This window comes from Trachurus trachurus (genome assembly GCF_905171665.1).
Source record: "Trachurus trachurus genome assembly, chromosome: 13".
Classification (NCBI taxonomy): Eukaryota; Metazoa; Chordata; class Actinopteri; order Carangiformes; family Carangidae; genus Trachurus; species Trachurus trachurus.
Genome location: NC_139892.1, coordinates 287,165 through 359,253, shown reverse-complemented (window position 1 = coordinate 359,253; position 72,089 = coordinate 287,165). Strand labels below are relative to the sequence as shown.

General features: G+C 43.4%; 1 protein-coding gene across 1 annotated transcript; it reads left to right on the top strand.

Moving 5' to 3' along the window:
- Positions 1 to 33,833: 33,833 nt before the first annotated feature.
- LOC310995281 (LIM/homeobox protein Lhx1) lies at positions 33,834 to 42,133 on the top strand (the record flags this gene model as incomplete). The annotated part of the gene is made up of 5 exons (XM_083984293.1): positions 33,834 to 34,003; positions 36,260 to 36,483; positions 37,505 to 37,788; positions 39,932 to 40,097; positions 41,748 to 42,133. 5 exons carry the CDS (start codon positions 33,834 to 33,836, stop codon positions 42,131 to 42,133), a joined length of 1,230 nt encoding a protein of 409 aa, XP_083840419.1.
- Between the last annotated feature and the right edge of the window lie 29,956 nt (positions 42,134 to 72,089).

The window sequence follows — 72,089 nt, the reverse complement described above, 5'->3', positions numbered from 1 at the left end:
AACGAATGCAGACCTGCTGTGTGGAGTCTGGTCCACACCACAGACACACACACACTGCTGCTGCTGCTGCTGCTCACTAGTGAACAAGCAACAAACACAACATCCACCGTCTTCATCTTCCTTTTATTTCCTCATCAAGGAAATCTCTGATGGTCCAGACCTTCAGTCTTCACAGAGCGGACGAACATCCTGCAGCTTCTCTGGTTTAAAGAGTTCCGGTGAGGTGATGATGGTGAGTTCAGGGAGCAGGTGAGCGACGAAACACACACACACACACACACACACACACACACACTGTTCACACACTGTTTGCTCCTTTCTCTTTGCTCTTGTCACTCGACGGCGTTTCTGTAAAAGAGTGAAACTCACAGAGAAATGCAAAGCAGCAGCGTCGTCTCTGTTCTGCTCCTACAGAGACCTGAAGCTCTGGCTGGAGACAACACACAGCCTTTCATTTCACCTGGGTATTAGAACTTCTCTCCCCCACCCCCACCCCTACCCCCCCCTTTTGAAAAACCGCCAGACTTCAATTATCCATCTGACACTGGTGAGGTATCAATGCAGAAACCCCGGCGGTGACATCCGTAACTTTTCCACGCTGCTCTTCTTTAACGATGAATAGATGCAGATTATATTTCTTTTTGTGTCGTCTCTTCTCCTCCGCCATCACCCTCACCTAAACCCCCGCCGCCGCCCCCCATGGAGGTAAAAGAAGGTGTGTTGTTGAAATCCCCAACCCCCCCCCCCCCAGCTCAGAGCGCTGTCTAATCTTGAGTTAGTGGTTGTGTGGATGCAGCATTGACAGGTCTGACTCTCCTATTAGTCTGCAGGTTTAGCGGCAGGAAGCGGCGAGATGCTTCCGCGTACTTACCACTATAACAATCAGGGATGGAGGCAGCGGGGGGGGGGGGGGGGGGGGGGGCAGCTTGAAAAATACAGCATCCGCCTCCTTTGTTGGGCGATAAGGGAAAGGTGGAGGGTGGTGGTGGTGGAGGGATACATGCACACAAGGAGCGATCTTGGGGAGCTGAACAAATCTGAGAGCGGCATTATGGGTTGGTAAACATGAATGCCATAAGAGGCTGCAGGATTTACCGTTTTCCTATTTTCTTTTTCCTTTTTTTCTTTTTTTTTTCTTTGGAGGGCTGGAGCGCCAGGCACAATGATGAGATGGAGGTGGAGAGAGTGGAGAGATGGAATGAGACAGACAGAATGAAAGAAAGGCAGGGAGAGAGAGAGAAAGGAAGAGAGGGGATAAGGCAGAGGAGGAGGAGGAGGTGAGGGTGGAAGGTGGAGGAGGAGGAGGTGAGGGTAAGTTGAATGTGAGGCATTTCACCTCCACCTGCACTGAGCTCAGATCAGCTCCACATGGATCCACCGTCACTCTGAGGCTCAGACCGAGGCCGAGCCGACACCGGGTCAAACTGGTGAGTTCAGGAACAACAACAGTGGACGACATTAGTAGCGTTTCCATCCACCTATTCTTATTCGCATTTTCAAAAAAAAAACTTGGATGGAAACGCCAGAAATTCCGAAAAAGGCAGAAAAATCACAAAAAAAGTTTTTACACTTGGAGGGGGTGGATGAGTCAGCGTATCCATGAAAGGAAAATGCGTATTTTTGCTATGGAAACAGGTTTTGCAAATAAACAATGACTGTCGCCGTTCACACTGAAGTATCCACAAGTTTCCGAACGTCATCTATCGGTTTGGTGGAATTGTACGTTTAGGTTTCCATGGTTTTCAGTCGTTGTCATAGTTGCAGTAAAAGCATGGATCTATTAACGCTGGCTTTTAACACGGATGTCAATTTGTGTGATATCAATTGTTAAAAGCTGGTGTGATGATCCATGCGTTTTACAGATTTTCATTTAAAAAAAAAAAGAAATCCATGCATTTACCACGACTACCGAAACCATGGAAACGTAAACATAAAATTCCACCGGAAGAGAAAAACCGGCAAAATAGGCTTACATTTTTGACGTTCGGAAAAAGGTGGATACATTAGCTCTACAAGTTTCCCAGAATGCAGCAGTAGCTGTAAAATAGGCAAAAAGCTGTTTTATTTCCCGCTGTAGCGCTGTTGTTATTACATCACTTAATTCATATTTTTTTATGTGAGAAAGTAACTGTTTGGATCCCAAATATACGGTCAGTTTATCCAAATGACGGCTGTTTAGAAGTTTGCTACAGTGTTTTTGTGAGAAGTGAAGCTCCACCAGCGACTGGTCATCAGAGGTAGCAGCCGGTCTGCTGAGCTGCTCGGCTGGTCAACCTGCGTCGTCATCCTGGGGGAGAAAACGATCGCTAATGAACTTACCCGCAGGTCTTCTCCCAGTAATCGCAAATCAATAACGAATGGAAACGGGCATCAATTCGCATTTTCTTTTTGCGCATTTTCGCAAAATTCGCTCAAAATTTTTTATACATCTGGATGGAAATATGACGACTGTCTGTCTGTACACGATGTCTGTGGATATGAAATCTACCCCAACTCCTTCAATTAACCTCTTCATTGATATTCTCTGTTCAATCATCGATGGTTCTTCTGGTTCTCATGTATGTTTATGCTTCTTTTATTTCTCTGAGGCTCAAACTGGACTCAACTACAAATGGAGGTCACAGTGTTTCAGTTGTCGTCGGTCATGATGAAACCTGGGACCTCTGACAGAGCCGGTTCTTGGTTCTGGCCCAGTAAAGAACCGGTCTTCCTCTGACGGAGCCGATTCTTGGTTCTGGTCTTCCTGGGTGAGAACTAGTCCTCTGGTTTGTGAAGATCAGAATCCAGTCCCTCCAGGAATTCACGATGTCGCGATCGCAACAATTAACGCAAATCCAACCAACCCCTGTGAGTGTTTCTGCGATCTTGCAATTTTGTCCAATCACCGCAACTTTTCCGCAAATTGGACCAATCATTGGTGCTTTCCGCGAGTTCCACCGCCCTGGACTTCTCCCTTTTTTGTTACAAAAGACTGGACTGTTTTGTTTTAAAACAGTTGTTTTACCACCATTTTTAAAGAGACATTTGAATTCTAAATAAAACATCCTTCAACTCGCTGTAATTCTCCTGTGCCTTTCTTAACAAGTGGGAAATTGCTGGAATAACAGGACCAAACAGGGAGGGAGGGTGTGTGTAAATTGGCGATTAGCTTTTAGCATTTATTAGCTTTCCAGTGCGACTTGCCTTGTCTGTGTGTGTGTGTCAGTCAGCCCCTCCTGGCGCTCACACAGACATGAGTGACGGTTAAAAGCTTCTTTTTTTTCTGTGAGACTACGACCAAAGACGGTTATGATGCTCCAAAACGAAGCTGGTAGACTAGTTAGCTGCTAAATAGCATCAATCAATCGATGCACGTCCTCTGGTGAGGACTTTTTTTTTTTTTTTAACGGTCGCCATTGACGTGTTGCTATGACAATGGAGCTGTCAATCATAGCGTTATCTGCCACGCCCACACTGTCCTGACCAGTGGCCTCAATTGATAGCTTTCATGTGACGTCACGGCCCGTATGGAACGCCCCCCTGGCGGTCAAAACAATCCACTTCCCCGCTGTCCGCGGCTTAGGACAAGGCAGAAAAACACACACTGCTCCCTGCTGCTTCAAAAATACCGGTGTTATGGCCCAGCTGGTGTCTGATTTAACTGGTTACCGTACCGAACAACAGCTGTGCTGCACTTCCGTCCACAGATTTGTCACAAATTCACAAATCAAGCCGCAGTTCACATGTTACTGCAGCCAATATGCTTCTGTGAGTGAACCTGTTCCTCCAATCTACAGTCAGTCAGCGCCACACGACACTCTACACAACACTGCACACTATGACAAAGCCTGTCATGTTAAAGTTACGAACTAATGGAAAAAACTCTGAAAATACGCTAAACAATACCGGTCATCGTCCTCGCCGCGCCGCGGTCGGTCCCGACTCCCGTTACCGTGTCGCTGCCGCCGCGGGCGGGTGTCCGGTGGCGGGCGGTCCCGCCGGGTTACCATCGCCGCCGCCGGTCCTGCTGCTATCGGACCGCCGTCATCGTTGCCGTCGGTAGCGGTGCGTAGCAAAGCTCCGGGGGGAGGGGGGGCAGCTGGTCACCGTGCAGCCCAGCTAAGGGCTCTGGTTTGTGGGTGAGAGGAGCAGGGAGCCTGGGCTCAGTGGGCTGGAGCTCAGACTGTGGAGCTCAGCGGAGCTGCGGTACCAGGACGGTGTTCCCACACAGGGAAGTTACAGGTACATTTCTACCACTTCAATGAGTTCAGAAACATTATTTTAAGATAAAAAAAAAACTACAAAATGGGGCTTTTAATCAGAAACCAGTTGAGCCATAACACCGGAAATATTGGTAGCAAGCGGTGGAGGATGATGGATTCTCCACCAGGTAAATGTAAACATCGCCCAACTGGAGCTTCGGCAGGGAACTGGTCATTTTAAACAGCTCGTATACAGCAGCTGGTGTTGAATATGGGTCACAAGTGCCCAAAACTTCAAAGTTGTTTTTATATCTTTATTTCTCGGCCGCTGGCAGATGATTTAAGTCATTACTCGGTTGTTTGTCCATAGAAAGTCCGTTGCGCTGCCATTTTGGAATGTTGCTTTTGACCGCCAGGTCCCTGGGAAGTGACGTCACTGAAAGCTATCAATAGTGCCTCAATAGCAAAATGAGCTGTTTTTAAACAAGGTTTTCTAATAGTTATGAATAGTTATTGTCACTCAGACTTTTGTGGATGAGGCACTTGACTTTGATATAATATAAACATTTTTACTATATATAGTCAGGTTTCCAAAGGCTTTAAAACATCGCAACATGCACCGCAATTTTTTTTTAAAATGTGGCCATGAAATCGGCATTTTAGGCCGACAGGCAAAGTCCTGTAGGGACTGAGACTCAGCTCTGAGCCGAGGCGCCGACAGGACTTGTGACGACCATACTTGGTGTGTACGGTGTGTTCCTGAACGCAGCACGCTCAGCGACGGATGTGGACAGATGTGGACCTGGTGCTGTGAGTCCGGCTCAGACCTCCTCCTCCTCCCCTCAGATGTCTGTTCTTCTCTTCTTTTACTCCTCGTCGTCTCTTTTCAGATGGTTTTATTTCCTCGTGTTGTTTTCATCATCACAGACGCGTCGCTGCTTTAATCTGCTCCGGTCTGTTGTGATCTCGATTGGTTCTGGTCTCTGTCTCGACGTGGATCTGCTTTGAAGCCGCCGGTCTTAAAATGGACTTGATGTTCTTCTCTCCACATCAACAACATGAACAACAACGACTCAGTGAGTTTGAAGCGTGTTCTGTGGACAACGCCGGGGGGAGAAAGGAGTAGATCCCTGCCAGCGCTCAGTGTTTGGGCTTGAGGGAGAGGAGAACTCTCGCCCCGCCGTCGGCTGCTCGCTGCAGATAAAAGATTCAGAGTTTCTTCTTCTTTCTTCTTCTCCTTCTCCTCCTCCACCTGCGTCTGTCTCTGCCGCTCTGTATCTGGTGAGTTACACGGGGGAGTCGGTCGATAACGCCACTACAATCAGGCTCGCCACAGTGAGGAGCGTGTTCTCCTTTCAGGCCTGTCACACAGGAAAGACAATGCAGCACACCTGTAGGCTCCGCCGAGGGCTTCCTCTGCTTCATTGTCAGCTCCACGCCGCGGGACCAGCCGCTCGCGCTCTCTGCACAGACACACACACACACACACACACACCAGGAACGATGCTGCTGTGCTGGAGGTTTGTGTCTCAGTACAAATCTTCTATGCAGCATGTAAACAAGTTCTTCTGGAGCCTCCAACTCATCTGGTTCTGCTTTTATTCTTCTTCCATATTGTGTTTTTGCTCCTGTCACTGTTTAGATTAGAAAGAGAGACGACCGAGAGCAGACAGGAAACATCTTATTGTGAAAAGCCTGCAGGAAGTGAGGCGTTTAGAGTCCGTCGTTTTTTTATAAAACTATAAGCGAATTGCATTCACTTGAGTAATTTACTTTTTGGTTTGTTTTTCGGGGTAATTATTTTGTTTTTCTGACTAATTTTTTCGGGGTAATTTTTTCTGATTTAACAAGATTTCAAAATCCCGTGAGTAGCTCCCACCTGCAAGTAGGCTAACGTTTAACTGCTGCGGTCGAGCCTCCACTTCATCACGGATCTATTACATCTTAGATCCATGAGATTTTTCTTGAAATTGTGTCACTTTTCTTTTTTGTTTGTATTTTTTAGAATTTTTGAACTTTTTTTTTAATGAGAATTTTTTTTTTTTTTTTTTAGAAATTTTACCACTTTCTTCTAGAAAAAAATGTAACAGTTTTTTTTGTCTTATTTTAAATTTTACCACTTTTTTAAAGAATTCTTGAACTTTAAAAAAAAAATTGAGAATTTTTTTTTATTTTACCACTTTTTTCTAGAAAATTGGTACAGGTTCCACCATTGCTTTATTTTCCAGACTGCATAAACAAACCTTTCCCGGGGCAAGCTACACACATCATATCAGGGAGCATATAACAAACATCCTTCAAGGACTTCCGGTTGAGCCTCGGAGAGATGTAGACGCGCGTCTCTGAGCTCCCCCATATTAACCTTTATTTATGTCAAGGAGCCTAACCCACACATATGTATGACAGTTTGAGTGTCGTATAAGCAGAGTGTAGGTCGAAAGACGGTGAAAACGTGAGTTTTTATTCAATTTTGTTACGACTTTTCGACGAAACAAGATGCCGGACCTGAGGAGCGGTGCTAAGGCCCCAGAGCATGGAGAGGGCACGGAGCCGGGTCAATCAGCTATACTCGACGCTATTACGTCTTTGAAGGCCGAACTGCTTGCAAAAATAGACGAAAAAGCGGAGACCCAGAACGCCGAGATATGCAAGCAGATAAGCATCGTTAAAGACGAAATGAAAACGGCCATTGAGCGTGCTAACGCTAGGGCTAACGCTCTGGAGCAACGCACCGCTAGCTTGGAAGCTGCGGCCAACAGTCACTCTGACACCATTACTGAACTGGAGCAACACGTGTCCCAGCTGAGGAAAGAAGTGGTGAGCCTCACGGCAAAAACCGAGGACTTGGAGGCAAGATCACGGAGATGCAATTTACGCATTTTCGGCATCAAAGAAAGACGTGAAGAGGGCACCCGCCCAACTACGTTTGTCGCTGGAATACTACAGAAAGCACTGAAGCTGGATAAACCGCCCGTCCTAGACAGAGCACACCGCACCCTACAACAAGCTCCGGATGAAGGGCAGCAACCAAGAGCCTTCGTTATCAAGTGCCACTATTACCAGGAGAAAGAAGCGATCCTGCGTAAAGCACTTGCGGCACAAAACCTCATCTCCGAACACGGCGACAGGATTCGGATTTTTCCTGATTACACACAGTCAGTGGCACGGCAGCGGGCTGCATTCAAGCAGGTGAGACAACTTCTGCAACGTTGTGAGGGCGTAAAATACGGGATGTGGTACCCAGCCAAACTGAGGATTACAACGCGGGATGGGATGCAGAGAAGCTTCACGGATCCAGACAAAGCTGAAGAGTTTGTAAAAGAACTCTCATAAATCAGACACTTCCGTCACTCTATGCTGAGATTGCCATGGCGATCTGAGGTAAAAACGCAGGTATGGCTGACAGGAAAGACATTGAAAGTATTTAGGAAACATTGTTGTAGTTTTCGATTCCTCTTCTGCCATCAAACTATTTAACAAGATGATTTCCTTTACAGTTTTGTTCTAACTGGACAGTAAGTGAAGGTCTGGTTGTTAAGTAATGCCTACCTAATTTGTGAAGTTGTGGATGGTAATGCACAAACAGTGACATGTTTTATTTCTTCACATATAAGCCCCTGATGCTAATAGTAGAGACATTTAACTTTTTCAGTAAACAGGGTCGCTGTTTTTTTTTTTTTTTTGTTTGTTTGTTTAAATTCCACTTAATTGACACCATCTGGTATATTGTCATACAGCAAAGTTAGCTTTACCCCTTGTGAATGCCAAGGCTGATAACAGCGACACTGAATTGGTTCATAAATACTGTTGCTGATATTGTTTTCTTGATTAATGATTGTTTGGGATCACCAGGGATGGATAATATTCTTTACAATATTGTTTTACGGAGTAATATGACATGGGGTCAACCTGCTAATAAGTGGCTAGTTTGTGAGCTTTGATACTGTAATATCTATGCACATTTTTATTTTATCTCAGTTGCACAGACTCAAGCACATTCATACATCATCGACTTCACTGACATATGGGCACGCACATACACACACACATATTCGTTGATACGAAGACAGACACTAATGCGCACACACACTAATGCGCACACACTGAACAGGTCTCCTTGACTTGAAATGTTACAGCTGTTAAGCTAAATTGTTGGTACATAAGGTTCTTATGGGGCCTCAGCCCCGATAGGTAAGATGTTGAACAGGTTTCTTCATAATGGCTTAGGAGGGAGGGAGGGTGCAGCCTCTCAGTTGGGGAGAGGCCAGCATTTGGGGTTACATGTTACATTAGGGGTTCTTTATGTGTTTTGTGTTATTTTTTTTTTTTTTTTTTTTTTTTTCTTTTTTTCTCTCGCTGTGCTCTTTGTCTTTCTCTCTTTCTCCCACCCCCCCTTCTCCCCAGGGTTAGAGATGTGGATCTATTGTCGGGTGAATCTTTCCGGACATCAGTCAGTCCCCTTTTCCCATGGCCTCCCTAGATGGGTTGAGTAGAACATCAACAAAATTTGTAAGCTGGAATGTGAGGGGACTCAATCACCCCGTAAAGCGAAGCAAAGTATTTTCCCACCTGATGAAACTTAAGGCAGAGGTAATATTCCTACAGGAAACACATCTACGTACGTCAGATATTCCCAGATTACAAAGAGGTTGTATATCACAAGTCTTTCATTCCAAATTTAACTCCAAGTCTCGAGGAACAGCTATCTTGATAGGGAAAAATGTGCAGTTTGTATCTTCAAAAGTAGTGGCTGATATAAATGGGCGCTTTGTTATTGTTCAGGGCAGGTTGTATAATTTTCCAGTGGTTTTAGTCAATATCTATGCCCCTAATTGGGACAGCCCTGATTTCTATAAGCAACTGTTTAGCTGCATCCCAGAGTCAGGCACACACCACTTGATATTAGGAGGAGATTTCAATACTGTCCTGCAACCGTCTCTTGACCGCTCTAAAATCCCAGCAGGCCCTCTCTCCAAATCTGCTCATATTATTAAGACGTTTTGCCAATCCAGTGGTGTGGTAGATCTTTGGAGATTTAAAAATCCAACACTGAAGGAGTTTTCCTTTTTTTCTACTCCACATCAGACGTATTCAAGGATTGATTTTTTCCTTATAGACAAAAAAATGCTTCCACTTGTTAAGTTGTGTAGATATGATAGTATAGTCATCTCTGACCACTCACCAGTCATCATGGAGCTTTGGCTCCAGAACAATGTAGCCACAAGGCGCAACTGGCGTCTCAATCCTACACTTTTAGCAGAAAAGGACTTTGTGGACTTCATTTCGGCTCAGATTGACTTTTTCCTTGAAACTAACCGGCTGCCAGATACCAATATATTTACCTTATGGGAAACACTAAAAGTATACTTGAGGGGTCACATAATAGAATACACATCTCGACTGAACAAAAGCAGGTCGAAACGCTTCACAGAATTAACCACGCTTATTCATGACGTTGATCAGCAACTCTCTGACTCTCCATCGACAGACCTCCGCAAGAAAAGGATTGCACTGCAGACAGAGTTCGATCTTCTTGCCTCTAAACAGGCTGAAGAGAAATTTTTAAAATCAAGACAGAGCCACTACGAACATGGAGAACGTGCAAGTAGACTGCTTTCTCATCAGTTACGCCAATTCTCGGCTGTCAATTATATCACAGAAATACAAGCCACTGATGGCACCATCAAATCAGACCCGAAAGATATTAATGATCAGTTTAAAATTTTTTACTCTTCCCTATATAAGTCGGATAGTTGTCATGCAAACAATTTTGTAGAAAATCTGAACTTGCCCACCCTAAGTGACGAAGATAAGTCCAGCCTAGAAGAGCCAATATCTGATGTTGAAATTGGCCAAGCAATTAAATTAATGAAAAATAGAAAAGCACCAGGCCCAGATGGTTACCCCATTGAATTTTATAAGACTTTTGCCAGTAAATTGACACCACTCCTACGCTCTGTTTACACAGAATCGCTTAAACAAAAAAAGCTCCCTACATCTATGACCAAGGCTTCAATTTCTGTTCTCCCAAAAAAAGATAAAGACCCAACCAAGTGCGAATCATACCGACCAATCAGCCTACTTACATGTGATTACAAAATACTTACAAAAATCCTTGCCCTACGATTAGAATCCGTTTTACCAACTATTGTGCACCCTGACCAAACGGGTTTCATAAAGGGCAGGCAGTTATATCATAACCTGCGCCGCCTCTTTAATATATTATACTCTGAACATTCGACCCAACTTCCAGAGATAGTAATTTCATTGGACGCGCACAAAGCTTTTGATCGAATCGAATATGGACACCTTTTTAAATCATTAAACAAATTTGGATTTGGCCCGACTTTTACTTCTTGGATTCAAACACTGTACTCTATGCCACAGGCATCAGTTAGGACCAATAATATTGATTCTGAGTATTTCATCCTCCATAGGGGAACGAGGCAAGGCTGTCCGCTGTCCCCTCTTCTTTTTAATCTTGCCATTGAGCCATTGGCTATAGCTTTGCGACAAAACAATGAAATATTGGGAATTAACAGGGGGGGGCAAGTCCATAAAGTCTCGTTGTATGCGGACGACCTTTTGCTATTTATATCAGACCCTGAAAATTCTATTCCAAAGTGCCTGGACACAATCTCACAATTTAGTTTGGCCTCAGGTTACAAAATCAATTTAACAAAGAGTGTATTATTCCCCATTAATAGTAAAGCATTGACGATGTCCTTTGATTCATGCGACTTTAGAGTCACAACTGGCCCCCTAACATATTTAGGAGTCAAGGTAACACGCCATTATAAAGACCTTCTTAAACTTAACTTTAGACCACTTATAGATCAAGCTAGGAAGGATACCAACCGCTGGTCAACGCTTCCATTATCTCTGGCTGGTCGCATTAACTCAGTTAAGATGGTTATTCTACCAAAATTTCTATACTTATTCCAGACAGTCCCCATTTTCTTGCCGAAATCATATTTTAAAGAATTAGATAAATATATTAGCACATTCATTTGGAATAAGACTATACCACGTGTACGCAAATCTGTACTGGAGAAACGCAAAACAAATGGTGGTCTAGCGCTGCCAAACTTTTTATATTATTATTGGGCAGCCAATATTCATAAAGTGACTGTCTGGTACAATACTTTTGTGAAAGGGGAAGGTCCAAACTGGTCTCTCATGGAACAACAAGCATGTTTACCAGTCTCCTTAGCATCTATGTTGTGTGGCCCATTACCATTAGCAGTGGGGGCTCATACAAACAACCCAATTGTGAGAGGCACTCTACGTATATGGACCCAATTTCGTAAACACTTTGGCCTTACGCAAGCTTTGGTGTCAATGCCTTTTCTCGCCAATCCCCTTTTTAGACCCTCTTTGTTAGATGCAGCTTTTCAGACATGGTTTGGGAAGGGACTTCATTGTGTAGGAGACCTATTCATTAACGGACTGTTTGGCTCTTTTGACCAGTTTGTTAAAGAGTACAACCTACCTAAGTCCCATTTCTTCAGGTACCTTCAAATACGCAATTTCACTCGTACATATTTTTCATCATTCCCGCACAAACCTCCAGCCTGCCCACTTGATGAATGTCTGAAGCTTAAGCCCCACATACCAGGCTGTATATCTCAGTTGTACAGTATTTTACAAGACATGGAAGGTAACTCTCTTCACCATTTGAAAGAGCGGTGGGGTGAAGACTTGAGCATGGAGATTTCTGAGGAAACCTGGCAAAGAGCTATCAAAAGAGTACATACATCCTCGATTTGTGTTAGGCACGGATTGGTTCAATTTAAGATACTCAACCGCCTACACCTCTGTAGAGTCAGACTGGCCCAGATATACCCCGGCTCAGATCCAAACTGCATTAGATGCCATCAGGCCCCTGCCACTCTGGGACACATGTTTTGGACATGCTCAAAACTACACACATTCTGGTCAGAGATTTTCAATACATTCTCTTATATTTGTAAAAAAAGAATTGAGCCAGATCCAGTTATCTCAGTATTCGGGGTTACCCCTAGCAACAGCGGGCTATCAAAACATCATTCAGACTTGATAGCATTCTCAACATTACTAGCCCGCCGACTTATCCTTTTTGGTTGGAAATCAACCACACCTCCATCCCATTCACGTTGGGTCCGTGAGGTGATGGCGTTTCTTAAGCTAGAAAAAATCAGATGCACAATTCAGGGCTCTGTAAAAAGGTTCAAAAAAACTTGGTGCGATTTTTTAGAATACTTTACAAGTGAATTTGATGCAACCACCTTAGATCAGTAGCTCTCTACCCCCCCCCCCCCCCCCCCCCACTTTTTCTCTTCTCTTCCTGTCTTTTCTCTTGTTGATTTTCTTTTTTCTTTTTTTGGCATGTATCTGTACATGGGTGGACTATTGAAAATGTAACAAACTGAAGCGAAAGAAAAACTGTTTATGTAGTATGTATGTATATTATAAACGATGCACACTAGAGATGGGGTCCATGTATGGTATTCATGCAATTATGTCTAATAGCTCTCTGTCAGTTTAAACTGTTTTGTTTTGTTTTGTTTGTTCTCACACTTTTGAAAACTCAATAAAAAACAATTTGAAATAAACAAACATCCTTCAAAATAAAAGTACTACTCATAACACAATGAGTAAACGCACTTTCCTTTACATTGCTTAAAGCAGAAGTAAGCGATTCTGACGTTTTGGCTGGCTTCTTGTCGGCCGATGGAGTTAGCAGCTCCCGTCCTCCTCATGGATCTATTGGTCCTCGTCCCTACGTCACCACATTCAGGCGCATCCCTTGGCTGCACACACAGCCCTTCATGCCGTTCTCTCTCCTCATTGGATAAAGGTTGTAAGATGCAAGGAAGTATACAAGAAGTTTTCTCCTGGGCTTACAGCAGAGCAGAGTGACTGACAGACCCGTGTTTCAGACCAAACACTCTATGTAAGTGATTGTTGTCGGAAGATATAACTATTTAAGACTTATATTAAAGCAGAAGTGAGTGATCCGGTCGTTTCGGCTAATGCTGCGTTCCAGGCAGGCTTTTGAAACCGTAAATTACAGCTTCAAGTCACAACTTACGACTTTGTAGCGTTCCAGGCAACCCACTCGTGTTTTTCCGACCTGTTTTATCGGTGAAAGTCACTATAACGGCCACTCGTAACTTCCGACCGGTGAACTCGTACCAGATCGAACTGGTATGACTTCACAGGTCGGAAAAACACGAGTTACGAGTTTCCTTGAACGCACCATAACAGTCCTCGTCCCTACGTCACCACATTCACGGCGTCCCTTGGCTGCACACACAGCCCTGCATGCCGTTCTCTCTCCTCATTGGATAAAAACTGTAGGATACGATAAATGTTTTCTCCTCGACTCAGAGCAGAGCAGAGTGACTGAGAGACCCGTGTTTCAGTCCAAACACTCTATGTAAGTGATTGCTGTCGGAAGATATAACTATTTAAGACTTATATTAACACAAATATATCACTTACTTCTGCTTTAACACAAATATTCCGCTTATTTCTGCTTTAACATACATCCATGCTCCACAAAAAATACAGTCTTATTTTCACTGTGCTCCAAGTAAATTAAGATTTATATTGAAAGGAAACTACTTGTTATTACAGAACACCAGAAAATATCAGAGCAGTTTGATGTGGCACCTTTATTTTGAAATCAGTCCTTACGTTACTTGCAGGTGGGAGCTTCTCACGGGAAATTTGAAATGTCAAAGCTAAGTCAGAATTTTTTTTCCCGAAAAGCAGAAAAAAATTAGTCGGGAAAACTGTATTTTTAAAATTATTATTCAGGTGAATGCACTAGGCTTCCTTATAAACCAACATTATAGCAGCAGCAGCAGAAAGAGATGAACAGAGTGACGATCTGTGTCATCTGACTGACAAGATCACTGTTGACAATCTGATCAATGTGATCAATAATCCATTGTTATGCGCAGCAGAGCGTCGTCGTCACACAGTGGGAATCTGATCCTGGCTGAAACCAAACCAAACCAAACCAGACTAAACCAGAACAGACCACAGAGAGCCATGGAGCCAGTCCGGGCCACACAGATTAATAATCCAGCATCTGGATTTTATTATTTTATTCTCATTAGCGACACAATTTAAAAAGTTTGTGATTGTGAGGCGTTCGAGTGCTGCTTGGAAATCTGAGAGGTGAGAATGAGAATAAGGAGAGAGGATGTGGATTTGTTGTTGTTGTTTTGAATCCTGTGTGAGGAAGGACAAAGGGAAAGATGGGAGGAAAGAAGGAAGGGGAAAAAGGAAGGAAAGATAGAAGGAGGGAGGAAACAGATTTGTTCAAGAAAGGGAGGAAGAAGTAAGGATGAAGAGAAGGAAGGAAGGAAGGAAGGAAGGAAGGAAGGAAGGAAGGGAAAAGGATTGTGGAAAGAAGGAAGGGAAAAAGGAAGGAAAGAAAGATGGAGGAAGGGAATAGATTTGTTCAAGGAAGGAAGATGCGAAAGAAGGAAGGGAAAGGAAAGGAAAGGAAAGGAAAGAAAGATGGAGGGATAGGGAACAGATCAGGTCAATTGGATCAAAAGAGGAAGGAAGAAGAGGTAAGGACGAAGGGAAGGAAGGAAGGAAGGAAGGAAGGAAGGAAGGAAGGACTCACAAGAACTCACAGAACACAACACAACACTTGTGTATCCATGGATACAACGGACCAGGACCAGAGGTGAAGAGAGTTGGCATCACACCTGCTGCACCCGGACCCGGTCCTCTGCTCTCCTACAGTCAGTGAAGTGCACACGGCTGCTGCTGCTCCTGGTTGTGCGTTCATCACCCTGGAGTGGAGGTTGTCGTCGCTCTGAGGGGATTAATAAAGTCGTGTTGTGCGTCTTTGTTTCATCTGAATGAAAGATGCAGCTTCCTCCTCCTCATAACTCTTCCTCCCTGAGTCTCTGCTTCTCCCCAAAGAGCCTAAAACAAACTTTATTATCCTCGGCAGACCAACACACACACACAGACACTGGGTCAGCGTGCAGCATGGGTTTTATTGACGCTACATCATTAACCATTAAAACACACACTTGTTTCCCGATGCAACTTCACTGAGTGTTGCGCTCGCTGGCTAGAACAATGAAAAAATCATTTCTCATTCCTCTGAACCGGCGCTGATTACCAGCCAACGCTAAAAAATAAAAAATAGAAACTTAAATGAGTTCAGGCTCGATTCCTGTTTTTGTTTTTCCTCCTGCTCTCGTCTTCTTATTCCACTTCTACTGGGTTTCGGCGCTATAATCAACAGATTGGGTCCATTGGGTCAAAAAGGAAGGAAGAAGTAAGGACGAAGAGGTAAGGACAAAGAGAACGAAGGAAGGAAAGAAGGAAGGGAAAAAGGATTGTGGAAAGAAGGAAGGGAGAAAGGTAGGAAAGAAAGAAGGATGGAGGAAGGGAATAGATTGGGTCATAAAGGAAGGAAGAAGTAAGGATGAAGGGAAGGAAAGAAGGAAGGGAGGGAAAAAAGGATTGTGGAAAGAAGGAAGGGGAAAAGGAAGGAAAGAAAGATGGAGGGAGGGAACAGATTTGTTCAAGGAAGGAAGAAAAAGGGAAAAGGGAAGGAAGAAGAGGTAAGGACGAAGGGAAGGAAGGAAGGAAGGAAGGAAGGAAGGAAGGAAGGAAGGAAGGAAAAAGGATTGTGAAAAAAAAATCATTTCTCATTCCTCTGAACCTCTGATTACCAGCCAACGGTAAAAAAAAAAATAATAATAATTAAAAAAAAAATAGAAAGTTAAACGAGTTCAGGCTCCTTCTTCTCTGCAGATTCCTGTTTCTGTTTTTGTTTTTCCTCCTGCTCTCGTCTTCTTATTCCACTTCTCCTGGGTTTCATCTTCTCTTAGCGGCGCTATAATCAGCCAGGAAAAAAAAACTTGTGAACTTGAACACACACAGACACACACACCTCGTCTCAGACAACACACACACACAGACAGACACACACAGAGTGGCAGGGATCTCATGCATTCACGGGCTGATGATTCCGATAATCCGAGTTCAAATACAATTCCTGGATCACAGGATTTAAATGACATTATATAGAAATTAGATTTCACATCTGGAGCCGATCCCATCTCTTTCTAATTATGCTACTTTTCCTCTGAATCTGCACCACACTCTTTCTTTCTTTCTTTCTTTCTTCAGCTTCCCTCCTCCTCCTCTTCCTCCTCTTCTCCTTCTTTTTGTTCATTCTGCCTGAATGCAGCTGGGATATTCTCCAGCAGCACAATGCATCTATTACAATAGAAAGTAACCCAGGAGCTGCTATATATTCCCAGCGATGGCTCCCCGGTGAATTGGCAGCGTGTTTGATTCACGGCGGGCTGCGGCGGCGTTACAGAGAGCAGCGGGGAGGAGGAGGAGGAGGAGGAGGAGGAGGACGAAGGGTGTGTGTGTAAGTGTGTGTGTGTGTTCACATCCATGTTTAAACTGATCTGACAAAGGTGAGGGAGGCCTAGGGGTCACTGGAGGTCGGTGTCGGAGGCCTCGACAGCATCGCCACCACACTTCACTCACCGTACCATACCACTGATATTATTAATATTATATTATTGATATTGTTGTGATCAGTCTGACATTTCCTGTGTCGCACATATTGTGATTCATCATCTTTTTGTCACAGTTGTTTCATCTATTTCACTAAAAACCACTTCAATATCCTAGGGACGAAACCATTTGTATTTACAGTTTACATCATAAAAGATCAATACTTGATACTGACCTTGATATGATATTAATATATGTTGTATACTACCTACTGTTGTAACATGTTATGTCATATTGTCATAAGAAAAAGAAAATGTTATGTCAAAATGTAAAAAGAAAAAGAAAAGATTATGATGATACTTTTTATTTTGGTGTTTATTTTTTGTGTTTTATTTTTGGTTGGTTTGGTTAAAGGGATAGTTCAACATTTTGGCAAATTGTCCCATTGCCATAATCCCTATAGTCATAGCAGTAGGTTTGTTACCTTTAATTGTCGGTGCAAGCTATTTTTAGAACGGCAGAGCAGAGCCGTGAGCTGCTCAGAGCTACGCTACGGAGGCTCATGGGATTTCTTGGTTTCCCTCATCAAACTCATTCACTACGCTATGAGATAATAACGGAACGTTACGAAACGGAGCCGTTCCCGAGGTAAATACAGGGTAAATACAGAGACTGCTTGCTGAAAAACTGTCCCTGAAGGCATCGTGCATCAGCGGTTTTGCATGAATTTCCCTCTAAAACAACTCTGTGGTAACGTTGTGTTATTATCTCACAGCGTGGTGAATGTGCAGGTCACAACTTGTCCACCAGAGCGTTGTGGAGTTGTTGGATTGTGTATTTGATGAGTGTGATGAGGGAAACCAAGAAAATCCCATTAGCCTCCGTAGCGTAGCTCTGAGCAGCTCACGGCTCTGCTCCGCCGTTCTAAAAATAGCTTGCACCGACAATTAAAGGTAACAAACCTACTGCTATGACTATAGGGATTATGGCAATGGGCCAATTTGACTAAATGTTGAACTATCCCTTTAACTTCCACTCACGCAGGAAGTGACGTCAGGCACCATGGGTCACGGGGGGTTATTTGATTGGGGTGAGCAAGCCACAGGTGTGGCTGATGAAGCACACGTTTCCTTTACCGTGACGTGCAGTGCTGGAGTTTACGTTATTTTTTGGTAAGAACAAATAAATCCATTTTGAGTAACATTGAAACTTTCGTTTGGACTGGTTCAATTGCACCCATGCACGCGTCAATATCGTGTATCAGCCACAGTATAGTGACTTTGTTTTTATGGGTTAGAGGAGGAGAAAGGCCACTACACCCTCTCACACCTCCCTCAGTGTCATATATCCATCAGTCTCCTCAGATGGATCCAGATAAGAGGATCCAGCTCCGTCCTGATTACATCTCTTCCCGTGTTTGTCTTCCAGTATCAGGGATTACATGATTTGTGTGTTGCAGGGTGTGAACTCTCCCACCCCCACCTCCACACCCCGACCCCCCCACTCCCCCCGACCGGGAAAACATTCCAGTAAAGTCCATGTAAATGAAGCTGCCATCACTCAGTCTGATCAGTGATCAATCAGTCTGATCTGTTTATATACAGTATATAAGGACAGTTTTTGCTTGTGGGAAATGGAAACGAGGATTTTGAGTTTTCTACAATCTTTAATGTTCAGATCCTGAGGTTGAACATGTGAGCGGACAGATGAGAAACTAGAAGAAGTGGAATTATGTCCTATAGAGACATAAACACAGATTATTTAAGTATATAAGTAAAATTTCTCACTTTATCATCACAGTTTATAGACCTTTTATACTTTTTACTCTTTGTTTACAGGTCGAAGCAGCACATAGACATTTAGTTCATGGTTAATCACACACTGTAATACGGTTGTATGTACATGAAAGGAAAAGTTAAAGTGGTTTTAAAGGACAATAACACCTCTTATGTGCTTTATGAAGTGATATGTGTGTATTTAATGTGTACATTAAAACTTCAATACTCACTTATATTATTATACAACAACATTTCACCAAGAATTACCATCTAAAAAGGTTCATATGTACGACGGAGTACTAGGGCCACATTGACAAAAAAATTGTAGATCGTAAATTTACATTATGTTATGACTTTTTTCTCATATGAAATGTACAACTTTATTCTTGTAAATTTACGACTTTATTCTCAAAGTCTGTGTTTTGTTTAGTTTTTTCTCAATGTGGCCCTAATTCTCCATCGTACATATGTGGATTAAATAACTTTTAGTTTTGTATCGTCTCCACATTGAGCCCAGTAAACAGATTCATGTGTCAGAAAGAAAAGAAACTCTTGTTTACCTGCTGGTTAACTTCTCAACTACTTCTGTTTTTTTTTTTTTTTTGTATGTGTGAGAAGGAAACAACAAACAGCAGCTCGTCCCTCTGAACCTCACTTTTTAACACTGTAAAGGTGCTATACAAATAAATAAAGTTTGAAGTTTGAACAAACACAGTTTCAAAGTTTCAAAGACACTGACATGTTAAAGTTAAAGATATTTATTGCATCATCATCATCATCATCATCATCATCACCATCACCTCAGTGTGAGATCAGCTGACGACTCCATTGCAGTTTTTAATCAACGCCTTAAAACTCACTTTCTAATCCACCTTTTTCCGAACGTCAAAAACATAATCCTGTTTTGCTGGTTTTGCTCTTCCGGTGGAATTTTATGTTTACGTTTCCATGGTTTCGGTAGTCGCGGTAAATGCATGGATTTTTTTTTTTTCAATGAAAATCTGCAAAACGCATGGATCATCACACCAGCTTTTAACAGTGGATATCACACAAATTGACATCCGTGTTAAAAGCCAGCGTTAATAGATCCATGCGTTTACCGCAACTATGACAACGACTGAAAACCATGGAAACGTAAACGTACAATTCCACCAAACCGGCAAAACCGGCTTCCGGGTTTTACCATAGATGACGTTTGGAAACTTGTGGATAGGATGACCTATACTCTTTACTATTAACTATGTTTTACATGTTTATATTTCATTATTTTAACCTTTTATCTGCCCGGCAACAGGAACTTCTATCTTTGTCTCCATTGGTTCATGTGTATTGTAGCTTTTATGAACTCATTTGTACTTTGAGTTTACTTTATTTGTACTCTGTTGGGCACAGAGCTGCTTATTGATTAGTGTAGTTATGTGTGTGTGTGTGTGTGTGTGTGTGTGTGTGTGTGTGTGTGTGTGTGTGTGTGTGTGTGTGTGTGTGTGTGTGTGTGTGTGTGTAATGTATCTGAAAAGTTCTATATGAATAAAATTCATCATCATCAGGAGGTTTTGAGCTGCTCTGTTGAATGAGTGAATGGGAATAAATCATGTCCACTAGGCTGCAGCCCCCCCCCTCCCCCTCAGGGCCTCAGCTGGGCGTCCTGAGCGGGGGTCAAGGTGGGAGCTGCTCTCCTCTCAAACTACTGCTGACCATCAGTTTGCCAAGCCGGCTAATTTACAGCCTTACCCCCCCTTCCTCCCTCCTCCTCCTCCTCCTCCAAACAACACTTTCCCTCTGTGCACACACTCTCTCTTTCTCTCCGCCCTCTCTCTATTTATCTCTATCCCCCCCCCCCCCCCCCTCCCTCTCTCCGGCCGGGTGTGAAGACACCGGCGGCACGCTCCAGTAGAGACAAATCAGACCTCGCCGGCCATGTCATCGTAAAACATCCCCCAGGAAGGTTGTGACCCCCTCACCCTTTCAACTCATCTGTAGGCACAGAGAGGAGGAGGAGGAAGAGGAGGAGGAGAAGGAAGAGGAGGAAGAGGAGGAGGAGGAAGACGGTTCCCCATTCTGCAGCACGACTCCACAACGTTACCTGATGTGAGGAGAGAGAGGGAGAAGCATCTGAGGTTGTTAGATGTTTTTGCAGAAACACATTGGGCTCTTTGCACAGCTCCACTACTTCCTGAACTTAAGGCTGCTCCTTTGTTTCCTGTCTTACGTTATTGGACAAACTGATTAATCCAGGTGTGTCTGACCATTGTGACTCCTCAGACACACCTGGATTAATCAGTTTGTCCAATAATGTAAGACAGGAAACAAAGGAGCTGCCTTAAATTCAGGAAGTAGTGGAGCTGTGCAAAGAGCCCTGACATTCATTCACTGTTGGAGGATAAAGGAGCAGTCCTGACTTTTTAGGGATGTGTGAGTCTGTCGTTAGCCTAGCTTAGCATTGAGATGTATGGAGTACACTGTGAATATTGTACCCAGAGCCGACTGGCCCCGAGCTATTATTATAAATAGAGTTCCGAACCCTAAAAAACCCGTGGACCCGAAATGCCCGAGTTGCTTTATGATTTAATACAAGTTGTCTAGCGTTAAATAACACTTGTTTTTATTATTACTTTCTGTTTCTTACCTAAACATAGTCTTCTTCTACCTGGTTCCACGTTGTCATTTCCATGTTTAGATGGTCAACAAGTTACTGTAATCCTTCTTCTTAGCCATTGCTAACGCTAATCTACCGGTGAGTAGAACACATTTCCTCTTAAACTTTAATTAACGTTATAATTTTGGAGTTTCCATTGTGCTTTGCGGAGTGTAGACCGGTAACAACATGCTACGGCAACTCGCTTGTTTGACCATTCTGAACCATTAACCAAGACGTTACCTTAAAGGGATAGTTCAACATTTTGGCAAATTGGCCCATTGCCATAATCCCTATAGTCATAGCAGTAGCTTCGTTACCTTTAATTGTCGGTGCAAGCTATTTTTAGAACGGCGGAGCAGAGCCGTGAGCTGCTCAGAGCTATGCTACGGAGGCTCATGGGATTTCTTGGTTTCCCTCATCAAACTCATCAAATACACAATCCAACAACTCCACAACGCTCTGGTGGACAAGTTGTGACCTGCACATTCACGTTGCACGTTGCCTTCAGGGACAGTTTTTCATCAAGCAAAACAACGGATACTATATAACCCGGCCTTTCACAATAAGAGCCCTGAGCCCTGAGACAAACTCTCCCAATACCGACCCGGCCCCGGAGTCACTTCTTGTGAATGGACCCAAGACCCGAGCCGGGTCGGGTCAGAACCTTGGGTTTTTCCGAAGACCTCTAGTATGGGGACATGTTTCAGATGTCAGTCAAGAGGCTTTGTTGCCAGGGTAACAACCAACCTGCACAGAAACCAAACCCAGATCCCGTCATGGGACGAATCAGCCGGTGTCGTCTGATTGTGATTCATCCTGTTTTACCCGGAGTTTGTTCATAACGTCCTGTACAAACATCAGAATACTTCACACATCCATCAGGAAACACATCTAACGTATTTGTAAGACGTCTAAAGAAAGACTCTTTTTGACAACTTGTAGGCATCACATTTTCCTTTTTTATGTTAGGGTTAACATCAAAATAAAATAAATGTAGAAACTGTCGCTGGTCGCTGCAGGTGGACGACAGCCAATCAGACATCATCATCAGGAGAAGATTAGACTTCCTGTTTTGTCTTTTGTGCCTTCTGCCATTAATTTGTTGAATGCTGAGCTGGCTGTAGTTAGTACAAGTACTGTTGTTGAGTATGTGTTTCTTTTATGTATATTGCCCTATTTATGTATTTATTATTACAACATTATACTTATTGTACTTTTTTTTATCTTACCTGATCTTAATTTGCACTTTCCTCCTCACTATGTATGTATGCTTGCATATGAATGTGGTGCAATGGTCAACTGTAGAAACAGAATTGCCCTATGGGATAAATAAAGTAATCTCAACTCAACTGTTCCAAGATGACAGCAGACCTGATGATGCTCAGGTTTCCTCAAGGAGAAACACGGGAGTTCTTTGTTTTGTAGTTTGTGTTTTCACGTTTTGCTGCCAACGACTGAGGGAAACGGTATTTCTGCTTCCAAACAATCGCTTTCCAAGCTTTAACTGCTGCACTTGGTTCTACAAAGCATCACTCTCTTTACTCCTGGAAAAAGATCACCCTGCGCCCCCCACCCCTACACACACACACACACGTACACACACACACACCCGTGCGTTCAGCCTTCTCCAGCGCCGCCGGCCCCCCCGTGGCTGCGACCTGATGGAGCCATCAGCCAGACAGCGAGCCGCCGCCGTCGTCCTCACGCTCGCTCTCATCCCGGCTGCACAGCCTCCACACGCCGAGAGAGAGAGAGAGAGACAAACTATTTGGCCTCCCTCCCACAGTCACCGCTCTGGGAGCCAGCGGGGGGGCCAGGAGGTAGAGAGGGGGGGGCAGGGGATGCTGTTGTGTTGTGTACGAGTGCGTGACAGACAGACAGAGTGTAGTCGTCATATCTGAGCTGCAGAGGAATCATCATCTCCTCCATGAATGTTAACGCTCTGCTCTCAACAAGTGGGATGTTCCTCTGTGTTCTTTGCATATAGACAACCTGTCCTTTGTCCTGTGTGTGTGTGTGTGTGTGTGTGTGTGTGTGTGTGTGTGTGTGTGTGTGTGCAGGTTGTGTGGTCAGCTTTGTATACATCAGCAGCATGGAGAGTGTGCGAGGCGGCTCCTGACTCGGGGACAAAAGGGAGAACGAGGTCGTGTGGTGAAATGGTTAATGTGAATCTTAATAGAGGCGGCGATGTCATTATCTCCAAATCCCTCTCGACCGGCGGCAGGGGAGGTGGGGGGGTGGGGGGGTCGACGACGGCCACTTTACATCCCGAGCGTGTCGGTCTGGGGTGGGGGGGGGGGCGAGAGGAGACCGGGGGCATGACTGCCAATCCCATCCGGAGGATTTGTGTCCTCCTCCACCAAATTCAGAGAGCGCATGCAGGATCAGAGAGGTGTTGAGAATTGAGGAATTTGTCTGGGAGACATGGCCAAAGTCAACAAGCTAAAGGAGGGGGGGGCTGGAGGGGGGGGGGGGGGGGAAGTGGAGTGGAGGTGAGGCCTTGTAGTCAGAGACCGGCATGGATCCTGGTTCTCCGTCCACCTGGAGGCCTCAGCACTAGAGATGCACCGACCCAGTTTTTTCCGAACCAATCCGATACCGATACCTGGGCTGAGCGTATCGGCCGATAATTTGGTTCAAGCTAGCTACATGGAGGGTAGGTTAGCTTCTAACCTAAAGCACAAATTCTATCGTCATGGTTTTCTGTATGTAAAGGGCAACGGGTGTTTTATTTTGTGAAAGTAACCGGAAGTGCGTTGGTCACAACAGCTAGCTTGAGTAGCGCCAAATTCGTCCGAACAAAATTGTAAACAGCTGGTATTTAGACAAATTAACGACACACTGCTGATCTAAACGGCTACTTTCTCGCCTAAACATGTTTGAAATGTGAATAAAGTGATATATTTACAGAGTTTAGAGCTAAAATGAAATCAGCTTCTGACTGCTGATTTTGGCTCAGGGGGCAGGCTAACACTACCTATACACTTCCAATGTTTGAGCTAAGCTAATTAGCGACTTTAGGTGGAGGCAGGCTAACACTACCTATACACTTCCAGTGTTTGAGCTAAGCTAATTAGCGACTTTAGGTGGAGGCAGGCTAACACTACCTATACACTTCCAGCGTTTGAGCTAAGCTAATAACGGGTGATACGGCTCTATCTCCCTTGTTACTGCACGCACAGTTGAAAGGATGGTGTCTATCTGCTGGTCATGGACTCGGGAGTGAGGCAAGACACGGAAATTTTTTTTTGGTGTATCCCTTTAAAAAAAGGTGACAAATTAACACAGATATAAATGTACTTAATATAATTTATTAACAAATAACAAAGTGTACATTAGCAGCAAAAAGAAATAAATAACACTAGATTGCTGTAACTGTATTAAGATATTAATAAAAAAGAAATGACTGGATCGGCCTCATTCATCCAATCCAGCTAATTAGTCAATATCGGAGCCGATATCCGATCCAGGTATCGGATCAGTGCATCTCTACTCGGCACAGAGAGAAAGATGGTTTCACCCCCCCCCCCCCAAGAAATAAATTGTCCCATTAAAATGAAATGTTGCCCATAGGTTTAATAAATTGAAAAACGCTTGTTTGAACCCCGACCAGCACCAGCAGCAGCATCTACTGTAGCTGGTTATTATTATGGGCTGTGCATGTGTTATAATGTATGCAGCAGTTTTTATGCCACCAAACAGTGTCAGTGAACCCCCCCAATGAAATGTGTGCTTATTTATATGCAGTTATTCAGGTATGCAGTAAATTCCAATTACTTCTTAAGATTTCTATTTAGCATGAGGAGGCCGTGTGTGTGTGTGTGTGTGTGTGTGTGTGGAGCAGCATTGTAAATCTGGTTAACTCTTTGCAGCACAGAGAGAGAAATCTGCATTCATGTCAGCTAATAGTCCTGTACAGGGACCGGTTAGAGAGGGAGGGGTTGGGGGGGGGGGGGTCCAATCTGCAGTAGATTGAACTAATGTGGAGATTTCAGGCTGATTCCAGATCTGTTTGTGTGATGATGCTCAGAATCTGTCTGCATTGACTAACGAGCTGAACGGAGAGACGACCAGTCAACTCCTGTTAACATTTATATGTTTTCCATTTTCTGTGTTATAAACCGTTTCTACGGTGGCCCTGAGGTGCAAAACACAACGGCAAATCAGAAAACACAACGGCAAATTACTAAACACAACAACTACGACGGAGTATCAGGGCCACATTGACAAATGAAAAAATCACAAACTTCGAGAATAAAGTCGTACATTTACGACTTTATTCTCGTAGGAAATGTACGACTTTATTCTTGTAAATTTATGACTTTATTCTCGTAATGTTATGACTTTTTTTTTCGTAGGAAATGTACAACTTTATTCTCGTGAATGTACGACTTTATTCTCGTAATGTTATGACTTTTTTCTCGTAGTAAATTTAGGACTTTATTCTCAACGTTTTTTTTTTTTTTCTCAATGTGGCCCTAATACGTCGCACAACAACAAATTACTAATTACTTGCCATTGTGTTTTCTCTTTTTGTGTTGTGTTTTCTGATTTGCCGTTGTGTTTTGCACCTCAGGGCCACAGTAGTTTTCTTGTCTGTAACAACTTCAATTTGCCGGTTTCTCCTGGTTTTCCCTGTTAAAAGGGTTTTTCTCAGGAGTTCCTCCTCAGTGGGTGTGGGGGTCAGAGGTCAGAGAATGTTGTTGTGATGCCGTGTAAAGACCTTTGAGACAAACTGTTGGTAAATATGGGCTATACAGATAAAATTGCCTTGCTTTGCCCCCATGCCCCTCTCAGGAGAAACCTCCACAGCGTCCACCCTGGAACACCACATTAGATATGTAAATACTGTCTTTTCTAAGAAACTCAGTAAATGAGTGTAATGACGACGCTTGGTCTGAGGATGAATTTAGAAACTGCTCGGTTCATTTTAGTAAAAGTGTATTTTTCACATCATATATTTATTTTATTCAAATGGAAAACTGAGACTAAGAATCTACTGGATCATGTTTTTGTTGTTTTTTTGTGGAACTAGTGTCAGTCAGCCATGGTTAAAAGCTCTGGAAAATACAGTAAGTTAACATTTAATATGGATTGTTTCATTTAAAGGTTGTTGCTGGTTGATTGTTCACAGCAGCAGAATCACGTTGAGACGTTCACTCTCCTCCAGGACCTAGAATATAAATATATATAAGGAGCTGTGTGTTCACATGTTCCATTCTGTGTTTTGACCGGTCAGAAGCTCCAGAAATAAAATAATAAATAATTTTATTCATTTATTCAGAAAGTGTATTTATTGTATATTATTGTTGTTGTGTAAAACTCATCTCCATCAGCCTCATCATTCTTAGTTTAGTTGTAGTTGTGTTATTTCCTGCAGAGCTGGGTGGTGGAGGGTGTTCACATCAGCTCCCTCTTGGCTCAATTTAACCTCACTGAATGAGCTGTAATGATAATACAGAGGGGGTTTGAGAGGTGGGGGGTGGTGGTGATGAGGGGGGGCTGGATGGATGGAGGGTTCTGCTTCATGAACACAGGGAGGGGGAACTGGGACACCGAGGAGGAGGAACGCTCTGGAGAAGGAACCAGAAAGAGAGGGTTGGTGTTTTTCTGCAGAACTGGATCTGAATTGGATAGGACTGCTGCTGCTGCTTTTCTTTTTATTCCTAATATTATTTATTTATCACCTTTTCAATAATCTAGGATCTTTATTTTATATGTTTTTATTCTATTTGAATGTTCTGACTTTTGCACTGCTTTTAATCTAGGAGAACACCATTTCATCTCCTTGTACACCGTACAAGAAATGACAAATAAAAAACCTTTGACCTTCGACCTTTGGACCAGGACTGGATCTGGATCTGAACTGGATCAAGTCTGAGTTGTTTAAATGACAGAAATCTGTTTTGATGAATGTAAATAAGCCTTAACTTTGGATTGACTTAATCCATTATAATTAAACAAGATTTTATAGCCGATACATTAAAAAAAGGAAAAGAAAAAACAGGTTTGTTTTCACTCATAAAATAATCACTGCATTCAAAACAAAAACCCATAGACGCTTGTTTATCCTGTTACATGCAGCATCTGTTGCCTGTCTACGTCTGCCCAATTTCACGTGAATGCAACATCAAGAATACGTTCAGATATGCAACCGCACCTCTAGATGGGGGGAATTCCTACATACTATACCTTTAAACTTCCAAGTCTGAGTTGTTTAAATGACATAAATCTGTTTTGATGAATGTAAATAAGCCTTAACTTTGGATTGACTTTATCCATTAGGCTATAATTAAACAAGATTTTATAGCCGATACATTAAAAAAAGGAAAAGAAAAAACAGGTTTGTTTTCACTTTAAAATTGTATACAAAATAAATTAGACAGATAAAGCAGTGCAAAACTATAAAATAACCAATGCATTCAAAACAAAAACCCATAGGCGCTTGTTTATCCTGTTGTCTGTTTGTCTGCCCGATTTCACGTGAATGCAACATCAAGAATACGAACTGGATCTAAAAGGCCGAGCTGCTCTGAGCTTCAGTACAGTAGATACTGGATGCTTCTTACCCCCCCTCCTCTCCCCTCCTCCCTCCTCTCCCCTCCTCCCCACTGCCACTACTCAGTCCCCCGTGTTGGACCCCCAGGGGCCCTAAATCCCCGCTGCCCCCCCCCCCTCCCCTCTGACGTGCAGCATGCCGCGCGCTGCCTATGCATCAGCCATCCATTTCCCGCGGCTGACACCTCTCCAACATAAAAGCGGGAGGCGGAGGTAAAATATGTCTCTCCTGGCGAAAATAAAGCTTTGTCTGCTGCTGATCTATGGGATGGAAAAATAAAGCCGCGGCTTTGATGCGGGCTTTACCTTCTGCGCGCGCCTCTCTCTTCTCTCCTCTTCGCGCGCTCCACCGCGACGCGTCCGGCCCAGCAGTCGGCAGCTTCCTCCTCCTCCTCCTCCTCCTCCTCCTCCTCCTCCTCTCTCTCTTTCACTCAGATGTTTGTTATTGATCAGTCCATGTCGATAATTATGCAGGACTCCAGACTAATCGGCTTTGGAAAAGTTGAAGAATAATGAGAGGATTCTTCTCCTTGTTTTATGGCGCTGATTTTTTTTTTGTCTTTCTATTGTTTTTAAGGGGACGTGAGAACCTGAACGCAACACGGTTTTAGTATTTTTATTCGAGCCTTTAAATAAAATTCAGAAGATGCGTTTACACCAGTTCTTCCTCTATAGACAAACCAGATTATTCTCCTATAATACTCTGAACTCTGAGACTAAAGCCAGGAGGAAAACGTCACAAATCATCTTTAAAATAAGGAAAAGTTTCGCGTTGATTCTTTGATTCCACCGAGTTTCAGTAAAAAAAAGAAAAAAAGAAAAACCATCCACACTCATAAATCACCTCCTACAGCTCCACAGGAGGAGGAAGACTATTATTTTGAAATTCTGGAGGTTTAAAACCACATTTTTCATAATAATAATCCTGAGCGTTGTGTTGTGTTGGGTTTAATGCATCAGTTTATTATTTTTTTTAACGCACTTATTTTATTTTGAACTCAGCGTTTCTATTTCACCCTCCAGTTCTGGTCCCTCCTCTCTCTGTCTACAGGCCCTGATGGGCTGAAGATGGAAAAAAAAAAAAAAAGCGAATATTTCTGAAATGAAGAAAAAAAATCATAGAAAATATTTTTTCCCTCTTCTGTCTGATTTATATCTATGAATGAAAGATGCGCAGGTTTTCTCCTCGTCAGTAACAGTAGACGTGGCCGCTGGATGTTCCTCGTTTTTTTCTTCTTTTCTTTCAGAGCGCAGAAATCCGCAGTAGTCTATCTATCTATCTATCTATCTATCTATCTATCTATCTATCTATCTATCTATCTATCTATCTATCTATCTATCTATCTATCTATCTATCTATCTTAGATCTATCTATCTATCTATCTATCTATCTATCTATCTATCTATCTATCTATCTATCTATCTATCTATCTATCTATCTAAGATCTATCTATCTATCCCTCAGAGGCAGCGGTTATATTCTAATCATCAGTGATCTCGGCCCTTTCACCCCGGACTGCACAATGAGCGCAGAGTGCCATTAATCTAAACTAGAGGGAGAAGCTGCACCCCAACACCCCCACCCCCTGACTCCCCCCTCTGCTGCATCTCTATGCACACACGGACAAACGAGGCTTTTATTTTGAAGTTACAGTGTGTCTGTAACTCACATCCAGACCTGATAATAATATTACTGTGTAGGAACTGTCTATTGTCAATAGAGAATAATAATAAATAATGTATAAAATAAAGTGTGTGTAATTGTGTTTGGTGCCGTAAATGAAGCAGGACTGTGTGTGTGTGTGTGTGTGTGTGTGTGTGTGTGTGTGTGTGTGTGTGTGTGTGTGTGTGTGTGTGTGTGTGTGTGTGTGTGTGTGTGTGTGTGTGTGTGTGTGTGGAGCCTCCCGCCCCCTAGAGGAGCAGCAGCAGCGGGAGCCTGGTGGAGCTGAGGCCGAGGATGGAGCCTTGTTTCCGGCTGACCTCGGAGGTTCTGGCTGTGGGGGGGGGAGGAGGAGGAGGAAGCTGGATGGTCACAGAGCCAGTATGTGTGTGTGTGTGTGTGTGTGTGTGTGTAAGGGGGGTGGGGGGCAGAGTGGGGGGGTGAGGGAGAAGGGACAGCTGTAGGGAGATGATCTATAAATCCCATCGGATTTCTCTCAGCACCAGAGTTGAAAAGTCTGGAAAATGTTTGTGGAGTTGCTGCGGAGTTCAATAATAATCCACGTCCAGGTCACATCGGCTGTTTGAGGGTGTGGGGGGGGGGGCACAGCTTATAGTCACAGCCATAGCCAGTCAGTCAGTCGATCGTCGTGGGACTGTGCTGCTCTGCGTTGAGCTGCTGCTGCTCCTCCTCCTCCTCCTCCTCCTCCTCTTCCTCCTCCTGCGGGTCAGAGCTGCAGCTTCTCCTCCTCTTCACTCTGTTTATGGATGTGACGTTAACTTTGCGTCGAGTTGTGCGCACTTCTTCACTTCTTTACGCATTGTTGCAGCCGCGGACAAAAAGTTGTGTCGTGCAAGAGAGAGGATAAAAATATTTAGTAAAAAAAAAAACTGCTGTAAAAAAAACTGTCCGGAAGTCGAGTAGAAATATATTTAAACTGTTTTATTTTCACTTTATCTTCAAAGTTAAACACACTACTGTCATGTAGTTTTCCTTTTTACATTTCAACTAAATTACATTTTTCCTGTCTTTTTGTTATTTTTCCAGCAGGAACTGAGTTAAAATAAAAACTAAAACTAAATAAAATTACATTTGATATAAAGTGAATATTAAGTTTATTATTATTATTTGTTATTATTTCTACAATAAAGTGACGCAGGCAGACGTCAGATCAGCTGTCACCGGTTTATCATAATAATACATAAATAAATAATAAAATAATAAAAAATAATAAATAAATGCTAATAAAGCATTGGACCGGTGATCCCCCCCCCCCCCCCTCCCCTGCCTATAAGGTCACAGCCTCTTCCTCACCGCTATACACCTTCCTCCTCCTCCTCCTCCTCAGATTCATCCAGTCCGTCCTGTCCCGGCTCACACGCTCACACACACACACACACACACACACACACACACACACACACACACACACACACACACACACACACACACACACACACACACACAGTGGTGGTGACAGTGTCAGTATAAAAACCTGAGACAAATAAACGTGTCATGATTAGAATTAATGATCGCGCGCATCTTCACAGCCTCGTTCATTATCTCAGATTAATTATCTCGCGCGCCACCAGTTCAACTTGTCTGCACTTCATAAAACCCCAAATCTCCCGGGCTGCTCCGCGCGCGCACACACGCACACACGCGCACACACATTTACACACCTACTTCTCCCCGCTGCTACGTACGGAGGCCTGCGGTGGACACAACTATAGACCTTTAACGTCTTAAATCCAGATGTGTGTAGTTTCCAGCTGCTGGAGCGCGCGGGCCTGCAGAGAGAGACAGAGAGAGGCCTCGCGCCATCACAGCCCTCAGATTAAAGAGATTTAAAAAAAAAAGCTAAATAAAACAGTAAAAAGGAAGTTTTGTTTTCCAGTTGAACCTCTCCTAGCGGGATAAGGACCCGTCTGGTCCGGATTACAGCAGCGAGGTTAAAACCACTTCTTTTTATTCGCTGTTTGCATTAATAGTGTTTCTCTCTGTCTGCCTGGAGCGGAGCTGAGATATTCTTAAGCCCACAGCCTATATTTATATTTTGATTTGCTTCTATTGGTGGATTAATCTGCCTGTGTGTGTGTGTGTGTGTGTGTGTGTGTGTGTGTGTGTGTGTGTGTGTGTGTGTGTGTGTGTGTGTGTGTGTGTGTGTGCGCGTGAGTCTTATTCTAAACCAGATTATCCCGCTGACAGACTATCAAGGCATCTTCTACACAGCCACATAACAACAACTTGGCTCGTTTTACACGCTGCATTTACAAGTTGGTTTGTGGTGGTGGTGGTGGTGGAGCGGCGGCGCGCTGCGTGTGCACGTCTCTAAAAGGGAAGAAAAAGCGGAAAATGTGAGTTCAGTTCAGACGTTCAGAATAGAATAAAGAAAAAAAGAAAACCACTCAAATAGTCGTGATAATAAAAAAGAGTTGTTGGGTCTTTTCTGTGCCAGAACACGTGTCCCGGTGGAGCCGCTCCCCAGACACCGGGAGGGGGGCAGCTGGACCGGAACCGCCCTCCCCACCCCCAACACCACCTCCACCTCCACCATCACATCAACTCCCTCCCGGTTCGCATCTCCTGCGTTTTCAAAGTGCGTAAAAAGAGCTGAGCCGAGCTGGTCCAGTTTAAAACGGACAAATACCAGATGTTCTGACTGTACTGGTTATTATTCTCTTATTATTCGTATTATTATTCTAATTGTTATTATTCTTATTATTATGAAGGCAGCTGTTGTTGTGTCCGCAGAGGCCACGACACCACAGTTCACCAGAGGAAACACTCAACAAGAAGAATCACGACAAGCCACTAGAGAGTTTCCTGGTGACAGAGAGAGGCACGAAACAGACTATTCATTTATATCTACTGTCAATGAGGAAAAGAAAAATAATAAAAATATAAAACTAATGAGAGAATTGTTTAAAAGGAAAAAAAACAACAACTTGAGGCCTGAAGAAGTGCAGCTCCTCCTCCTCTGATCCCTGTGATGGAGAAACACCAGCAGCTCTGCTCACCGCTGCTACTCAAGCTGGACCTGAAGTGAAGTGGAGTGAATTTTATTAGTAGTATTAGGCCTATTACTATTAGTATTAGTATTATAATAATAATAATTATTATTATTATTAGTAGTAGTAGTAGTAGTGTTATTATTAGTATTATCATCATTAAGCCTCCGGACGTCCTCGCATAATAAAACAAACTCTTTGTTTAGTTTTTTCCTCCTCTCTATAATAAGTTATAGCGTCATGCACTAGTTCTCTATCTGGAAGCGCTCGGTGTCTACTACCTGCTCAGATTCCTCCTCCATGTCCCTCCGTGTCCCTTCCTGCTCTGGAGACAGTCTTCCTCCTCCTCCTCCTCCTCCTCCTCCTCCTCCTCCTCCTCCTCCTCCTCCGCTGCGCTGCTTCCTCCAACACATTCACTTACATATGACAGTTTGCAGGGAAATTCTTTGACAATCATCGGGCTGTGTGTGGAGTCTTGTGGAGTGTGCAGCATAAATAGCCGGGGCAGAGCCGCGCGCGCGGGCTGAGGTTGTGATGGGGCTCGTGGCCCTGACGGTCGCTGGCACGGCGGCGGCGCCGATTGGCCGAGCCGCGGCGTGACGTCAGGAGGCTGGGAATAAGGCTGGGCTGGAGCTTTAGGAGCACAGACCAGACAGTGTTAGTGTTAGTGGAGGAGCCGGCGCATCCCAGCAGAACACGGAACAGGAACAGCACGGTGGTGTGTGTAGCCTACTGGAGACTGAGGGCATCCCAGTATACACACACACACACACACACACACATACACATATACACACACTTTCACACACATAGACCAGCACCTGCAGCTCCAGGACCAGGAGCAGGACCAGGACCAGGACCAGGACCGAGTGGATACCGGTGGATCCGCTGCCATGTCACAGCGCGCTGCGTTGTGTTGTTGTGTGACAACTCTGCCCTGAAAGCGTGTTACTAGACGCTTCTTCTTATTCTTCATCTTCTTCTGCTTCTTCTCCTCCGGCCGATGCGTCAGCGCCGGGACAGGCAGACCGGCTCCGCTGCTCCTCTCCTCCTCCTCCTCCTCCTCCTCCTCCTCCTGCGCTGAATCCTGAATCTCCATCTCGGTGGTTTTCTCTCCGGATACTGACGGACTGGTTTATTCCTGCTGGTTGCTTCTTTTTTTTTCTTTTTCTTTTTTTTTTTGGCTTTTTTTCTTCCTCCAGAGAAGAGGAGGAGAGAGGACGCTGTCGCCATCCGTTCCTGCCTCTTTCTTTATTTCCTTTTTTTTCTATTTTTCTTCTGGACGCTGAGCCTTTTACGCATGCAGGGAGAAATCCGTGGTGACACCTGATCGACTGGCTGCTGCTGCTCCGCGCACATTGACCCGGGAGCTGCAGGCGGAGAGAGAGCGCAGAGAACTCGGTCAATGCTCGGCCTGTGCTGCTGTTGATTTGTTGGTTTGTGTATCTGTGTGTGTGTGTGTGAGTGAGTGTGTGTATGAGTGTGAGTGCGTGTGTTCGTGGTGAAGCCATGGTCCACTGCGCCGGCTGCGAGAGGCCGATCCTGGACCGCTTTCTGCTCAACGTGCTGGACAGAGCCTGGCACGTCAAGTGCGTGCAGTGCTGCGAGTGCAAGTGCAATTTGACTGAGAAGTGTTTCTCACGAGAGGGAAGACTGTACTGCAAAAACGATTTCTTTAGGTAAGCCCGGGAAACTCTGCAGCGGAGTGTGTGTTGAGCTGTGTGTGTGTGTGTGTGTGTGTGTGTGGTGTTGGATACAAAGACATTTCAACAGGACGGCGCTTCGCTTCTTCAAAACACATGGAGACACAGGAGCTTCAACTAGATTTAACTGCAATAATATTATTATTATTAATACTAATACTAATACTACTAATAATCATTTAGACTGTTCATCATTTCATTTGTGCTTCATCTTCAGTCTTATTTCTAACTTTAAATAACTTAAACTCCTTATAAATAACCAGAAAAACTAAACTAATGTTCATAATATCAGACAGGTTTAAAATAACACCTCCAGAATACTAAAAATAAAAATAAAAAGCCTATAATAATAATATTTTTAATAATAATAGCTAATAATAATAATAATAATGGTGATGAGTTGAGCTCATGTGTAGTAGCAGCGACAGATATCTACACTCTGAATTTATTTAGATATTTTCTATTCTTTTCTTTTCTGTTTTATTATTTCTTTTCATTTTATTTTATTGTATGTCCTGTAAATAAACTGGGGGGTTATAGGGGTAGATGTAGATGTAGGTGTAGGTGTAGAGGGGGGGCGGCCGGTCCGTGCCTGTAGGCGGGCGCGAGGACTTGGAGGCGATAAGCTTTGATTAAGAGCGGGTAATTAAAAGCTTGTTAATTTGAATTCTTATGCAAAACAACAACAAAAGAGAAGCAGCAACATTAAACGCGTGTTCACTCTCTCTCTCAGCGGGGGGAGGAGAGAGAGAGAGGAGGGGGGGGGGTGTTAGGAAATCGAGGAAATCACACTTTGGGGTGTTTTTTTTTTTTTTTAAACAGCGTGTATAGAGGTGGAGGGTAGAGGGGGGGTTGGGGATCAAACCCGCGGCCAGAGGAGCCGCTGCTGCTGCCGCTGCTGCCGCTGCCCGGTGTGTTTGCTCAGTCCGACTGAGGAGGACGTGATAAGTGGATTTGAATAGTAAACTAGTTGAAAAGATCAAGTCCAGACAAAGCAATCACACACTGCAGCCAACAAGCACAGCACACACACATAGAGACACACACACTCACACATAGAGACACACACACACACACACACACCACTCAATACACATTGTTTAACGCTGCGGTCAATGGCACAACGGCTGCGGTTTATTATTCTAAAACCAACCTGCTGTGAGTGTGAGTGTGTGTGTGTGTCTGTGTGTGTTTGTGTGTATATGTGTGTGTAAGGGCTTTAAAAAAGAAAAAGAAAAGAAAAGGAAATAAAAGAAAAACCAGAACCAGAACCAGGATCCGTCTATTTCCTGAACTCCACCGTCTAAAAAGGTTGAACAGGAAGAGAAACTGAAATCTGGATTAAAACGATGCGACTAAATGAAGTCAGCTTGTACAGCGGAGAACCTGCTTTAAGTTTTATTTTACAAATAACATATATTCAAACTAAATAGTAGGCTAATAATATGTATAAAGTCAGACTTCATATTTTCCTTTACAGTCAAAATATTTATTCTGTCACTAATAATATAACTACACTGAAAATGCTTTTAAAATTATAGCTGATAATATAGAAACTATTTGGCTGATATTTCTATTGTTAATACTAATGTTATTGTCTTGTATTATTTTTTATTATAATTACAGTATTATAAGGAGTACCGTTAGTACTGTTATTGTTGTTAAAATACCAGAATACACCAAAATACTGAAGAGGGAGCCTGGATCTTGAGTTTGGAAATGTGAAAAAAAACGCTCCTAAAATACGTTTTTAAAAGTTTGATGAAATTGTCTTTGAAATATCCTTAAAATAATTGAAAAAAAATAAAATAAAACATAACATAACCTTTTTGGTTTTAAATACAGAGACGCCTTCTTTTGCTCAAAATTATATTTTCATTATTTGAATATTAAACGTAACAGAAATTGTTTCCTATATATATATGAGTAGTAGACTTTAAACGCACCTGTAAAGTGTCCAGTCTATATTATATTAATATTATCATTACAGTAATATTGTCTTATTATTATTTCACTCAGTCAAATCTACATGTTTTAAAATCTGAAGCGACCTCGGTCTGTAAAGCTGCTGCCTAGTAGTCTGGTGATTGGTTGAGATGTTTTTGGTTTTTATAATAAATGTAAATTATTATTATTATTATTATTATTATTATTATTATTATTATTATTATTATTATTATTATTATTATTATACTACAATGGTCCTAACCCCCTCCCTCCGTCCTCCTGCAGGCGGTTTGGCACCAAGTGTGGCGGCTGTTCGCAGGGCATCTCTCCCAACGACCTGGTCCGACGCGCGCGCAGCAAAGTGTTCCACCTCAACTGCTTCACGTGCATGATGTGCAACAAGCAGCTGTCCACCGGAGAGGAGCTCTACATCATAGACGAGAACAAGTTCGTCTGCAAAGACGATTATATCAGCAACAGCAATGGAAAAGACACCAACCTCCTCTCAGGTGAGCAGCGCAGCGCAGCGCAGCGCCGGGCGCGAGGCGGACTAAAGTGTGATGGATGTGGAGCGTTGAGCCCCGCGGTGGCTTCATCATGAGGGGGAGAGGAGGAGGAGGAGGAGGAGATGAAGCTCAGTGTGTTTATGATGTTTCTGAGTCCGTTTCATCTGATGTTGGACTTTTTATAGGAGAATAAACCCAGAGAAACGAGCTCTGCCCTACAAACATTTTTTTTTTTTGACCAATCGAAAGTGTGGCTTATTCTCTTCAATCTGGTAGAATTTGATATTGGTACTGCTAAAATTTCCACAGAGTTATTGGGGCTTTTATTTTGCTGTCCAAGGCAAAGTGCCGTATCTGCAAAGAGTAACTGTACTGTACTCCCTATACGTAATTTACTATGATTCCATTGGAGTAAAACCAAGGCCGTATCTGCATTTTTTCAATATATATATATATTTTTTGTTATTGGGTTGTGTTATTGGGCTTTTTATTTTGCTGTCCATCCAAAAAAAAGCACTGTGAAACCAAACCAAAGTGCAGTATCTGCACCAAAACCAAGGCAAAGGGGCAATATATGCCATAAAATGGTCACAATTGGTCAGAAAGACAAACTACAAAATACATTTAATTCAGTCCACCTTTATCTAATCAATTATAGACTTGTTTCTTGTTTTTTAGTTTTGTTTCTGGGCAAATTGAATCGTAGGCAACTGGACTTGTCTGTATTTGTGTGGGAAGACGTTTCGCCTCTTGTCCAATAAGAGGCTTCATCATCAGTTCGTATACGCGCAAGTCCAGTTGAAAAGAACGACGACCTGGATGAATGAGAATATCCATAGACAGTATAGACAGTATAGACTTGGTGGTTATTCATAATTTGATGCTTAAACCTGACGATGAAAAACACAAAAAGCTGTTTTTCTCAGTCCGGCATTGCACCTTGAGGTGTTAAACACTCAGTTTTAAAGTGGATCTGGTCCTGACTCTCCATCCCTGTCTCTCTCTCTCTGTCCCGTCGCCATAGTAACGGCGTGCAGCGACCCCAGCCTGTCGCCGGACTCTCAGGACCCGCTGCAGGACGACGTGGTGCTGAAGGACACGGAGATCGCGGCGCTGTCCGACAAGGAGACGGTCAACAACGAGAACGACGACCAGAACCTGGGCGGGAAGCGGCGCGGGCCCAGGACCACCATCAAGGCCAAGCAGCTCGAGACCCTCAAGGCGGCCTTCGCTGCCACCCCAAAACCCACCAGACACATCAGGGAGCAGCTGGCCCAGGAGACCGGCCTCAACATGAGGGTCATCCAGGTAACCATGGAGACACACACACACACACACACACACACACTCCCTCTGGCAGTAGAAGTAGGAAGGTTTAACTCAGACTATCACATTATGTAATCTAACTGTAATGGAGGATGAACTGCATTCTGTGTTTCATTGTCCGTTATGACGAAGCCAGAACACGGAGTTTTTGTTTCAGAAAATGCAAAATGTGAAACCTGAGTTGTTTTGGGCTGATGATGATGATGAGGTAAAGTTGTAATGGTTCTTCAGAAAAGAAGTCTTTACTATAGCTGCTTTCATAAAAAAAAAAGTGCTAGGTCAAAAAGAAAAAGTGAATTATTTACGTGAATTCCATGTGGTTTTTGTTCTGTTTTGTCTGTGCTCTGAACACATAAAACATCAAGAGACAGATGGACTGGACAGAAAGTGCTGCAGTTCATGAAATAAATAGAAAGTAAAAAAAAACATGAAACTAAAAACACATCATTGAAATAGTTTTAAAAAAGAAAAATTAAAAACACCAAGAGCAAAATTTCCTACAGGTTAAGAGTAAATATGGAAATAAATAAAAGGAGGAGGAGGAGGACTGAGGGTCTGGATCGCACCTTTTTTATTTTATAGGGTGTCACGCGCCCATTAAAAGGTGTGATGTCACAGCTTATATTTTATGGAGAACCCCCCCCCCCCCCCCCCCCCCCCCCCCCCCCCATGCCAAAAAGCTGCCAGACTCACAGAGCCACGACCGAGCATGCAGCCATCCATCCATCCATCCATCCCATCATCAGGGAGGAGGAGGAGGAGGCTCCACCTACCCCCCCCCCCCCCCCCCCCCCCCCCTCACATCGTTCACCCCTCTTTAAAGGCCTCTTCCCCTCAAACTGCGCAGTCACATTGAATTCATTAAGCCAAAGATTTTTTGGCGCGGACTGACGATGAGGAGGAGGAGGAGGAGGAAGTGTGGGGGGGGGGGGGGGGGGGGGGGGGGGGGGGGTTGATTTGGAAACGGGTAATTTATATGGGTTTTTTTTTTTTTTTTTTTAATTCTTGGCGCCGGGTGGAGGTAGAGAGGAGCTGGCACCGTCACGTCCAGCGACCGCATTTATCCGCTGAGACGATCTGATCTGCAGCCAAGTGGAGAGAGAGAGAGAGAGACCCCCCCCCCCCCTCCCCACTCTGAGACACCACAGTTTAAAAATATGACTATTATTGTTTTTAAATGAATGATTTCATACAAGACTTTTATATTTAAGGAGATTTATTTTCAGTCATTTCTATCTATCTATTGTTGGAATATAGTGACCGAACGCAACGCGCATCTGCTGTTTTTATTCTTATTAATATAGTTTTTATTCTAAGAGCAGGTGATTTTTGTGTTTTATTTTTCCGGAGGGGCGGTGACAGGGACAGTGACAGTGACGGGGGCAGCTCAGATCAGATCAGAGGTTTAGCATCACAGATTAATAGCGATAAAGTGAGAGTGTCTAATATGTATGAGCACTAAGAGGAGGGAGAAAAGCGTAATTAACGGAAGCCGAGCCGGCCTATAGATTAGGAAATGATAACCTCTACGCGCCCGGTAATATATCGGTAACAACCCTCCTATTAAGTATTAATTGGAGATTTGAAGCCCCCCCCCTCCCGCTGCCGCCGCCTCCAGCCGGAGTAAATGGAGGGTTAAAAGACCATTAGGGAGGTGAGATGATGGGATGGCGCTCCTACAGACATAATTGGGCCGCAGTTCGTTTCTTTCTGCCGCCGCCGCAGCGCGGTTATTTACTCGGAGCAAAAGGAGCCAGTAACACGGTGCAGGTGCCAAGGTAAATATGACACCTAATTACACTGTCTTTCTTCTGGATGGAGTGGGTGGAGGGGGGGGGGTTGTAGTGTAGTGGGGTTACACGGTGAGAGGGGGATTTGCATATTCACAAAAAAAAGAAGGCGCCAATTTCTTTGTTTGTTTGTTTTCATATTTATTTATTTACCCCCTCCCCCTCCATCATCGACTCTTCCTCTCAAAGAATATTGACGTGCAATCAAAATGGCGTCAGCAGCGCGCGTTGCACCTCTGCCACGAAGTGACCCACATATTATATCACATATAAATAAATATAAATATACATATATATTAATGTGTGTGTGTGTGTGTGTGTGTGTGTCCGTGCAGGTGTGGTTCCAGAACCGACGGTCCAAAGAGCGGCGCATGAAGCAGCTGAGCGCGCTCGGCGCCCGGAGACACGCCTTCTTCCGCAGTCCGAGGCGGATGAGGACGCTGGTGGACCGGCTCGAGCCCGGGGAGCTCATCCCCAACGGGCCCTTCTCCTACTACGGAGGTACGAGAAAAAAACACTACACACCGACTCTATTTTATGCTTCATTTTATTTTTTGTCATATGAAAAATCCTCATTTTTTTTATAATTTAAAATTCATATTTGCATATTATTTCCTTAATTTCCTAGATAGATAGATAGATAGATAGATAGATAGATAGATAGATAGACTTTATTGAACATGAACCCAACTAAATTTACATAATAACAACATGTTATAATAAAATAGTCGCAAAAATGTAAAAAGAAACTGCACGTTTAAGGGATTTAAGGATTGTTATTAAAGCCAGTTATTTATTTGTCATTTACACTATTTTCATATTTTTATACTGTAATTAACAAACCTATATATATTTGTTCTCATCTAATCTAGTATTAAATATGAAATAAGAGCATTTTATTTAGGTTTTGTGTCAGGGAATTAAAGCCGGTGTTCTTTCTAGTCCATAAACTAAACCAACAGTGTCAGTGTCAGTGGTGTTGTGTTGTGTTGTGTTGTGTGGTGTTGTGTGGTGTTGGGGGGGTCGGCTCCTCTGCAGCCTTTGGTGGAAGTTTTCAAGTGAAATGAGTTCACATGTGACTGATCTGATATCACACCGGCTTTGAAATATCTGATCATTTTCAGAGGATTTCATTTGTGCTGCGGCCTTTTGTCTTTTCTGCTGAAGCGAAAAGAAAAAGTCTAATAATATTCTGCTGAAGTTAAAAAAGAGAAAGAGAAAGAAAGAGAGAGAGAGAGAGAATGGGTCTCTGTAGGTAGAATCGCTGATGAAATGGCCCCCACTTTAATTAATTTTGTGGCCACGTTGTTCTCCCCACCCAATTGCAGTTTTGATTTAAGTGTAACGCGCTCTGTGACTAATGTAGCACGGCGAGGGTCTCTCTCTCTCTCTCTCCCTCACTAATACAAATCAAGCTATGTATATTCACTCAACGTCTGTGTGTGGAATTATTTCTGCTCAGCCATTGTTCTCCGCCAGACTCCCCCCCCCCCCCCCCCCCCAGTGGTGGACAGTAACAGAGTAAATTTACTTGAGTACTGTACTTAAGTACATATCCAGAGGTTAATTTCTAGGAAGGCTGAAAAGTACTGGTTACTTTCAGCTCTTTTTCTAAAATCCTATTGGACACAAGCTGTGTTTGTCAGAGAAGGAAACCCTAACCCCTAAAAGCAGCACATCAGTGCAGCTGCTTTCAAAGAGTTCATTCTCACTAACAAGAGTTAAAAGCTCCTTACATTCATTTACAAACTATTAGAGTCATTCACTGATGTGAAGAATAAGACATTTACTCTGACTCTCACTTTGACTTCAAGTACATTTAATTTACTCTTACTGCAGTAACATGTCGACTGAGCTACTTTTACTTGTAACGGAGTAAATTTTGACCAGTAGTATTTGTACTCTTACTCCATCTCTGCCCCCGCCTCACTCCTCTCCTCCCCTCTCCTCTCCTCTCCTCTCCTCTCCTCTCTTCTCTCTCTCCTCTCCTCTCCTCTCTCTCTCCTCTCCTCTCCTCTCCTCTCCTCTCCTCTCTCTCTCCTCTCCTCTCCTCTCCTCTCCTCTCCTCTCCTCTCCTCTCCTCTCCTCTCCTCTCTCTCTCCTCTCCTCTCCTCTCCTCTCCTCTCTCTCTCCTTGTTGGATCTACAACAGATTACCAGAGCGAGTACTACGGCCCGGGAGGGAACTACGACTTCTTCCCCCAGGGCCCCCCCTCGTCGCAGGCGCAGACCCCGGTCGACCTCCCCTTCGTGCCGTCCTCGGGCCCCACGGGAACGCCCCTGGGGGGGCTGGACCACCCGCTGCCGGGACACCACCCCTCCAGCGACGTGCAGCGCTTCTCCGACATCATGTCCCACCACCCGGGAGACTCCCCCAGCCCCGAGCCCGCCGGCATGCCGGGGCCGCTGCACGCCATCTCCTCCGAGGTGGTGTTCGGCCCCAGCCCCCCCTTCACCTCACTGTCACTCAACGGCAGCGGATACAACAACCACCTGTCCCACCCCCCCTCGGAAATGAACGAGGGCACCGTGTGGTAGCTCTGAGACCGAGCAGCAGACTCTATTACTGGAGACGGGGGGGGGGGGGGGGGGGGGTTGGGATCCAGAGCAGGGACATGGATATATAACAGGGTTCACTGCAAAAACTCAAAATCTTTCCAAGAATATTTGTCTTATGTCTTGTCAAAATGTCTCATTTCTAGTCAAAACTAATCTCGTTCCACTTCAAATAAGACTCATCACCTAAAAATGAACTTGTTTTTAGATCATTTTCACTTGTTTCAAACAATTAAGTAGAAAAATCTGCCAGTGAAAAGTTTTTGTTTTTGTGTTTGTAATAAGAAAGAAAAACTTGCTCCACTATCAGATTTTTCTACTTATTTCAATTGAAAATCTGCTTGAAAAACGTAAAACGTGTCTAAAAAGAAGCTGCTTTTTAATGTGATGAGTCTTATTTTTAGTAGAATGAGATTTGTTTTGACTAGAAATAAGACAAATATTCCTGGTAAGATAATTGAGTTTTTGCAGTGTTTAGGGGGGGTGGGGGGGGGGGGCAACACGACAGCGTTAAATCATCACGATTTTTCAATTTCTGTTTGTTTTTTTGGTGTTTTCATATTTATTTATTTATTTTTTGTTGTTGGATCTGTGTGTGTGTGTGTGTGTTGGCAGTTAGGGTGGTGGGGGGGGCGGCGTATCTGGCATAAAGATTATGCTCACAAACATTGTCTTCAGTATTGTTGTTGTTGTTGTGCGGGTGTTGGCCGACCCCCCCCCCCCCCCCCCCCCTGCATTCAAACCGTGGTGGTGGACTTGGACAAAAACACTTGGGGAAAAAAAACACAAAACGACAAAAAAACAAACAAAAAAGACAAAAACTGAGCGAGACTGCTGAACTGCCCCACCACCCCCCCACCCCCGCCCCTCCTGAGTCCAGCGTAGCGACCAACCCCCCCCCCCCCCCCCCCCCCCGCAGCGTTTCTAAAGATGAAATCTGCTGTTGTGACGTCGTCGGGGAACGTGGAGCATCGATAGCTACTGTCAAAGACTTCACTAGCTTTACACAGAGAGAATAAAAAGGAGGGGGGGGGGGGGGGGGGGGGGGGGGGGGGGCTGACCTGGCGCTGCAGCATTCAGACGATGTTCCAGGCACTAGACACGGCCCTGGTGTTGATTCAGAAGCTCCTCAGACCTCTTTGCCTCTCAAGGCTCTGCCATATTGACACTTAACCTTTTCTGACACGGCGTTGTTTCCCAAGGCCGGAGGACGTGATGCTGATTTACTTTTCTTTTTTTCTTTTTTTTTCTTATTTGTTTTGGCCACCGTCTGGACAATTTGTTATTTTATTTTATTTTTTTGTTATTATTATTATTATGAATTTCATAATTTCCACCAAATCTGAAGAAGAAGGTCGGTCGGTCGCCTTCAAAAGGCAAAACTAAGACTAAGAAGAAAAAGAAAAAGAAAAGAGAAAAAAAACCCTCTATGGATTGCAAACCCTTTATTTAAAAATGGAAGCGAACTTGAAATGTTGAAATGAAGTCTACCTTCTAAAAATCTTCTTCTACCGGGGTTCTAAATATGGGACTTAGAACAGTCAACTGTTTACGTAACCTATTTAATTCAGGAGTCCAGAAGTCTCGAAAACCTTGTTTTAGAACCTCTTGATCCATATAAAAATGTTCCAAGCAACCAACCAAACTTTTGTATTGATTGATTTCATTTATATTGTATGGAGATATAAAAAAGAAAAAAGAAAAACAAACAAAAAACAAAAAAAACACACACATTTGCTGGGGTTGTGGTTCACTGTGCTAGTTTGTACAAGATGTTGTTTACAAAAAAAAAGGTTGAAAAAAAGAATAAAAACACGAGTAAATAAAGTAGACATTTGCCAAATTATAAAAAAAAAATAAAAAATAGCACAAATACTGTTAAAGTGCTTTGCACCATTATCTGCAGAATGTGTTGAAGTGTTAAAAAGGAGTAATTGACTTCTTAATTTTTTTAGTCTGCTAATACATTCATAAAATTGTTAATATAAACATACTTAGACAGGTTTTATTTTTGTGTCTTCAAAAAGGAGAAAAATCCAAGCTATTAAAAATTGATGGTCAAATATGCAGCTAGTAGCTGCTGCTACATCTCTTTGAATATCGAGCCCTCATGATATGTCTTTTAATGTTCCAATAAACCTAAGCTTATGTGACCTCCAGTGCATATTAGACCATTCACTGTATAAATACAACATGTTGACAAAAATGTGTTTCTAATAAAACTAGAAAATATGCTGATGAATTCTTTTTAGCAGATTGTCTTTATGACACGTACAGTGTGTTATGTATCAGGCGGCGGCGGCGGCGTGGCCGTACATCATTGGGGGGGTGGGGGGGGGGGGCTCTTTTACTTATCAGGCCGGTGTCGCTCATCCCATAATGAACGCTTTTTGTCCACATGTCTTGGGTGTTTTCCGGTGTGTGTGTGTGTGTGTGTGTGTGTGTGTGTGTGTGTGTGTGTGTGTGTGTGTGTGTGTGTGTGTGTGTGTGTGTGTGTGTGTGTGTGTGTGTGTGTGAAATAATGGGCCTGTGCAGACGTGGTGACAGGTAAACATTTGTTAATTCTGATTAATGGGATTTAAAGGAAAAAGTGTTGAAACTGAAACAGTCCGAGTGAGAATGTAAAAGCTGTGAATCAGAGCGGTGGAGGTTTGTGACGCTGATCTCACGTCTGCTTTCTGGTTTTTTTGTTTTTTTGTTTTTTGTTCCTGCTGTTTTTGCTTTTTTGGATCCTGACACCTGAACGCCTCACAGAAACATGTTGATGTTGATTTGACTTTTCTCTCTCTGTGGTGGTGGCGACTTCACCACTTGTGCTGATGCCACGTCGTCGTCGTCTTCTCCTCCTTCCGCCGGCCGGCCGCAGCTCGACAGCTCATCAGCAGCAGTTAGCCGAGCAGCTGTGAAGGACAATGATGAAATCGCCGTGACGACGGCTATCCTGCTTGTTATGCTTTTATTATTAGCCGCTCCTACATTATTATTCCCCTGCAGCTTACTGTCCTCGCAGTGCGGCCGGCGGCTGCAGCAGGAGGAGGAGGAGGAGGAGGAGGAGGACTTCTCCTAACTTATTTCGGTGAACACAGCCTTAATAATAATCAAGCGGGGCCAAACAGCGAGGCAGAAGGATGGAGGAATTATTCATACTTGTAGGGAAATGAGCGGGGCGGGGGCACGGAGGCTGGAATCTGGAGGAAGCGTTATCTCTCTAACCCTCTGCGTGCAGTCAGGACTGTACGGCATCCAGCCCCCCCCCCCCCCTGCCTCCAGACTGTAATCCACCATGAATTAATCATGGTCTTGAGTGTTAACCAAGCTCGGGGAGGTGGGGGTGGAGGGTCTGTGTTGAGCCCCGAGGCTTAGCCCCCCCCCCCCTGTGGTAACACCGTGCAACCGGCAAACTGACCGCCCTCCGGGGGCCGCAGGCAGCTCTTTAAATTCAAATCTGCTATTGATCGCTCATCAGCTGTTGGGTGCAGGCTGACCTTGTAGTCACGACCACGACGACGCAGGGAGAAGTAAAAACCAGCCTTAAGAGCGTTTAACGGCTTTTTAAAATGACGCGTTTTAAATCTCTGAGTCAGGATGTCTGAATGGTCGTCCCCCCCCCCCCCCCCCCCCCCCTGCTGAGGAGGGGGCCGTAGGGGATGTGCATGTGTCTGATGAGAGAAGTGGGGGGTGGTGAACAAAATGCCTTGTAGTCACGACGACACAGTGGTAAAACAAGCCTTAAGAGCGTTTAACGGGTTTTTAAAATTACGTCTTTTAAAGGGACAACGAGGAGTTTTGGAAAAGCGAAGTGTTTTCACACTACATTTATGAGCCTCCGCACCGTGAAATTCTTTGACTGGCGCAAGACAGACTCATGTTTTCATTCATCAAGAATTAAAGTCAGAGGTTGGAAGACGATCACATACCGTCGTAGTTCCCACCATAAACGGAGATTCGGCGGCGTTATTCTCATGACTCGCCACGAAACCGAAAGTAAAGAAACGCCACCACTAATAATAACAAAATAACGATAGAGACAAAACGATATATTTATCTAAAATGGACCATTAACAAGTGGTAACGTAGATTCATCCACATTAATGAGACTTTTTTATTGTCACAGAATTTTTCGTTCTGCCGATGGAGAAACTCCTCATTGTCCCTTTAAGAGCGTTTAACTGCTTTTTAAAATGACGCGTTTTAAATCTCTGAGTCAGGATGTCTGAATGGTTGTCACCCCCCCACCCCCCGCTGAGGAGGGGGCCGTAGGGGATGTGCATGTGTCTGATGAGAGGAACAAAATGGTTTACTTTAGGGTGCAACATGGGGCCAAAATATTGAGCCAATAGGAAGCTCGGGCCCAGCGGGCGAACATGGAGATACTAGCGGGGGGGGGTTCTTCCAGAGCCCCCTCTCCATACGAGCTGCATTTGGCTGCTGGTCGTCGATGCAGAGTGGCTCAGCTGGAAGTGAACCCTCCTCTCTGAGCAAACGTCGCGCAAGCAGCACACAAACACAAAACACATGGCACCGGGCCGCCGTCCTCCTCCAACAAACCACATGGTGAGGAGGGAGGAAAGGAAGGAAGGAAAGAAGGGAGGAAGCTGCTCGCCTTGGCTGCAAAATGAGGAAAAAGTGCTCTTAATCATGGGAGCGGTGCAGGATGCTCGGCCTGAGGGGGATACGACCTGATGAGAGGCTCATGAGCTGCTTCATGTGCTTTTATGTCATTTTATTTTGTATTTTATGTTTAAACCAGGAGGAAACATGAGCTGAAGAGACAAAGAGAAGAGGAAGTCAACGCCTGACGCAGCAAAATGAAACAAATGCACTAACATGCGGCGCGTCGTTTCATGTACAGTGTTTTATTTCAGAAAAGCTCAGGAGGTCATGAGTCGACAGAGAAGGTTTCTTTTCTTCTTTTTCTCCCCCTCAGATTTAAATTTGTGGTATTTAATGATTCAGCTCAGACTTCCCTCACTCAGTTGGGAATAAACCGGTGCAGCCTAGAAAAACTGATTTGACCTCAAAGCCGGAGAGTCTTCGTCGTCGTCGTCCAGCAGCGTGTCACGTCAATCACGACCTCCCACCCATATTCCTCCTCAGTGCCGCAGGTCAATGGTGAGAAAGCCTGTGCACGATGTGTGCAGCTGCAGCATCATGGTGAAACAGTTGAGATTTTAATGAAAAGACGTGGACGGAGTAATGACATGAACAACCACACCCACAGTATGATGAAGACAAAGTGACAAGACGACGACTCCAGGACTCAGTTAAGAGTCCTAGTTCTGGTTAAACCAATGACTAGTAACTAGTTCCAGGGAGAATGGAGGCTCTCTGCCTTCCACCTAGCGTCTCTTGCTCTCGTCTCTGTGACACCGCCACACAAACGTAACGTGTTAACCCGTAACCCGTAATCTCTTGTTGATGACAGATAAGACTACACAGATATACACATGGTAACATGGTAGATGATAAATAACCTTACCCACCGCTCCATGGATTGATTTCTCACCGGCTTCGTTGTTGGAAACAAATGCACATGGCCAGGAAGAGGGTTAGCAAAACGAAAAGCGACCGGAATTACATAGTTTCTCTTTAAATTACAACACATCACTTCTGCAGAACTGGATCGAGTTGGTTTTGATTCATTTAGGTCTTTTTTCCATTTACATATAGACAACAATTTCAACATTTCTACCAGTGCTGCATTACGGCCTCTTAAAAACTCATTGTTTTTGATGTTTTTTTTAAAACGTCAAGTAATTTTGCTGGATGTCGGAGCTAAAAGTCCTTCTGTTAATGTGATGGGCCTGCTAACGCTAACCGTATTAAATAAGAACCATACCCCATCAGAAATGCAATCTAGCACCGTGCTAAACAAACTGTAGCTGGAACAAGGACACCGGTGCAGATAGCTCATTTAGCTAGGAGCTAACGTAAAAGATGAAAATAATACAAAATAAGTCAGGGTGATGTAGCCGAGGTCTTTCTTCATCACAAATTTTCCAGGTAGATAACTTGGACTCATTCAGTTTTAACTTGCAGTAATGAATAAATCATGGTGTATATATACTGGGCTTATTTCTGCCTTTAGTAGTTTGCCCCCTGAGAAAATGTGCACAAATGTACCTCTAATTTGTTATTCATAATCAGTATAAACCTGAATGTTTTACTTATAATTGGTATGTAACCCGCCAAAGTACAATTTACATAAAGAAATTGCTCACGTAACAAACAATGCATTCACCCAGGGAGGAAAAGTATACTCGTTTAGCAAAGTGAAAAGTACTAATTTCCCCCTGGAGGATGTCCTGATGGTATGTGAGGTCTGTAGGTTGGCCTGATTAGCACAGAGCATGGAGTGTGTCTACACCATCTGACCCACTGAGTGATATTCATTTGTCATTCACATATTGGAGACCAACTGCTGTGTTTTTTGCTCAGGGCAAGGGTTTTCTCAATGAGTTGTTTGTGTATGATTGCACTGGCAATTTCCCATCGTGATATTACATGGAAAACACACTTCAGCCGCAAAATCTGTTTATAATTTACACAAGCTGGTTGTTGAGTTGCTCTATATTCTTTTTCTGAAACGGCGCTTTAATGAGCACCTTTTTCCATCGTTGTTGTTGTTGTACAGTACTCACACTGTTTGAAACAGCGGGAAACGTTAGCTGAGCTTCTTCTGCAAAAAACTATTTGTCACTTGTTGTCAAAAGAAACGTGTACAAATCTAAATTTAAATGCTCCAACTGAAGGTGACTAACTAACCCCCACATCCCCATAGATGATCAGCTCTCAACGCCTCCATCAGTTCCCCAGTATACATGAACATTTACACACTGGTTTACTGGCACCAGTCCCTCACCTTACTGGAAGTGTGTCGGTCCTTTGGCTGTTGACCTGCTGCTGACTTATCTGAATTTAGATCCAATTTTAACCCTGTGCAATCCTGTTTTGATCTGGAGTCCAACTCAACCCAACACACTAGGCTACTAGTACGCGCTAGTGGTACGCGGGCTCCCTCTAGTGATACGCAAACGATTCACTGAATTAAACATGAATAAAGACAAATAAATTTCAGATGCACCTAAAATTAGGCCACCACATAGGCTATTTTCAGCCTAAAATGGCCAAACATGCATTTGCAGGATGTTGTGATGATGCAAGCAAAAACCTGTGGAAAATGCCGACATCGCTATCAGCAAGTATTGGAGGCACCGGTCCGATACCATGTGTGTCCGTTTACCAGTTAGCTCCGTTAGCTCCGTTAGCTCCGTTACCTGCGTTAGCTCTGTTAGCTCGGCTACAGTCGAACTGGAACAGCCCATTTATGAAATGAGCAGCGCTACAAATAACCTGCATAATTGTGTACTTATTATTATGAAAACACCATACATGCAGGGAAAACACACACCGTTGTTGCACTTAAGTTTTTAAAGTAAGTGTTATATACATAAATGACACATAAACGCAATGGTACTAAACCATGCGAAGACGTGGCACCCTTACCTTGATGGTACTTGGTGTTTGTTTGAGTTTGAGAACCAGTGCTCTAGTGCATTAAAAATGAGCAAATCATTAAGGTGTTTAAAGAAATTGTTGGTGATCATGAAAATACAAAAAGGTTCTTAATCATACCTAATATTGTCCACAGACCCAAACAGAAGCTTCCCCCAAAAAACGATATTTTTCTTGTTCGTGTCAAATAAACACGGCATCATTTCAAGAAATACCTGCGTACACACTGAAAACTACTCAAACCCCTGTAGTTCATCCTCCAGGCCTGTGTGTGGCGCTGTAAGGCTGCCTAACCCCTGACCTCAAAAACGAAGAAGATGCAGGAAGCCTCCTCGCCGTATTCAAACTTCACACATTAAAAGTCACCTAAATGTTGAGTGAGAATCCTGCCGGTACCAATATGACGATTTAACAGGTGTGTTTCAGGTGCAGAGTCTGTTATTGTTACGTCTCGTCTAGCCACGTGGCTCAGGTTACAGGTTAGAGGTGGAAGCTATGATTCTCTCACAAGAGATCCGATTTAAAAAATTTAAAAATAAATAAATCAAAAAAAAAAAATTACAAAAAAGAGATCAATTTTGGGTGTTCCTGGAAAATACCGGTTTATGCCTCCCAAAATGCAGTTTCCATGTGGACGAAAGGATTAAAAAAAAGCTTTTCTGAATTCTCCTAATAAAACCCGTATCCGTGTGGACAGCCTCTACGTTGGTGAATCCATCCCAGCTGCCAGCGGGTGGGAGGCCAGTGAGGGATCACGTGTGTCCGACTGGGATGTCAGGGTGGGGGTGTGAACCTCACTGGGTGCGGCCTGTCGCTGGCACGTGGGCAGAAGCAGCTGGTGTGACAGCTCATACGCCGGGAGAGACACAGTTGTCCACGCTCTCTGTGAGGCGACGGTGGAGTCCGGCAGGGACGCTGGGTGATGGACATTCCCACGGAGGGAGGAGACGGGACACAGACAGACGACATGACAGGAATGTTGCATATGGACAACACTGCATTAACCCCTGATATTTAAAGTCTGTGTAGTGAAATACGAGATTTGATTGCAAACATATTAAATAAGTTACAATATTGTTGCTGAAAACATGTGACAAGAGAACTATATCCTAACCATGGACCCCATTGGACAAAATTTTGAAGCAAACACCAGAAATACACAAATATTTGTTCCGAGACTGAGTAAAGTTTTGTACATTCAAATTAGGGCCGATGGGGTGAATTTTTGGAAATATTATAGAGAATTTTTTGGAAAAAAGTGGTAAAATTTCTCCAAAAACGTTTCTAGAAAGAAGTGGTAAAATTCTCAAAAAAAGTTTTTTTTTTTTTAAAGTTGGAAATAAAAAAGTTGGGGAAAAAGTGGTAACATTTTCAAAAAAAAAAAAAAAGAAGTTAAAAAAACCAAATCTAGAAAAAGTGATAAAATGTCTAAAAAATACAAATAAAAAAAAGAATTCTCAAAACAAACAAAAAAAGTTTAACAATTCTAGAAAAAAAATTGTAAAATTTCAAGAAAAAGTTGGGGACCCCCTTGAACCCTCTCAAGGAGTCCTGGGGGTTCCCGGACCCCACGTTGAGAACCGATGTACTATGATATAGAACTGAACTGTGGAGTTTGACTGTGAAACTGTTTTCACAAGGATTTCTCTGTTTTTTCAGGCGGGACTAAATAATGAGCCGAGTGATGCAGATAAATCCATGATGGGGTTTGATTGACAGTTGAACATGACGAAGCTCAGCGAGGGGGCGGGGCTTCACTGCAGCAGACACGCCCCCAGCTTCCAGAGCATCATTTGAGCATCATTCAAATTTGGCAGGATGGTTTATAAGACATCCGTCTGTGATGTGACAGACTCAGAAAACAAATATCGTTTCACTTTACACTGACTTTAATGTTTGTGTTAATATTAGGGCTGTCAATCGATTAAAAAAAAAAATTATTAATCGCACAATTTTCTGTAATTAATCACGAATAATCGTGATTAATTATATTAAAACTTAAAGAGACTTTGAGGAGTTTGCTTTTGGTTATACAAAAGAGTCTCATATTAATGTGGATGAATCTACGATACCACTCGTTAATGGGTCCATTTTCTATAAATATATAATTTTGTCTTTATAGTTATTTTGATATTATTTAGTGGGCGGCTCGTCCAGCATTTCCTACTTTCAGATTCCTGGGAATAACGCCGCCAGATCGCCGTTTACGGTCGGAACTACGACGGTATCTGATCGTCTTCCAACCTCCGACTTTCATTCTTGATCAATGAAAACATTCTTGGCAAATGTTTTGGCTTTGGTCCGTCTTGCGCCAGTCCAAGAATTCCACCGTGCGCGTGGAGGCTCATGGGAAATGTAGTGAAAACACTCCTCGTAGTCCCTTTAATAAAGTGAGGAATAGCAGCGTTAACGCTACGTGTTAAATGTTTAAAATGAAGGCGTTAACTTTGACAGCACTAGTTAATATTGTTGTTCTTCACCTTCACAGGGGAACAAAGAGCTCTGTTTGGGAGGTTTTATTCTGGATATTTTCCATCACACAGTTACGTGGGCGGGGTCATCCCATCATCGCTCCATCTAGCTCTGTTTCCGATCCTCTCGTCAGCTCCAGACTCACTCGTCTGCACCTCGTTCCCTTTATTTCACATGAAAGAACAGACAACAGATCAGTGGGCGCTGTCGCCGCTCTGTTTTTAAAAATAACAGGTTTGATTCTTCACACTCAGGACGTCGCACTCATGACTCTTCCTGTACCACCGGTATAAATGACAGTAAAGGCATTCATTCATTCATCATGTTTTAGTATCAGCTCAGCTCACTTGGATCCTCACTAGAGGAAATACCAAACAAAGTACCAAGGAACAGCTACTATCCTAAGTGGAAAAGCAAAAGAAACAACCAGCAGAGTGGAGTCGAATGGAGCCAAGCAGCGCCAAGCAGTCCAAACTGGGTCAAGGAAACTAAACGTCTGCCCTTTATGTTACATTTTATTTAGTTTCCTGCAGGAGAACGAAGGCCGAGGCAAAAACTCATCAATATTTAGACACTTTGACTTGAAATCAAATCAAATCAAAAAGATGAAACTTGTAATGGAAGTCACTGCAGGAGTGGATATTACGGGATAAAAACAACTTCAGAAATCAAAACTTCATGAAGCTCTGTGTTTTAAAATGTACAGTTACTACGGAGCAACATTTCTCACTTTATAAGACACAACAAATATATACGAGAACAAGTGAAAAGCCCAGAGCCGAGACACCAAAGCTCCAGCACTCTCATTTTTATAATTGTTCGCTGCTTATTGCGCCTCCTGGGCAAATTGATTTTTGTTATTTTCTGCCAGCTTAGCATTTTCTGCTGTGGCATTATCTGAGTGTGTCTGAGCAAGTGGCTAAATGCACCGGCGAAGAAAAAGCCCTTATCACCCAAATACACTGTAACTTCCGCTCCAGGTGTTCGCTGCCATGTTACTGTACCCAGCACACACACACACACACACACACACGACCACGTGGCCATGTTGCTAATTAAAGCAATCCTGTGCTTATCCTGAGAGGGAAATACCTGGATTAGAGGGAGATTTGCAACTCAAACCTGAGACATGCCTAATCAATTTAAAGCCATTAGACAATTAATTCACTTTGGTGGAGGGTGGATATTGCACATTCACTAATCTGGCCCCTAAGTTGTCACTGTGTGTACTGATGAGTATTGAGTGCTCTGTGTACATATAGAGTGGCGATGAGCAGCGCGTGCAGACGGAGGGAATAAACAACGCATCGGGTCATCAGGCATCGGTGGATTACATCACACCACCAACACAACAACTTAACAACACAACGCCCCGGTTTACTGTCACACACTGAAGAGGCAAACAGGCTGCTCTACACTGATTGGCTCATTTATATCAGACTTATTATAAAGAGAAACTCTGACTGAAGGCTCACTTTGTCCAGACTCGTAAACATGGATATTATTCTCTGCCCTGAATTCACTGTTGCGTTAATTAAGTCTTAATTACTGAATTGTAAAAGTTGGGTATATGAGATGGTGAATTTGGACTCGGATGGTGTCGGATGTGGACGTCCAGTGTCGGTGACCTCTGAGATGCTTTTAGTGTCGGATTCAGCAGAGATCGGACAACAGTAATATTATGGTGAAGGATGAAGCAGTTCAAGGTGAACATACATGAGACTGCAGAGGAACTACTACTGCACCATCTAAGCCACTGTTTCCTTATTTATGGAAATGTTAACTGTTTATTTGTTCAGTGCGTTCACAATGGACACAAAGAACATTTTTAGCGTGATGAGATTACCTACAGAGTCAATGCTAAGGGGGGGCAACCGCCATTCCGACATCCCACCAGTCCGACATAGACCTCTAATTGTCTAAATGGAAACACTTCATTTTCTATCAAATGTCCCTTCATTCCGACAATTTTTGCCTCCTACGGTCAGAATGACGGTAATTTTTTCTTTTTTTAAACATCCTGCCTGTCATAGACTATGGACACACTTGGCTAATAAACAGCACAACATATGATAAATACAATAGAGCTAACAAAGCTAACTGGGCCTTGCTCATGCTATTCGACATCTTAGCTGTCACAATCAACAACAAAGTTCAAAATGAGTAACGACTCAATGTTACATACTGAAGAATACTTACAAACGTTGCTTTAGCCAAGAACGGAGAGAAAGAAAGACGGAGAAGGCGAAGCTGACAACTGAGAGGTCACACCTGTAGCTGATGACTGCATATGGCAGCCTCCACTTTCCCAGAATGCACCAGCTCTAGGTTGCTATGGTTACAGATATAAACAAATGGGACTGGGCTGCTGACTAACTAACAATATACTTTCAAGCAACATGACACTGCCTTTCTGACAATTCCTTTAATTGCATATTTTTTTCCCCAAAAGATTTTGCACTGGTTAGGTTTAGGCAATGAAGAAAGGAGTTGGTTAAGTTTAGTAAAAAGAGCAGGTAGAGGCTAGACAGGCAGACTAGTCCCTGTCTGCACTCTGCTGCGTAATTACACACAACCATGTGGGTGTTCCTCTATTAACATTTCCATGTTTCCCACATTCTGTGTCATAAACTATAAACTGTTTTCTTGTCTGTAACAACATCTATTGCACGTCTGTCCGTCCTGGGTGAGGGATCCCTCCTCTGTTGCTCACCCTGAGCTTTCTCCTGGTTTTCCCTGTTAAAGAGTTTTCTATGGAGTTTTTCCTCAGTGGATGTGAGGGTGTAAGGGCAGAGGATGTTGTTGTGATGCCATGTAAAGCCCTTTGAGACAAACTGGTGGTAAAAACGGGCTATACAAATGAAATTGCCTTGCCTTGCCTTGCCTTGCCTTGCCTTGCCTTGCCTTGCCTTGCCTTGCAGCATGTCTTAAAGAAGGGAGGCACCTGTTGAGTAACGCACATTTCCTTATATGGAAAGCCTTGTCGGAATGGTGGGACGTTCGCATGTCGGAATAGCGGCATGTCTAAATGGTGGGATGTCGGAATGACAGCATGTAACCAATGCTAAGACACAAGTATTTTGTTCAGCACAAAATTTTAGGCAAATTTCGTGTCATTCGACTATTTGCGCAATTTTAAAATATTCAACTTCGTTTCAGGACAGCCTATCAGAGTTGGGATTCTTGAGATATTTATTGATTTTCACAAACCAAAAACTGACCAACAGGCTCTTCGTAGCTGAAATGGAGCGCTGGTGGTCGGTGTCCTGCTGAGAGACCGATCCTACCTGACAGGTGGTCAAACTGGGACCTGGAGGCCTCCCTCATCCAGATGCAGCTCCTGGAGAAGGTCCTGAAATCCACCGAGCTGTGTGCACTTCCAGATGATATTATTAACCTAGACACAACGGCGTTTGGTTTTTACTACCTACCTCTTTGGGTGAATATCCGTAAGTTGTTGTTGTAATGTGAGGTGCACTGGTTGGAGTTGGAGCTCTTCTGGCTCAGTTTAAATCATGTGGTGGTCGTGGTTGGAGGACTTATAACATTTGATGATCAGTCCGGATTCTCTCCAGTTTTTTTTATTTATCTGTGCTCTGGGTGCAGAAATCTACTGTTTCTCATCCTCTCTTACACCTAAAGACAAGAATACATTTTAGATTTGGTATTTAATACATTTCACTTCCTATGGCAGTAAGCTGGTATATTTTTCCATTCAATACAATGTCTTCTACCATTTGTCCATGTACTGTACATCCCGTCTATGTATGTGTGTATATATATACTATATATATATTTATTTCACATACAGTAGCTGCTGGGAGATTAAAAGCGACTTAATGCTTGAGCCACACATTTTAAGCTCAGAAAACCTGGCCTGAATATTTTCTCTATTGAAAAAAAAAAACATTCATTCCAATTAAAGCAGGCCTGCGCAAGTGCAGCCAAGCAGCTCTGTTATTCAATTCCATTAGAATGAACGATGCAGCGGCATGCAGCCATGCAGTTAACAGGAATTAAAACCATAGGCAAGATGACGGATTACACTAGAATAGAGGTGTGTGTGTCTCTGAGTGTGTGTGTGTGTGTGTGTGTGTGTGTGTGTGTATGCATCCATGCACACATGTACTACTTTTTTTTGTTTTTTTTGTGGGATTTATATTTTGCCAAAATTGCCCATATTGAATATTTTTACAACACATGTAGTTGAATATTAAATCCAAATAGCTCCCATACAGTGAAACGTGCTATTAGGTCCACGCTGCTGTGGCATGGCTTCAGTGTACTTGTCAGTGTTTGCCAGCTGTAGTTATTGCATGATGTATGGCTCTGTTCTTGATGCATGCATGACAGTTGGCAGTCATTAATCATGGTTAGAAGATAGGATATGGTATAGGGCTTCCCCTCTCTCTATAAGTTAGGTGTAGGCCGCCGCCGCTGCTGCTGCAGGAGCCACGGCAACATGATGCACAAAACAAATGTCATATCACTCAAACACTGTGCTGCTGTAAACACACACACAACCACCTTGTGTGTCTTTGTGTTGGTTTTTTACTGCAGAGGAACTTTCTCTTTCTGTTTTTTCTACTTTTCCTTTCCCAACTTTCCTTTGTTGTGTTTCCTTGTCGACGATGCGTGGGTGTGACAGTCAGAAGCGGCCTCGCTGGTAAAACAGCATCGTCCTCCCGACACACCCACCTTCACAGAGTAGACTAACCATGCATTTAATTAGAAACAAAAGCTGGAAATAATTAATTAGATGGCAATTCCCTTTTTTTTCTTCTTTTTTTTACCCTTGCCAAAGTTTATAATGGAGTAGATAGGCTGCAGGAATTTCACAGAAAATAATTCATTAAAATTAAAAGTGAGAGGGGAAGCAGTCGGTCACTGTTCCACTCCAGCGTCCCGCTCCTCGTGCTTGGAAACGTTGTGGTGTGGATGTGGTCACTGGTTCAGCTCCCTCATGACAGTAACAGTGTGTTATTATGGCAGACACACAACACACACAACCTCCACCACCACCACCATGGATTAGTATTTAACTCTGCTGGTTAATCAACCATTAAAGTCAAAGCCACAGCTGTGCAGATGGATTCACCAACATGAACTATCTAATGCAGACGTGAGTTCAGATTGTATCTGACTGAAGGACAGTCGGACTTTTTGCAGGACTGTGATTGGTCATTGTTTATTTAAAGGGATAGTTCGGGTCTTTTGACATGAATCTATATGGCATCCCCATCAGCAGTTACGTGCTGTGACGGTGACTTTCCCCGGACTGCGTCCCATGAGCGGAGTTCCGGCCTGGTTTTGGTGCTGACGAATGTAGTCCGGCTAGTTGGCTGGGGTCACGAAAATAAAGCCAGATATGTTAACGTGAACTATCCGAGCAGTAAACTCCGTGAAACAGCTGATGGAAACGCACACAGCCATCTACAGGCGGCAGCGCGCAGAAACGAAGGGAGAGAAAATAGCGCCAAGCGATTGCGAGGTCAGACTTTTTCGTGGACAACGGTTTTGTGATGTAAATGTATCACTCTTTTGAACGCATATTGTTTTGAGAAGAAAAACGCTTTATTTTCGTGACCCCAGCCAACTAGCCGGACTACATTAGTCAGCACCAAAACCAGGCCAGAACTCCGCTCACGGGACGCAGTCCGGGGAAAGTCACCGTCACAGCACGTAACTGCTGATGGGGATGCCATATAGTTTCATGTCAAAAGACCCGAACTATCCCTTTAGATTAAAGCCTGGGTGACACACAACACAACCTGGTGCTAGAGCCACGTCATTACGTCAGCATTAAACTACAAACACGGATGGAGAACGTCATCGTTCCCAGAGGCAGAGAGCACATCTGGATACCTGTCGTACTCGTAACCACAGTGAACGGCCACGACCTTTGAGGAGAGAGGTCATTACCTAAGACACTTTGATTCTTAAATGAACATGTTAGCCGTTGTTAAAGGCAGCATGTACCTCGGCTACTTAGCTTCTATTCGACTATTGTATTGATAATTAAATTACTAATCAGAGGTTTATAACTGCTCGGCTGTTATATGACTCACTCGTTGTCGTTTTAAAAATGGCGGTTGATTGTTTTTGGCTAAGTTGGTGCTGGCTTGGAAGCAGTTTTAAGAACCAAGAACCGGTGGGGTAAGTCAGGCCCTGGCTCCGGACCGGCACTGGAACCAGTTTGGTAACAGCAGTTCAGGTGGACCAGGCTCTGGGGATTTAAACTGCTTCTCCATCATTATTAATATATTAAAGGAATAGTTCGACATTTTGGCAGCTACGCTACGGAGACTCGTGGGATTTCTTGGTTTCCCTCATCAAACTCATCAAATACACAATCCAACAACTCCACAATGCTCTGGTGGACAAGTTGTGACTTGCACATTCACCACGCTATGAGATAATAACACAACGTTACCAGACAGAGTTGTTTTAGAGGGAAATTTGGAGACTGTTGATGAAAAACTGTCCCTGAAGGCAACGTGCATCAGCGGTTTTGTATGAATTTCCCTCTAAAACAACTCTGTCTGGTAACGTTGTGTTATTATCTCATAGCGTGGTGAATGTGCAGGTCACAACTTGTCCACCAGAGCGTTGTGGAGTTGTTGGATTGTGTATTTGATGAGTTTGATGAGGGAAACCAAGAAATCCCATGAGCCTCCGTAGCGTAGCTCTGAGCAGCTCACGGCTCTGCTCCACCGTTCTAAAAATAGCTTGCACCGACAAATAAAGGTAACGAACCTACTGCTATGACTATAGGGATTATGGCAATGGACCAATTTGCCAAAATGTTGAACTATCCCTTTAAACAGTTCATAAGATGTTACTGTTTGATAATGTTTTTAAATGAATTAAATGTTGTTAGTCGTGGTTTCTTGACGGAGGAAGCAGAAAACAAACAGTCTCCATGTTTCCATACTGGAGGAGCGGTGCTGTCCGTGGTGCTGAAACTTCACCTCTAACACATTAAGCAGCGTTTAACCTTATTGTTAATGTATGATCACATTACAAATGCATCTGCATGAGGAACGGACAAGTCACACAGGGTCGGACCAGCCCCCCCCCACACATCAGTGTGCACAGTGATCTCAGTGTTGCACTGTGAAGTTTGAGTGATTGTCAGATGGTGTGGTTCTAAGGAAACAGGACGGTTTATGAACTTTTTTAATTAAAGTTCAGTGTAGCATGGTCCAGAGACGACTGTAGAGGCAGGCCGCGCTTTCAAACAGGACGGGACATTAATCTATCTAATTATATATATATATCTTGCTAAAAAAATACAGAAGACTATTTTATAGCTGGAGTTTTTATTGTTGTGACTACGAGCAGCAGCTTCTTCCTACACCTCCACACACACTGAGTGGTGTTTCTGTTGGTCTGAACTTGTTGCCTCTTTATCAAAACGCACTGTAAAAAAAAAAAAAAAAGCACAAACTGAGATTAATGGCTGATCAGACGCCGGCTCATTTTAACAACAAGATAAGAACAAAACAAACCAGATGCAAGAGAAAGGACACATTTACACTCCAATTAGTGCCTCTAAAGGGCCTGCGCTGTATCAAATGCAGAAAACGCAGCTTGTAGCCTCCTCCATAATGAGTCATTGAACCATGGCTTCCAATGGAGCTCCTTCGTCACTGTCAGGTCCACTGAGTGCCTCAGTCACATTCAAATTGGCCCCAGGTCCACAGACATTGATGAAGGGTCTGCGTGCGGTGGGAAGCGTGCAGGCTAATTCCTCAAGGCTGGGGCTGCGGCGGTCCAGTCGCTGTCCATCACTTCCCTGTTATTTGCATTGGCCCCAATCAGCCCAGAGTGGTGATCAATGCCGAGTCAAAGTGAGCTTTCCAGCAGCATTAGGAGCTGCTCTCCATCACAGTTAGGCTGCAGCACACCGATGTTTAACTGCTCAAGTGTTGAGAGGAATGCCTGCACCACTGTGGAGAGGTGGCAGCTGGACGACGTCCAAATATCCAAAAGACTGGAGTTCACCTCACAGAGGTGTTAAAGGAGACATATTCTGCCCCTTTTCCACAAATTAAAATAGTTTCCAGGTGTCCTAAGAAATACGCCAACATTTTTTTTTCGTGTCTTGCCTCACTCCCGAGTCCATGACCAGCAGATAGACACCATCCTTTCGACTGTCCGTGCAGTAACAAGGGAGATAGAGCCGTATCGCCGTAATTAGCTTAGCTCAAACACTGGAAGTGTATAGGTAGTGTTAACCTGCCTCCACCTAAAGTCATCAGAGAAACTCTTCAGCAACTCTAAACAGAAACCGGCAGGCCGATCTTCGTCTCAGAGCTGACAAAACTCTCTGGTAAGGCATCTTGAGCGGTCAAATGCCGGTAACGGGACGAGATCGGTCAAAACGGAGGGTTCAAGCAAAGACGCTTTATTTTGGTTCAAGCTAGCTACATCGAGGGTAGGTTAGCTTCCTATTTTAAAAAAAAAGCACAAATTCTATCGTCATGGTTTTCTGTATGTAAAGGGCAACGGGTGTTTTATTTTGTGAAAGTAACAGGAAGTGCGTTGGTCACAACGGCTAGCTTGAGTAGCGCCGAATTCGTCTGAACAAAATTGTAAACAGCTGGTATTTAGACAAATTAACGACACACTGCTGTTTTACTGATCAGTAGCGCGGTAGCGTCCACAGAAGCTACATTTCCCCAGGCATTTCTAGACCTTAAACGCACCGCTTCCATGTGACGTCATGTACGTATCCTCCTGCTGATGCCTGTCTGCTGCAGCGGGGCGCGGGGGCGCAGCACGCAGCAGGTGACAGAGGAGGAGGGAGAGAATGAATCAGGGCCGTAGTTGGACAACTTTATGTTTCTAATCGAGTCCTCAGAGAACAATTAGTACAGTTTTTTATTTATTTTTTAAATAGCCTAAACTATTAAAATGAACATTTTTTGCCGATCTGTTTGTCTTTTTGATCACTAGAGAGCAATGACTTGGAATGAAGTTGGTTTGATGTAAAAAAAAATATAAAAATAGCTTTGATGTAGCTAAGCTACTTTTGTCATTTTATTGTAGCGTAGCTTGCTACATTTCTCTGGTGGGTAGCTTCAGTGTAGTGAAGCTTCATTTCATGTAGAGTAACTTGTAGCTTTGCTCACTACATTTTCCAAGTAGCTTGCCCAACTCTGCCAATAGGTCAGATTTCATCCTTTCATCTTTATTTGTCGGAGGAGGCCATGGGTTACAAGACGTAAATAAAACTTATAAACAACCAGCAGAATCAAACGGTGAAGCAACAACTGACGCCTTCTCTTTCCTATTTATTTATTGATTCCCCTCTGTTTTCATTAGCGCTGTCCATCAGCCGCTCTTCTGTAACGGTCCTAATGATCTTGGTGAACTCTGACCTTTAGGAGCTTCTCAATCGCACCAACAACGACCCTGAGATCCAGTCGTTGACCAGACGCCATGACACCGTTGATGCCACACTCACATCAACGCATGGAGACGTTCGAACACAATGCAGCTGATGTCAGTGTGTGTTAGGACCCGTTTGTTGAGTATTGACAGGTTTAATGATCGTTTTAAACCTCTAGGGGGCGCTGCACTGAAGTGAAAATAGACAATTATGAAAATAAAGCAGGAAAATGTCAACTTTAAGTTTGGTAAGTAGTTAGTAGATGTGTCTGGTAGTCTGCTAAATTAAAAACATTGTTCTTCTCATTGTTCTTCTGGAGTGGCCACTGTGTTTGAGTAGTTGACATTTTGTTTTATTGTTCATTGTCTATCTTGTGCTAATTTTACATAAAAAAATAAAAGATAAAATATTAATATTTATTATGATGCTGTATTTTATGAAAGTCGCAATAAATACATAGAGATTACAGGGATTATCTTGTGTAATGTGTTATTTTTGAACACTGTGGAGTTGTATTTATTATTCAACAGTGACTAAGTGAGATTTTATATCTCTCTTCCCTCCATCCTCCTCTCTCTCTCTCTCTCTCTCTCTCTCTCATCACTCCACTTACCACGTTGTCCTGTTTCCTAAAGTAGCCAGTTCTGCTTGATGATTTACAGTAAAATTGCTTACAAAGTGGAGTGGAAAATGTTTTGCAGACCTGGCAGCTTTCAAGTCCGGCGCCCATTTGTCACTCGGCGTTTCCTTTTGTGTAACGGCACGAGAATTAATTAGGCTGCATGGCGGCAAAAGTTTACGGCCATAATTTATGGGCAGATGAGATTCCTTGGACACCATCTCGGACCCGTGTCAATTTATTATTTTTATTATATTGTGGTGTGTGTGTGTGTGTGTGTGTGTGTGTGTGTGTGTGTGGACGAGGTTCCCCTGTGTTGATAGCGGTAAAGCAAAGATTCATTTGCGGTACTTGGGGTTGTGGCAGGGCAAACACATTCACCATGAAGTGCAGACAGGCTAACAGGGAGGCATAAACTAAAATAGACTCCATCCTAATGTATTCAAAAGCACATTACGCATAAATATATGTACACATAAGCATGCAGACTGTCAGCACACAACAGTTTAGCAGCCACACACACACACACACACACACACACTGTGGCCAGACTGGCTGCACTTCTGTTTGTATGTAAGTGGGACACAGACATATTTGTCATGTTTTACCCACAATCCTGCTGGTTTTATGAACCGGGAGCCAGTGGACAACCAGAGATCAAGAAGCTCAACAGGCTGCAACTAAAGACTATTTTGATCGTCGATTAATCTATCAGTTATTAAATTGATAAATTGACTAATTGACCCTTTGTTGGCCTTCTGATTGGTCTGCTGATCCACCAATCAGAGCGCTTTTCCCCATGTCACGGGTTGCGCAACGTTCTAAGGTTGGACAACCCTGGGATGAAACCCTATGAAACGAGATAGGTAGACAGCAAAACTACTTTTTTAATTTTTCAACATAGTTAAAATGTGCCTGGGGTTCCTGTAATAGCGACTGCCGATATCCGGAACGTATTCCCGAAATTTTTTTTATCCCATTCCCCAAACCCAAGACATCATTAAACATACTTATGTACAGTACATAATCTACATATTACTAATCTAGCAAACGTTACGTTACCGTTGCTAATGTCTCTTGAACTTTGTGAAGTTTTACGAGGAGAAAAGGGAGATTGAGCGTTAGCTAGTAGCTAACGTTAGCTAGCGTCGTTAGCTACTAGCTAGAGAGTGATCAAAACAATGATTTTCCCCACTTTTCGGAAAAGTCATGTAAAGCCCGTTCAATTGCTCTTTAGCCACGTCTGTCTTCTATCACGGACACCATTTTTCTGATAGATAAGTTCATTCAAATTTTCCTTACATGCAATTTAAATCTGCCCATTTTTCAATGGTTTCCAATGGGAGTTAACCCTTCCATGACCATTGTTTGTCCAACCGAGCAAGAGTAACCGTGGAGGGCGGGACTTGACAAAGGGTCAATTGGATTATGAAGCGAACAGTTCATCAATGGCAGGGGAGCGCCGGGTCGATTGATATACTTTTCATTTAAACGTCTTTTTCAAAGATGACGTTATGTACACAAACATTTTTATCATGTGATCAACAACTCACATGTGTATTCTCTTAGTTACAAGTGTAATTTAACACATATGTTGGATGATCGCGCTGTTTTATAACTTTGAACGTAAGTTGACATTTGTCACAAACGCCCCACCTATGCGGGTGGTTTGAAACACAGAGGAGGGACGGTTGAAACAGCAAACAGTCGTTTTAAACAGAAACTACTGACATTACTCTCGTTTTTATGCAGCATATCGGACAACATACTAGTGTACTCGTCATTGCCAAAATGTCACATAATTTCTCACAATATAAATAGGTCAAATAAATATTTTTGTCCTGTGCGTAATTGTCAAGATCCGCATTTCGATTAAACTCACCTTTCTTCTTTTGTACGAGTTGTTGGACGACTGCATTTTCATTTCATTGACTTATTTCCCTGTCCTAAGTCATGTTTATGGAGTTGAACATATTGTCATTTTACCCTCAGCATTTTCCCCTCACTTTGCTGAATATCTATTGCTTCATGTCATAAACACGAACATTAAAAATATGTGGTGTTTATTAAAAATACATGTTGTTCATTCAAATCAATTGTTGTTCATTGCAAAACAGTTAGGCTATTAATTAGGTGATTTATACAGATATTGATCGCGCAGTGTGACCACAATCACTACGCACGGTGGCGTGAGGGACATTTGAAACAGCTGTATCAATCGTCCCTGCAGCGACTACTGACACTTCAACCTGTTTTGCCTCTAAACTTCAAAACTATGACATTGCATACATTAGGACCTGTTTATGTACGAATTCATCTGTTGTTAGGTCATATTATTATTGCATGAAACACACAATACAACTTTTGATCACAAAAAAACTACCGCACGTAACATTTTACTTTCCGTAGTCAAAAACCGGTTCGCGCTAATAACTTTTGAATGGCATGACGTAATTTCACAAGCTTTCCCAGGATTGGTCGGTGTTGAGTGCTGAAGGTAGTGACGAAATCTGACGGCTCAAGCTTGTGTGGTTTTCGAGGAAATCGCTGTGTATCAATCGTCCCGTGTATCAATCGACCCGGCGCTCCCCCATTCAGTTCAGCTTCAGTCTGAAAAACACAGCGATGACGTTACCAACTATTTATCGACTATTGAATTGGTTGGCGACTCATCTGATTTTGTTGATTACGTCGATTAATCGTTGCATCAACAGGTGACTGAGTTGAGGTGAAATCTTGTGACCACATCCAAATTAGGGATGCAAATTATCGAGTAATTCATTAATCGATAGTTGATAGACCTTATCGATCGATGATCGATTAATTGATAAGCGGCGATTTTCCTGAGAACCTAAATATTAGGGGAAAATTTAAGATCAACATTCCTTATGGACTTACACTAGTATTTGTTAGTTTATTTTAAGAGCACAGCACAATGAAAATGTTTAAGTAGCACGTTATTGGGACAGAGAGCTCTGAGGTTGAAGTCCTATCATAATGAGATGAGATGAGAGACACCGCTGCGTTTCCATTACAGATTTTTGCAAAATAAAAGCGATATTTCTGAAACTTCGAAAAAGCGCAATTGCCATTTGCGGGTGTTTCCATTGAAAGGTATTTTGCTAATGAGCCGTAATGCGTCTTGCGTTTCTATGGTGACGGCACAGCGATCTCAGCTGCCGACAGCTGTTGCTGTTATTGTTTTTAACATTGACAAAAACAGCGCTTGATTGCTGAAAGGCAAAGCCCGTGTGGCGCTGCAGCGGCCACAGATAAGGGCGCACTGACACTAGGGCCAGTTGTTCTGTACCGCGCTGAAGCTCTAATGCCCCCTCCTCTGTCCCTCGCTGGCCCGCACTCTCACCACCTCCAACCCAAGCCTGCAAGCACGGTTTCCTCCGTTGATACAGAGGGACTATTTGTTTACCAACACGGCGGATGTGCGCTTTAACCTGACTGCAGAAAGAACGGAGCCTTTTAAACACCAGCGGTGATGAGGCGCTGACAACAATATAGGTGGTTGTGTCCACACACCCATACTGGTTTATGTGACTTAAGGTGACATTTCGGCGCAGGAGGGAGTGGGGGTGTGGATGCGAGCCAGTCTCCTTCAACCATGCACGGAAAAGGGGAATGATAGGAAAGGTTTTTCTAATTTAATGAGAAACAATGCCCAGGTCAGCAATGCATGACAATAAACATGTGGTTCATTTGTCCCCTCAAGTTACATAAACCAACACAGCGTGGACACACGCGCTGTTCTCCGCGGCTCCGCAACGAGCGCTTTTTTTTTCTTTTTTAATTAAGCTCCGGTAGCGACCGGCTAAACTACGGAAGGATACTGTAAACCAGCGCGGATCCGGTGTGTTTATCAAAGCTTGGTCGCCGTGCTGAGGCACCGTGGGTTTGAGCTGCGGTCAGGCTGCATTACAACTCCTCAGGCAGCTCCGTGTCGGCGGCTTTTTGACTCGTTACTCACTGGTCGTCTGTGTGTTAGCGATGGTACAGCCTGAGTCCCGTATAGCTACAACAGGTGTTGTTGTCTCTTTTCACCTCCTCTCCCTCTCTGCCTTGTGTGCTGCAGTGCGCTGCACACGTTTACACAGAGATCCGCTACATTATGTAGGCTTTGCTTGTTTACATTTCACAGTAAAACTCCCATTGAAAAGGAACGATTAATTGCAAGTAATTTAATTTAATCGATTAAATTCTTATCGACAATTAATCGATAGTCGATTAATTGTTTGCATCCCTAATCCAAATATTACAAGAAAGAAAGAAATCAACCAACATAGAGGGAATTATACCAGCTCCACCCAATGTTAATTAAACTGCATCAAAAATGAACATGAGGAAAATGTTTCACCCCAAGAAAACTAAAATCCAGTTTGTGTTGTGTCTGTGTGTTGCATTGTGGGAGAACCACACTGATCATGTTTGTTAGTAGCTATGCAGGATGATCGTTCTGGAAATGTTATCATGCATGTGGTCAAATTTAAACTCAAATTACCGCCATACTCCAGGATCATTTCCCATTATTTCCAAGTAGCACTCTGGGCTTATTCATACGACACACACACACAAACACACAAACACAGGTTCACCAGAGGCAGGCTGCATCTGACCTGCATCCAAATCCTGGTAGAGAGGAGGAGGAGGAGTCCTGACCTCTGACCCTGCAGACAGACGCTGACAGACTGAAGCAGCATCACAGTGGCTCTGAACCCTGAACCAGGTGCTGCTCACGTCTGATCGGCCTCATGTGACTCAACTCTATGGAAGTCAGTGGATTTACTCCTTAAAACTGCTGTTTTGTCTGTTTTGTCTCTTTGTGTTACTAGTATGTTTAATCCGTCTCTAACTGGACGACTACAGTTCATGTAAACGCGTTAGTCCGACTCACCCTGGATTTATTCAGATCCGACTGAAACGTCCAGATGGGAAACTGGTTTTCTTCTAGGCTACATGACTGAAACTGGACAATACAGTCTTCCAGTAAACCCTGAACTCTGTCTGAGCTTTCATCACTTCCTGTTCCCTCGTCTAAAAGTCAGTATGTTTTTTGAATGGGATTTTGGGTTACATCAAATTAGGTCTGTGGTTAAACAAAAGCTTAAAGGAATAGTTCACCAAAAAATGAAATTCAGTCATCAGTGACTCCCCCTCATGCTAATGAATACTCGGGAGTAGTTTTTTATTCCTCAAAGTGCATCTGGAGACCCGGGAGGCCGGTTCCTAGTCCAACCAAAACTTTCATAGCGCCCAACACAAAAACGTCCATGAAACTACACAAAAACCATTTAATATTCCTCCACACTGCTCGTCCACTGCAATCCAAGTGTCCTGAAGGGAGATAGTCCAGAGTTTCATTTAGGACATTTTTACCTGGGTCCCTTCAGGACACTTGGATTGCAGTGGACGAGCAGTGTGGAGGAATATTAAATGGTTTTTGTGTAGTTTCATGGAAGTTTTTGTGTCGGGCCCTATTACTCTCATATAAAGTTCATGTTTCATGTCAGAGCAGCTCCGTGAAGCCTCTCACTCCAATCAGTCGTCATGATGGTGAAAACTATGGAAACATGTGAGTTTAAATAAGAGTCTGAGCTGCTGAAGTGACGTTCATGAACAACTCTGAAGTGTGTCGTTGTAAATCAACGTTTGTCAACCTGTAAATGAAGATATGTGTGTTGTAAAGATAAATATAAAATCAGACTGTGTGATTTAATGTGTTACAAAAGTTGACGTGTGACCCTTTAAGTTTGAATGTTGACCCGTCTCCAGAGCTGAATCTGATTGGATAACGTGATAAATCCAATCACCGGCGTCCTGATCTAGACGGTCGACATGAGCGACGGCTCTGAAAGGTCAAACACAAATCTAAATTCCTCATGCAGATTTGTTTTATGGGTTTACACAGGTTGATTTCTAACTTAAAAAAAAAAAAAGAAAAAAAAAAAACTGAAATGTGACTGGCTGTGATATGAGCAGGAACAGAAATGAGTCCAGGCTTGAAGAAATAATGCAAATGATCCTTTAACCTTGAGGGAAATGTTCTCCCGGTGTCTCCCTCCCTTCACGCTGCTGCAGCATTTACAACAACGTCCATGTGGGTTCTCCCTGGTGGAGGTGAGTCCACACACACACACACACGCTGCTCTTGGAGCTGTAGTAGGAGGTGTTTGGGATCAATTGTGGATAATTGGGTCTCCACGCAACATAATCTCACATTAGTACAGCCAGCTGTGCAGCAAACATGCTCACTCCCTGTTTACTGAGGGTAGGGGTGCTGCTGCTGCTGCTGCTGCTGCTGCTGCTGCTGCTGCTGCTGTAGGGGGGGGGGGGGGGGGGTTGCGTGTGTGTGAATGTGTATGTGTGTGTGTCAAATACTCTGAATATAATCCAAAAATAAAAAATAAAAACAGCAGAAAGCGACCTGCAGCAACAACCTGAGGTGTCTCTGTCTCTGCTGATGATAAACACTGGGGGTTCTGCACATATGACATCACAAACCTTATCTCTGTCATTTCCCATCTTCCACTCCAACACACACACACACACACACACACACACACACACACACACACACACACATAAGCAGCTGTAACTTAAGGAAAAGAAAAAAAAAGAAAAGAAAAGAAAGAAAAGCGGCGGTGGCGGCGGCGGCTCACACCAATTTTGTAATCAATGCCCAGAGAAAATGGGATTCCTCCGGCCGCCGGCAATTAATACATTTGTGTCCTTTTTTTTTAACACTAGTGAGTTGAGCTTGAAATTACCAATGACTGGCTGCTGCTCATTTGCATATTTATTGCAGTGGAGGACGAGGAGGAGGAGGAGGAGGTGGTGGTGGTGGTGGTGGTGGTGGTAGCCGTGGCGATGGCGGCAAGAGAAGAGGGGAGGAGGAGGAGGAGGAGGAGGGTGAAAATTGGGGCGAATGATTGATGTGGAGTTCGCCTCCTGCATTACAAACAGCCCATTATTGGGCAGACAGAGAGAGAGGGGGGGGGGGGGGGGGGGAGGAGGAGGGGGGGGGGCAGTCTAGCATACAGCTGATTAAAGTTGAAGACAGTGGGATCAGTCTGCCTCCTCTTCTTCTTCTTCTTCTTCTTCCTCCATCATCCCTCCATCCGTCCTCTCACTCCATATTTTGCAGGGAGGATAGAGGAGGAGGATGGAGGATGGGGGGGCAGAGAGGGGGAGGGGGGGGGGGCATTAAAGGCCTGTTATAATGGATGTTGACAAGGAGTGGACCAACAAAAGCCCCCAGCCTGAGGATTTGCTTGAAAAGATTCAATCAGACATGTTTTCACTGCCATTAATTGGCGAGCTCAGAGAGGAGGACGGAGGGAGGGGGGGTGTGGGGGGGGGGGGGGGGGGGGGGGGGGGGGGCTGAAGGAATTGGTGACGGAGGTGTGAATGAGTGTGATTGTTCAGACTCCCCCCCCTCCCCACCCCCTCCTCCTCTTCCACACACACACCTCCGTGCTTCCCTCTGTCATTTTGAGCGATAGTTTGGAAATGTCCTTTGAATGATGCTAAAGAGCAAAACTCCTCCGCCCCCCCACCCCCACTCCTCCTCCTCCTCCATCTCCTCCTCCTCCCTGTGAATTATGAGTATTATTTCAGGGAGGTGGGATGTGGTGAGCCAGAGAACAGGACGATACACCGCTCTGATTGGATCTGACCTGTGTGTGTGTCTGTGTGTGTGTGATTAGCGTAGACAACCATGTCCTGACGGTGACACAGCAGCTCAAGACGTAAAAGTGTTAAAGTGCTGCTGTTGTTGACCTGACGCTGAACCTCGCGTCTCCCATCACCTCACACACACACACACACACACACACACACACACACACACACACACACACACACACACACACACACACACACACACACACACACACACACACACACACACACACACACACACACACACACACACATTCACCTCCAGACATTATTGGTGTTGAAGCCATTTCTGTTTTTTTTTAATGTGACTTGACATCATTTGCACAAAAAAAGAAAATAAAAACAAAGTAGATTGAAAACAAAAGTCACCTTAAAGAAGAAAAAATGTATGAGTGTTTATAATGATAGTTATTAGGGTTGCAAAATTCCGGGAATTTTCAAAGTTGGAAATTTTCCATGGGAATATGGGAATTAACGGGAATATATGGGAATAAACGGAAATAAAACAGAAATTTACTAAATTGAAGGGTGGCCCTTAACAGGAAACTTAAAGCCCCAGTATGTAGGAATTCCCCCATCTAGCGGTGCAGTTGCATATCGTAACGTATTCTTGATGTTGCATTCAGGTGAAATGGGGCAGACGTCAGACAGACAACAGACGCTGCATGTAACAGGATAAACAAGCGTCTATGTAAACAAGTGGTCCACCAGCACGAGACAAAACAATACAGGCCTGACAATATGTTGTCATGGTCGCAAACAATATGAATTGAATGCAACACCAGTGCCTCCGTCCTTCCTCACACTACACAGTGGTGACAGTTTTAACAGGCCGAGCCCACAGCTCCGCTGAGTTTCCGTGGTTACCTACGGTCACGCTGCCACTCAACGTAAAAAAATGGCGATGCAACATGGCCGCCTCGGTTCGGTGCGTCGCCCACTTATGTATTTGTAACGACTTGTAACAACTCATTCTAAGGTACCAGAAAGCTTTCATTTGTATACGGCTGTGATTCCACTTCAGTGAAATACGTATAAAGAAATATTTGATTTTTGATAATAAAAAGCCAAATAAGTTACACACAGGGGCTTTAAGAAAAAAAATGTATGAGTGTTTATAATGATAGTTATACACATTTATAAGCCAATTTTAACACATTATAACTATATTTATAATGCATTATTATTATAATGCTTATTATTATTATGTAGGCATTGTCAGCGAGTTACTAACAATTATAATATATTATAATACCTGACCTTATAGGTCATGATAAAATGCTTTATAGTGTGTTATGATGATTGTTATAAAGCATTATGATCATGTACCAATGTTACCAAATTGGAATATGCATGTGGTTATTCAAGTTTGTTGGAATCTTAATGAATCAATTTCACATAATAATAATAATGATGATACGGTAACACTTTCTATGAAGGTCTAGTTTATAATGCATTAGGAGCACATGCATAAGACGTTATAATGCATTTATAATGCTTTATACATGTCATTATAATGGTGTATAATCATGTATAAGAACTTATACCAAGGTTTATAAAGTATTACAAGTGTGGACATAATGTATTATAAATTAAGCACTTATAATGTTTTATACCTGCATATAAAGTGACAACAGTGTTTGAATGAAGAATCTGAAGTCCTGGGTCACATAACATATTATAACCATCTATACTCTAGCCAGTGGTAAAGACAAACATAGAACTGCTCAACATAGAACATATACTAAATACTCAGTTATGGAAAGGGCGTAATGCCTTATAAATATCAATAATATGTTATAGGGTGACTTTAAGAGCTTTTAGTAAAGTGACAACACTGTATAAAGTTATTACCAATTGTATGACATTATAACACAATTATAATCACTTAGGAGCAGTATTTTGGTGGCTGTAAGTAAAGTGTAAGTCAACCATAATGATGTTTAAAGCAACTCTTTATTTTGCAGAAACAAAATGGTTTATTGACCTATGGAGAGAATATAGGTCAATAAAAAAGCACTTCTCTTAACCAAGCTCTACAAGTTTTAAATACGAAATAAAACAGGTAGAGACACAATATTTTGATACTCTTATCAGCTGATGTACCTCAGTTTTCAACAGTTACAAATTGCATATTTATGAATGAACATGCAGGAGTCGGCCAATGATAAGAAATCTATGATTCCTGCCCAATCACTTTTAAATGTTCTTGCAAAAGTTTTGTGGTACGGTTTCCATGGTGCCTC